The 72,089-nt window shown below is 39.0% G+C and overlaps 1 long non-coding RNA gene across 1 annotated transcript; it reads right to left on the bottom strand.

Annotated features, from left to right (window-relative positions):
• Nucleotides 1-34,674: 34,674 nt before the first annotated feature.
• LOC143693723 (uncharacterized) lies at nt 34,675-67,302 on the bottom strand. Its single transcript, XR_013181661.1, has 4 exons — nt 67,233-67,302; nt 64,135-64,258; nt 35,344-35,488; nt 34,675-34,742 (listed from the first exon to the last, which is right to left on the bottom strand). It is a non-coding gene; the product is annotated as an uncharacterized LOC143693723 (long non-coding RNA).
• Between the last annotated feature and the right edge of the window lie 4,787 nt (nt 67,303-72,089).

Here is a 72,089-nt window from a genome sequence, read left to right as displayed (position 1 = left end):
GCCAATTCTGATACTGTGACTGTTTTTTTCTGAGCAATTGTGAACACCCACCTAAAATATGAGAATGTTGTTTTCAGAAAGCGACGCTTCTGAGGAAAATGAGATTTTATTTTTATCTCTGGTCTAACTTGCTCAAAAGAAAATACGTGTTGAAAGTGTTTTAGTGCTTTAAGTAAAGCTCTGGAAAATTAACACTGGTACTGAACTTTCCCACCCTGTAAAAGTCCAGATTCTCAACCACAAAGATTAAAACTTGTTTTCAGGATAACAATGCATGCTGAAGATTTTTGTTGCTGGAAATTCTCTGAGGTAAATTCCCCTGAGAATGAGGCACACACTGGAAAGGAGGACTGAAAGAATAATTTTTCTGCATTTACCAAGTAATTTGGTGTTTTCTCAGTGTTTTGAAAAGTGAAGTAGTTATATGGTTAGATTTTGCTAGTCATTGACTTTGGGATTAACTGATTTCTCATATACAGTATTTCTCATGTTCTTATGACTTACATATAGTCTGTATTGATTTCCTGTATATTTAATCAAAATTTCTTGTATCAGGTATTTTTGCTGTCTGATAGTTTCAGCAAGAAGAAGACTCATTGCAAACCTTTGTCTCTTAGAATACACCCCTCCCTTCCACTGGCAATAGTAATGTTATAAAATAACAGTGGTTAGTCGCTGTCACTGTAAAGCACTTAACCCATTTTTGCCAATCCAGCCTTGGTTTCCATGGAAACAGGAGATAGTAACGCAGAAGACAGAATTTTATTTTTTTGGTGGGTTGCTTTTGTTGAATGTCAGCTGTCTTCAAACTTCACTCACAAAGCTCTCCTTCCTCCACATTTTTTCCCCTTGAACCGATGGATTTTAGGGTTCAGGAAGATTCAGTCATCTGATTTTCATTTTGTTGCAACCGGTTTTAAAGAAAATTTGTAGCCAGCAAAATTTAACAAGAGGATAGACTTGGACATTGGAGTACTGAGTTAATTCACAAAAATTGTCTGAAGTCACTTTCTCAGAGATTGAATGAAGCCTTAGTGGAGCCTGTTGCTGCTGTAATTTATCAGGAGAGATAAAAGCTATTACCTAGATTACCACTTTTACCATATTAAGATACAAGTGTAGAGATGATCAGAAGGATACACAGTCAAGTTAGATTTGGGTTACTATGTCCTTAAGGAGGATGCAGTAACCCAAATCTAACTTGACTGTGCATCTGTGTGTATGACTATCTCTAATATAGAAGGAGAGTTTTGGCCTTTCTGAGAAAATGGAGATACTTCTTTCAAGCCATTTGAAATATATGAATATCTGACCCTACTGCATTAAGGACTCTTGAAAGGATAGCTTATCAATTTGATTGTCTTGACTTTAGGTGAGGTTGAGAAGGCATGTGTTAAAATTTTAGAAATTAAATAGATCAAATTAGCTGTCTCTCTGTGTAGACAAACACTTCTAATGGTCACAAAGGTGAACTAGATACAAAGCATTATTTAGTACACAGTAATGCTTAAGACAAGTACCATATTCCAAGAATAAAGAAGCTGAGATTCTTTTCCATGCAAAGCTTGTTAATGAATAAAAATGTAATTTTTTTCATAAATTTTTTTCTTACCAGTAGTTTTTTGACAAAAGCTATGGGTGACAAATGAGATACCCAAAATAACCAATTCACAACATTTTCTGTTCAAAGGATGACTGGTCATATAAATCACTTACAGAATAGGCTGCCATGCTACACAAACAATGAGACAGGTCTCTCTAAAACAGAGGAGACTGATTGCTTCTTGTGGTTTTGTTCTTTTCTAATTTGGAAATATATAAGAGATAGAACAGAACATGAACAGAGATGAATAGGGAATGTGAAAAAATCCACTTATAACATACTCTTTCCAGGTCTATATTTTTAAAAAGCATTGTGGCCTGTGGGAGCCAAGAAGGCTTGTAGGTTTTTTCATTACCTCTCTTATTGTCTGCGTTGTGTACTATATGGGAATGCTCACTGTGAACTCGTGTTTCTCTGTGAGAGGTATAGCTGATCCTGCCTTGAAAAGCTGATGACTTTGATTTCAGTGAACATCACGTCAGAGCTCAGGTGCCGTGACTTGTCTGTTATTGTTGTAAAGTTGTTTATTTCCATCCCTGAAAATAAAGCAACATAGGGGAAAATAAAGCAACATAGTCAATATAAATAGGCATTTTTTTACATCCCCAAACAATAACTTATTTTCATATTTGTGCATATTCCTCCATAAACAGAACATGGTGGCACTTTCTCCTTGTTTCACCACTCCTAGAGAAAACAATCATATTAAAAGTCTGCTCAGGCTCCCAGTGCTCACTGGATGCAGCTGCTCTAGGCACAGCAGCACATGCAGTCCAGCACTGCAGCAATGCACAAAACAGCACAGCCTCTCGATAAGTGGCAGTTTTGAAATACCTCACATTTTTCCTTTGCTATCCTAGGGGAGACATACAGAATGTACAGCTCTAGACTTGCCTTCACATTCCTCCAACCACAGTGCCTTCTGCACTTATCAGAGTCCCTCGAGCCACCCATTGATTTCTGCATTTAGTGAGGGTCATGGGGCTGCCCAGGTGCCAGCAGTGGAGCAAGAGTCTCACCACCCCACAAGCAAGTCCTGGCTCAGCACAGCCAGACCCCTTTGGCGCCACCAAACCCCTTGGTCATCCCTGGGGTTTGATGCCTCTAACCCCGGGGGTGACCAAGAGCATAACTCTGAGCACTATGACACTGGCCATTTCTCAGATGCCTGAGAAACTCACTGGCCTCCACAGCAGGTGCCACCAAGGTTTAAGCAGCTGGTGGCATGTATTTACATCATTAGCAGCATCACTTTGTTAGCACAGTGTGGTGGTTTGACAGGAAATATGTTTTCTGGGATGCTGTGGTTAGGCCAATGGATGTTCAGATTTTAATATTGGCACCTAATGTGGCCATTGGGACATTGGATCCGCCTCTGAGAACACGGAGTTAAAGCAGGGCTCTCCCCTGGGAGACTCTCTTGGGTTCTGGTCAGAGAAAGGTTCAGAGCTCCCCTGCCCGGCTGCGGGCTGGGCGGGGCAGGGGCAGCCATGCAGCCGGGTGAGGTAGGCCCAGGGGCAGCCATGGGGCCGGGTGAGGTAGGCCCAGGGGCAGCCATGCGGCTGGGTGAGGTAGGCCCAGGGGCAGCCATGGGGCTGGGTGAGGTAGGCCCAGGGGCAGCCATGAGGCTGGGTGAGGTAGGCCGGGCCTGGACAGAAGGGAGGGGAAGGCCCCTGCAGGATGGAAGGGTGGGAGAGAGACAGAGACACCAGGAGCCATCGGGCAGCCCCCCCCCGGGAGACAGAGAGAGAGAGAGAGAGACGGTGCCCGGAACTGTAACCTTGAAACTGGATAAACATGGGCCTGTGCCGGCAGCACGGCTGGGACAGAGAAGGAAGGGGGGGGTGCAGCCGGCCGCTTGTAGGAGCTTTTAACCCCTTCTCAGAGAATGAGAACTTTACAGAACATTGACCTCTCCTAGAAGATAGAGTGGAAGATGAAGAAGGAAATGGGCAAGTGTGAGAGAGGTCTGGGCAAGGGAGAGATGTTGGAAGAATAGAGAAGAATCTTAGTGGGAAGAGATGATGGAGTGGCTTTTGCTGGACTCTTTTTGTACAGCCATGGACAGAACCATGTTCCTTGTCATACAGGGACTGCATTCTAGGGGGAGGCAATGCCTCAGAACCAAGAGGGTTCAGTGTTGGTACCCCTCGGCCCCAGGGGGTGAAGAATATGGGGGGGACAGATGTCCCAAAGTTGAGACTGTGCCTTTTTGGAGTGGGACGAAGCATCCTTAAAAGTCGACCCGAGAAGCAGCTCTGGTCTGTGTTCAGTGGTGAGAGCGCTGCACATGAAAGGAAGAGGTCACCATTGGCACAAGAAGGACTCCTTCTCCTCTTGATGAACTGAGGATTGAGTATTCTGAAGGGTGGTGCTGGACCGAGAGTCGATGATTTGGGGGATGTATTGTATTGAGAATTTGGTGGGGAGGAGGAGGAGATGTATTTGTGAAGTTTTCATTTTCCTTGTGTGTGTTCTTTTTTTTTCTTTCCCTTGTAGTTTAGTTAATAATTTTTTTTATTTTTTTTTTCCTCAGTGGGAGCCTGCTTTGCTTATTCCTGGTCACATCTCACAGCAGACACCAGGGAGAAGGTATTCTCATGGAGGCACTGGCATTGTGCCAGTGTCAAACCATGAGACAGTCATTCTCATTGCTGATGGGATGCTGCTTCTCATACCCGTGTCCCTAACTGCTTTAGTCACCCATCAACTCTGCATTAAAAGTGAAATAATTGTAGTTTCTGATGAACAAAATAAGATTTGTCTCCAAAATTTATTTATAGAGAGAACAACTATCTGACAAATGTTTGAAGATTTTTATTTTGTTATACCATTAAATCCCCATGGACTTTTTACTGGGACCACCAATCAACTTTACAGAGACAAATGAGAAACAATTTTTGCTGCTGTCACCATGGGACCCGTTTTAGTTAACAAGGTAGCAGGGAAACCTTCCAGGTCTTTTTCCCAATTCTCTCAGCTGTCTAGACCCACAAACTTGATTTTACCAGAGTAAAGACTTCATCAAACATATTTATTTTCATCCACAACAACTAAGAATAACAGCTGGCTCAGCTAAAATGAGCCCAGAGTTTGACATTGGTGATATCATAAAGGGAACCATCCCTGATCCATTTCTTTCTTTTCACATTTCTTGATTTACAAGAAGTATCATGCCTTTAGAAAGTAATACCATGGTATCTTTACAAGAATTATTGTGTAGGGGTACTACAAAATGCAGTTTTTCGAAGAGATTCTTATGGTCTATTCCCCCAAGTAACACAAAAATTTATAGAAATAAAAGTCTAAAGAGGATTTGAGAAATTACTTCACCCATTTTTGCAGCAAGGCAAAGTGGGATTGTATGGAACTGCATAGTGGCAGGAAGTAAATATGGCACAATGATGTACAAAACAAAAATTGCTAAAGGGAAGTGAAAATCATGTTACAATGATTTTCAAGTGTTTCAGTGAAAGTTGTTATCTTAATATTATCACAGACTTGATACACTAAAACTTGTACTGTTTGGTGTAGGTTGTGTTTTTATTTAGCTAAATGTTAAAGCCAGGGAAAATATAGCTAGAGGACCTAGTAACAAATAATATGCCAAATGTAAATTTAAAACAAAGACAGCAGTACTGATTGAAAATGTATTATTTGAAGTAATTCATAATTCTATTTTTATATTGTGAGATCTATATGTATTTTATGTATTTTTCTGCTGCTACTTAGATTTGAAAGAGAAATTAGTAAAGCAACTTAAAATCAAAATTAATGCTAAGATTTAGATTTTAATGTCACCATAATATTTAGATTATAATAAATCTAAACATTTCTAATGTATCTGGAAAATAAACTTGTATTTGATTGTTTCTTATTTTGAAATCATAATATATTACCTGACAAGTACTCACAACTCTGATTCCTTTTGTTTATTATTCTTGTTTAAAGTACTTACAACATGAATGGTTATAAATCTCTGGTGGCTCAGAGCTTATCCTACAAGGGTTTTAACAGAGGAATTTCAGTACTGTGTGTTATGAGAACAGCCTGCTAAAACCTCATGCCAAGTTATGAACAATCCTTCCCAATGGATATCAACTTTCCATCACAATTCCCTTGTGATTTTCAGAAGTCAGGACGTGCTTTAAATTTTGGCTCTGTGAATGACTTTGTTTTCTGTTCTGGCTTGTGGGATCCATTTTTCAGACTTTCCTAACCTTCTTGGGTAAACTGTGTGAAAGATAATTTAGGCTGGCAGCTTTCTAATACTCCACCCAATACATTTTGCAGCACCTGTGCTCTGTCCTTGCTCAATAATCTACCTGAAAATTTTAACAATTAGGGTTGCCTCCATGATTTGAATTTAGAAAGGAATGAATGGGTTTCCAGAAAGTAGGACATCTACCTGCACAGAGAGGACTGAAACACTAGTGCCCTCCAAGGATGCTTAATTGCTAGAAGCAACCCTAATTAGTGGGAGTAAACAGAAAAAAAAGGCAGCAGGGTGGACATCTGGTGCAGTTTCCTGATCTCCACCTCTTCAAAATGTAACTTGCAGGCAAAATCTGTAAACGGAGTAGTAAACCTCCTGTGCCCTAATGGATCATGATGTGAAGAACACAACACTTTGATGATTTCCCTCTATGTGTAAACAAACTCCATCTTCTGTTCCTGTGTATGTTCAAACTACAAAGGCACTTAGCACTTCATAAGCCAGAAAACTTGACCATTAGTTTCCTTACTGCTACAGTAAGGGTATCTTATGTGCTATGAAATTACTTCTACAGGAGTCAAACTACAATTTATAAAGAAACTGCGTGCACATAGTGACAGCCAGCAATTATCAGAAGAGGAAAAGGAAGGTTGAAGAGTATTTGCCCTCTGAGTGTGATATCAGCCAGCTTGGAGCAAGTGTCAGAAGTGTTGACACATCACAAAGGCATTAATTTTTATCTGAGGTAGAGCAATTCTGATCTCAGTTTTTTTGCTTCCAAGTTCCCTACACTGGAGGTTGTTATGCCTTTATTTTGAAGACTGTATGTCATATTATTTTATTTCTCTCTCTACTTATCACTTAGAGGTTTGTGACCCAATCATCCTTTTAGCCTAAGATAGAATATTTTGTAAGTAATTAGGCACACTTAATCTCCCCCAACTTCTACTTGTGATGCAGCAACAGCAGAAGATCCACATCTTCTGAACTGCCCTCCCTTCTCATGGAAAATCTGCTGAAGAATATGAAGCAAACTGTAAATGAGAATTACTGTGTTGTGTTCCTGATTTCTCCTCTCTGCTTTGTCCACTTTTATGAATCCCAGGGAAAAAAAAGGCATGATAACACATAAAACAAAGTATTCCTCTTGGTAAAATAATTATAAACAAGTACGAACTTGGGGGTTAGGTTTCTTTCCTTTTGTTCCTTTTTACTTATATATTTTTTTTCCCAAAAGTTGCTAGGAAACACTAACAACTGGGTACTTAAGGAAAACAAAAGAAGTGGCCAAGCTCGGGGAGGAGGGCATCTGGTTGCATTTCCCTTACCTGGGAGTTTCTCTCCAAGGGGCAGAGATACCAGGAGAACTGGGCTGATAAAAGATGGGGCTGGGGCAGCTGTAGCTCTCTCTGTCTCTCTGGGCTTCAGAGAACTGCTTGGGGAAGGGAATTTGCTGCTGCTGCTGCTGGAGCCCAGCCCAGAGCTGCTGCTTCTGCCGTGGAGTGAGCCTCTGCTTGTGAGTGCAGCCACTCAACTGGGACCTTATTATCACCCACCTCACTAAAAGAGGGACCTGTCCCCTTCTGTTCGGATGCCCGGGGTCCTGAGCTCACCTCTTCCTGCCCTGCTGGGAGCCAGGCTGCTGCCGTCCCACCCCCACCGTTTCTTTGGCACTGATCTCAGCTTTTGCTGCACTGTAGCCCCGCACCCCCTGCCTGCCAAGGCGTCCTGCCATCCCAGCTTGCTGCTTCTGAGAGTCCTGCTGGGCACCAGAGCCGACTGCCCCAGGGTTTGTGAAGCAGAGCCTCTCTTCCCTCCCTTTCCCGTCTGGGACAAAGCCGCCATAACCACACGCTCCCCGCGCTCACCCCACAGAGCCCCCTGCAGCCACAGAGGAGTCGCCGCACCCACACTGCCCGCCGGGAGCCAGCAGCGCCCCTGCTGGCCGCGACTGGGACTGCACCAACGGGGAATGCCGCGGCGGAGCGGGGTGGGTCTGGTTCCGGGTTCTGTTCATTATTAATGCTGTAGCTGGAGTCTGTTTGCTTTATCATACATACTGTTATTCCTGTCCTCGGATCTTTGCCTGGGAGCCCCTTAATTTCAAAGTTATAAAAATCATTTGGAGGGAGGTGGTTTACATTTTCTATTCCAAGGGAGGCTCCTGCCTTCCTTAGCAGATACCTGTCTTTCAAACCAAGACAGATCTGGAAAAAATGCTGAGGAAATTATTGGCAGCTTTTAGATGTTTTTTTAAAATGTTTTGGTAGCACTGATAGAGTTTTCTTCAATCATTCTTCTTTTATTTTTTTCAGGCCTGCCAGTCTGTAATTTAATAATGGCCCACAACACAAACAGCAAAAACAAGCCCAAAAAGTAAAACTGAAATAAATATGTATTTCTAACTCATGATAAGAGCCTCCTTTAATTTTAGTTTTTTAATTCTTAAATTAAATATTTACAACTATTAGTGGGTTCCATTAGTAAGTAAAAAAATTACTCAAAAAACATCAACTACCTAAAAATTTACATATATTTGTACCTGATTAATTTAATTATCATGTTTTGTTAAAATTGTGCAAGTAATTAAAATATAATTCAAAGGTGAATCCTTCACCTTCACCTTATGTAGAGCATGTTCTTCATGTTCTATTTACATTTTGTTGGGATCAAAAGTCATTATGGCCACATTTGTCTATTGCGTCTATTTCCACTGCTGTTTCCTTTTCTTTCCTTCATTGTTTTTTTAACATATCATAGTTTGATACATAAACATATCGTTCTGAAAACAAGCTTTGGGCTATTTTGCTATAAATGTTCTATTTCTGATAAGCTTCAATCCTTTGATGTGGTTCCTTTAAATAAAAAATTTCAGAATTATGACTTTTAAAAAAAAATCTAAGAAAATATGGATCGTTAATCAACTTTCAGGAAAGAAGAAAAGCAGGAAAGAAGGAAGATGAAAACCTTAGAATTTCACCTTCAGGAAGGACCTTTTTTTCTTTTTGCTTTCAGAATATTTGATTTTTAGAAAAAAAATTTTGATATGTATTTCATATTTCTACTTCTTGTTTAGACAAAGTCTGTTCATTGGTTTTCTTTCCAAAAAATCACCTTTCATGCCATGAAAACATATGGAATATCAAGCATGTACTTGAAACTCCCTAAACAAGAGGCTCATTAATAGACTTTTATAATTTAATAATTAGGTCTTGTAATTAGGCCATCTGTCACAAGAAGATGAAAAGCTATGTGAAAAGAGTCATTCATTTGTGAATTGGGAAATACTTTTTAGTCTTTTTACCATGTATGTCCTTATTATTTCCAAAGAATTTTTTCCTCTGGTACCTGCCACTTCCACTCAGAGGAGATATGTACCAGAAAGGCAGATGCTGTTAGAGAAATACTACAGAATGTTCTCATTTCACATTGTTTATTGAAAAAAAAATCTTCATTCTGAATCATAGAATCATATAGGTTGGAAAAGGCCATTAAGGTCATTGACTCCAACTGTAAATGGACAGAGGCAGTTATTTCACTGAGAAATCAGTGACAGTCAGGTGCTCAGCTAAATAAAGATACAAGACATGAGTCTATATGAGTCTATCCTCCCAAATATGGGAAAAAAAAAAGAAGACAAATATTTTAACATTTTGCATTATAGACAAAGTGTTAAAAAAGAGGATCAATCCTCTAGTAATTTTGTCTCCTGGCTGTGGGCTTTTAGTTACTGACCATATTAAAGTTTGTTTTGTTACAAACTCCTCAGTGTTTCCTTAGTCCAGGTCTGTAGATATCAGAGGGATGAAGAATTTGCTGCTTAAGTGGGAAAATATCCCATGCTATTTTGGCAAAGAGAGAAGTGTTTCAGAGCACAACTGCTGGCTGGGGTACATTGCTTTTATGGACATCAGAGCTGTGACAAACATGCTCCTGTACTGGAGGAAGCTTTAATGTTTAGGGGCTAGTAGTCAAAAACCTAGAGAAAAAGATTTTCCTGAAATTTTCAGCCATCTCGGAACTTATTGTCATTCCCAAATTATCCACTTAATTTTTTGTCTTGGACTGAAGCTCTCAAGTTCTCTGCCTAGGCTGTACTAAATCTTCCCGCAGTTTACACCTTGTAAAAATTATTGAGGATATAACTATTAACTTGAGGGATATAAACATGGAGGATGGCAACCAATCAGACATGAAACAGTATTTCAAGCAACAATTCATACAAACTTTGTATTGCAAGAGTTGAGTGAAAAGCTTCCATACTTATGGCTCCTGCTCAGCACCCTGGTGCCATTTTCTGGGGTTCCTTCTACCTAACCAGTATCAGCAGATAACGCCCTAAAGATGGTGTAACAAACCATGCCCAGTCCATGATAAAGAGTAGAACTTAGGATTTTAAATGCAAAGACCACTGACCTCCCCAGTTTGATTGAAGGAAACAGGCTTCTCAGCTGGTAGCAGCTCTGAAGAACTGACATAAAGAGCTACTGGAAGGAACATGGTGTATCTACAATCATTTCTATAGGTTCTACAAGACCCAAGTATCATGCATCAGTATTTCTGTTTGTGCAGTACTTCTGTTTATGCAGATCACCCACAAAGGACTGATGGCACTTTCATTAGTTGAACTGTCCAAAAAATTTAGACTTCAGTGTAAACACTGACATGGATTTTGATAACAAAACTGGCAGCTGTCATATTTGTCATAGGAAATCACCCAATACTAAGACAAGAGAAACAATAATAATCAGTATATCCTCTGCAGAAGGAGGTCTCCAGAAAAGTGCTTCTTGATAGTCATTTTCCAGCAAAACATTCTGCAATGAGATGACCTCTAGAGCTTTCTGGAACTACTGAAAAAAATAGAGTTTAAAAGAGTTTAAAAGAAGCTGCTCCTGGAACAAAGTAAAAATGTGGCTTTATGTTCATAGGCCAAACAAATGTCTTTCTATAAACAGTACTTTGGGAAAGGCAATTCAGGATTATGTAGCTTCACTGTACATTGCAAAGTATTTCAAGCAGGCCAGGGAGGTGGCTGGAAGAGAAGATGGGAATTTGGCAAGCACCATACAGGCTATCTGGAGCCAGGAGTATTTATCATGGTCACATAATTGAAGGCCTAAAAAGTATCTACATGCAAATGGAATATTAAATTACAAATCAATCCCTAAAAAAAGCAGTTTCCAGGAATTTTGAGAATTGCAGATTTATTGGTACCGCAATTTTTATTACCATTACTTGTAACAAAAAAATCTTCAATCATGACCAAAAAAATTGGGATTTTACTGAGGTTTTTTGGCGTTCATTTCAGACACCATACCTGTTCTCTAAAAGGTGTAAGAAATTTTTTACAGGAGGAAAAGGTATTAACTATCAAAGAATTGAGGCACACATATGAACCAGCCATTTGTAAATCACTTGACTTGCTGTTGTGGTGGCCACAGCACAGCCACATGTGTTGGTTTCCAATACATAGATTTCCTTTCTGTGATTCTTTCCTTTTCCTTTCTGTGATTGGCAGGTGAAGATCTAAACTGCACATTCAATTAAAAAGATGTGCTGGAGCAATAAGAAATGACATTATCTTAATCTCAGTTATCCTTGTCTCTTTTCCACAATCAGTACTGTTGAAAAAAGGTTAGTCCAGCTAATGGTTCTTATATTATTGTCAGCTTCCTAGGCTTGATTTAGATTTAAAATTAATACATTTTCCATCTCTGAGCAGTTACAAAGAAAATCTGGGAAATAGAATCCTGGTATTTTACACAAACACACACACATACACACAAAAAAAAGGCAAATAGAAAGAACCAAAAACATCCTTGCAATTGCATCTATTTCTTTTTGTACCAAGCTTTATAACATTTCAGATCTTGGTTAATTTGTATTTTGGGCTTTTGAAAAGTTGAAGTTTAAAACAAGATTGTTGCTGCTTCCCAAAAGGGTTACTTAGGAAGAGGCATCAGTAATGGCTGGTACCCTGTGAGGTTGCGTGAGAAGAGTCTTGAAGCTTGGGATAGCAAGGAACAGAAAGCACTATGGCTTGTAGTGATTCATGGAGGTTGTTAGAGACTCTGAAGACAGGGAAGTTATGAAAGTTTCAAAAGTATAATTAAATTACAGGAAAAAAAAGGCAATAGTTCCAAACCATGGTACCTGCAGGCAAAGCCTGAAATCATTGCTTTATGAACAAACTTGCTGCTGATACTTCTCATTCAGCGTCCCTTTTTCTTGTATATTTGCTCTGACACAGTCCATGCTCAGAGTTTGCATCTTTCTTTTCCTTCTTGTCCTCGAAAAAGATAGAAGAAAGAAATGTCTAATGGCATTAATGAGATCATATAAGGCATTTATTATGCCATAAAACACTGAAAGCATCTTTGAACATTTATGATTTCTTTTTATTTGAAGATATTTTATTAGAACATTAGCAATGGGCCCAGTGGTTTTAATGTCTTTGTTATTTACCACTGATTTGGTAATGAGATTTTTGTCTGTTTGAGTTTGGATAGGTTTTTTGGTTTCTTTTCTTAATTTTTTAAGATGACCTAGAGGAGTAAGGACAAGAAACTCCTGATACAAGATAAATGACTTTGAAGCTATGATAGAATGATTGTTTGGAAAAAAATAGAACCCATAACAAAGAACTTAAATCTGTGTAGCTATCCTAATCACTCTCTATGTTTCCTAAATTTGGTACTGAGGATAAATTACAGGGATGAACATGAATTTTCTTATATTCTTTGCCTCATGAATGTTCCATAAACCAATTTCTACAAAAGTTGATTTATCCACCTTCTCATCATGTATTCAGCAAGTTACTTAAGCACATGCTTATGTATCTTTAATCACATTGTTTTGATTGATTTGGTTACAATATTCCAGCAGCTTCTAAAAAAATTCAGGTACTTGAGTGCTTTGTTGAATGAGGTGCTAAAAACATGCAATACATGCTACAAATATGCAACATAAGCAGGAAAATTGCCAAGAAAGAGTTAACAGTCATCCTACTCCTATATGTATAGCACCATGGGGAGGACAAAACTTGACATCTTTAACACAGCCACAAGTCAGCCCTGAATGCTGCAATGGAACTTGAGTTTTCTATGAGCGTACTGCTGATCTCGTGGTCATTGGTAATTGACCAATAACAAATACACCTTAAGCCTACTAATTGTCTAGGGATGTCTTACATGGCCTGTGTCTCAGGATAATTGAAAGCATTGCAAAATTCTTTTCAGTTCAGAATACATGGTGTTATAAAATAACCTAGTGATTATACAGTCATTAATTTCCTTCAGCTATTTCTTCCACTTTAGCAAATCTTAACAATCCTGCCTATCCCCAAAGCATCATGGATTCCCCACATGAAGTCAAATAGAGAAAACATTTTATAGGATAGCATGAAATTACTTAATTTGGTTTTATTATACAATTTATTTTTAAATCCTGAAACATGCAGGTGCCATAATGTTATTTCCTTTAAGTCTATTCACTTTAAGAGAAACATCTATTTTTATTTGTTCTCTGCATACTCCTACAAATAGATAAATTAGCTGTATCTCCCCACAGAATCAACTAGGGGATGTTGTTGATTTGCATGTGCAGTTGTTCAAGAAAGGGAAAACACATTTTTGCAAAGAGAGGGTGCTGTTGGTTCTTTTACTTTTTTTTTTTTCATATTCTTAAAATGACATTGCTCTACTGAGTCTCCTAAGCTCCAGTGCTATACATCAATAGCATGCTAGGGCAGAGACAGACTGACAGCCATCCTGCCTCTTGCTGCCAAAATTTGAATAGATGCCTTACAGAAAGCCCCACTTCAAGATAAAATTATTGCATCCAGGGCAACAGAAGAGGCATTTGCAAGTCTGGTTCTGGGACCGTAAGTCATAGAGCATCAACATCTTGTGTGCAATAAATAACAGCTCAGTAGAATCTGCTGTGATCTGACTCTGCTTTCTAGACCTTACAACAGGGCTATCAAGGAGGTGCTAAAAATGTCAGCACTGTGAGCCCTGAGTCCTGCTGCACCAGTAAACCACAGCAATGGGAGGGATGCAGGTTGCACACCTAGGATATTTATCTGTGTTTCCCAAGCTCTGTGATTCACTACATCATATCACAACACTTTTCAGTTTTGCATTTAATTAGAGGACAATGATGATTTTCTTAGTGATTGCTGCTAGAAGCAGTGCACCCAGTAAATCAGCCATGTAAAAAGTGGGTGAGGTTTTGAGTCTATAAAGGCACATATTATGGAATCTAAATTTTATTACAGACAAATAAAAACAGCCATATCATCCAGATTTACAATCACAAATTTTCTTTGTGTAATTAAAACACAATTTTCTAATTACAAGAGTAGAAAATCTGGCATATGAGCTTTTCTCCAAACACATTAACAATATAGTAACAACTGTGGTACATACTGACAGGCAGAATTTGATTACTGGAATCAGCTATTTTACCTAAAGTCTGTCTCCCTGGAACTTTATTTCAAGAATGAAGCATCATTTCACTAGTGGTATAATTTTATGGTGCAATAAACATTGGAATTGTAAATACAATTTCTGGAAAAAGCTCTTTTTAATGTTGCTTGAAACATTTACTTTTTCATAGATAACTTTTTTTTTTTTTAAAAATCTCATTTAAAACAAAAGTCAGTAAACTCAGCCCCTGTATGGTTATATCACTCCACTTTTTCTATGAGTAAAAATCAGGAATAAAGAAGTAAAAAAATAGGAGTGCCATGAGAGAATGTTAAGGCCTACCATTTATACATTTCAAGACCTATAAAATTTTCAAGTTTGTCAGAGTTATTTTCTGTAGTAATTTAGAATAGATTCTACTATCCCCTCAAATCTGGATCTCCAGTAAAACTGTGTTTTAACAGTGTCAATATTTCACTGAGAGTATCAGTTGCTGCTCAGTAAATGATGATTGCTTAAATGCCTTACTCTTCCTGGACACTTTGCTTTTGGATAGGCTTAGTTAACTTTCTTTTGATCCTGCAGATACACCAAATCAGAATATGCTCCATAGTACTTTGAAAATTGTCAACATAACAGAGCTGTAATTTTAAGTAAGACTCTGGATGATACTATAGTATAAATACTAAAACAGAAATTACTGTGAAATTTGAGTATCTGTAGGAACTTAGTGTTTTCTTGCTGATTGCTTGAATTAAAAACTCCTTGGGTCTAGCTGAAGACTTGACTTTCATTTTCATGCTTCTACTGGCTTTCTGTTCAAGGACTTATGGCGAGAAAATGTGTTGCAGAAATCAACGTCAGTGTTTCAGTCAGTGCCTCAAAGGTAGCCTCCTGCAGCTAGGAATCAATAATATGACCAAGATACAGAAACAGAGCAGCTTTTGCCAGCTAGGGCCACAACACCTACACATTCCCTGCACAGCTTAAGCTTCACCAGTATGTAAAACTTTGAGCTGCCTAACCCAGCTGCTTATAACCCCTTCAACTGGCCCAGCCTCTGTATGACAAGAGCCAAGTGGAGAGTGGTGGTCATGCAGAGGATATCTCCCTCTTCCTGCTTTCCATGAACACAACTCCCCCCCACCTTCCTCCAGCATCTTATTCTGTGCTCATTTTTGGAAGGTGATGGCAGCTCTTCCACCAGACAGATTTAAGTGTCAGATCAATTCACTAGGTATGAAGGATTTCTGAGACACCAGCTATAAATGCGACATCTGCAATTATTCTCTGCTCAGACAAGGTAGAAAGTGCCTGAACTTGTAGTGGAGAAGTGTCATGATTCATTTTTCTTCTTTGAAATTGACAGGAAAAAATAAAGTGATATAGGAAATGGCTGATACCTCAAACAGCTGGAGTTCACTACAAAAGAATTTACAATAGGCTGGTCCCAGCTACACAGAAACATGTTCATTCTAGATTCTGCTAAAATGAATAGAAGTTCCCAGGAACAGCCAGACAAGAATTTAACATGACAGTGTGACCAAAATCCTAACCAGCTTAGAAAATAAAAATATTTTAAAGTCTACACAAAACAAATTGTGTGTGGAGTTGCTAAATGCAAACACAATGGACATTCAGGGTGAATGTACATGGACTTGTTGCTAATGGGCAAGAGGAATTGCACAGACTTAATGCCTTGAGGTACATACATCACTTCCATACCTGCTATTGTCTTTTTTCTGCTACTATTGAACTGTGATTGAAAATCATGTCTTTACAGTCTCAGAGGCAGTCAAGACCACTTTGTGATTTCAGGCTCCTTTACAATTACAGTCATCCAGTCCCTAATTTCAGAGATGCATGAAAACTACTCATACAGACAAGGTGTTCCTGCCAGTTCTACCACGGGCAGATGATCAAGTCATAACAATGCACTTCACTCCAATTCCAGTGCTTTAATGGGTATTCTGTAGAAAGCTCAAGGGAAGAGATTGCAAGATTAGAGAGAAGAGGCAAAGACTAATTTTGAAGTCTTTCACTGTGTTCTACCTGGTGCATGTTTCAGTTTGAATAGACAGTGTTCAACTCTGTGGTACTCAGATGACTGTGAGCAGTCATGGTGCAATGCTCATAGCACAAACTGCACTGAGCTTCACTCAGGCAACAGTAAAGGGTTAATCTTAGTTTTTGCTGTATGTCTGCTCAGACTCACCCTTATGCTGGGTCTCTAGCTGCAGACCCAGACATCTTTATTCTGCCATCAACCAAATCAGAAATCTCAGCTGCAAGTCTTCTTGACCTCAGGCTCTAAGATAAACATCCAGATCCAAACCCAGTTCATTGCAGTGGTTTTAATTTTGGTCTGGGATTGGATTTTGTTGCAGAAGAATAAAGATGCAAAATACTTCTCAAAAGAAGATTCAGGGAAAGATTATGGCTTCATCCTAATTTTATGGACATAAAAGTTCACCCCAGTCAAAGTCAACAACATCTGTCACAAAACAGACTGACACATTTTCTGACCTGGACAAACTTCCCAATGGAAGCTCAGTGCCATAAAGTGTACATCCCCTGCTGCAATGGGCTGTGCAGCCCTAAGATTTGTACCCCATGCTCCCCAGGGAGTTTTTGAAGAGCAATGGTGCCATGCTTCAGCTAGAGAGCTGACTGGGAATACACCAAAGCCCTTCAGGTTCATACTGAGGCCTGGAACTCGGCCTCCTGCACCCCAAAGCAATATCCTGTCCATCCAGCTATCACTTCTCCAAAATGGGTCTTGCCTGATTTTGCCTTGTTGGAATTCATCTGTGGTTGAAACTCTTCTGTGGACAGGTACAACATAGCCCTCCTTTCTTTACCACCAGTGGCCCATCACCTTTGCAGGAGACTTAAACCTTTCTTTGCCCTCTTCCTGTTCCTTTCTGCAGAATAGTGTAATCTTTTCAAGAGAAACAGTCACCTTCCCCTTTCTGCCCAGGCATCTGGACTATTACCCTTGAGGCAGTAATCTCTCTTGGCTTTTGTGGGTCTTTGCTCCAAACTAGAGCCATAATATGAATCACCATGAGAGATGGAGGGCCAGCAGAGCCATGCAGCAATACCATCCCCAGCACTATCATTTTATTGCTGTTATCCCCTGTGCCACACAGACACTCTTTCAGAGGGCCTCCTGATGCTGAAGGGATGCCAACTTTGAGCCTCTCACAAAGCTTTAAATATTAGCTAGCAATGGTGATATCAGTACCTTGGCACAGCAACCAGGAAAATGACTTCTCACAAATTCAGGTAGCTGATAAGAGAAGGGGTTTGAGATTCTCTGTGGTGGCTAAATATGGTGGTGAAAGTAGGTGCCCATTTGTGGACTGAGTTCTCAGAGCACTGATTCAATCAAAGCACTTATTCTTGCAGCCTAAATTTACACTAACACAGCACAGTGCCCTCCCCAAGCCAGATTCATCATGTGCTTAAATTTGGGTATATGTAGTCTAAGCTCTTTGTAGAATTGGGATCAAGAGAAATATCTGGAGAGAACAAAAGTGCTCAGAAGCAAGTACAAAGCCATTATTAACACTGAAAAAGAAAAACCTACATAGAGAAAGAAAAAACCCCACCCCTAGGGCATGTTTAAAAAAGTGACTGGACAATAGTTTGGATAATAACTACAGAAAGTTCACTTCTTTTAGTGATTAATGGAGCAGACTGATGTCTTCTTGCTGGTTTTGCTCAAGACCAATTTCTCAGCTCAATCACCACTATATCACGCTGTAAGAATCCCAGGGGAAAGCATTTTTCTTATTTAGCAACATTTCAGCCTTCACACATATAAGGTGTTACAGTTTCTGGTAAATCTGCTATTTTTATTTCTGTTTTGATCTAATTATGGGTTATTAGTTGACTAGGTACACAGTAAATTTGGGGTTATTATTTTTCCTGCTAATATTAGTTTTTTCGGAAACATCCCCACCCAGAGAAAAAGAAAATCCCCAAGGCAGTAAATACTGGAGAGTGAGAAAATAAATTTTTGGGAGGTTTTGGGTAGGAAAAAGCAGACCTGATCCAGAGCTGACTACTTATTATCCAAACCCTCTTGCAGCCCTTTATCAGTCTTTTAAGCCTGCACCAAGCAGTGGATGTTTGATAGCTGGTTATAAAAATTCTTACTTTTCCAGATTAGCTGTAAACCACTTTTAATGTATTCCTTCTGTGGAATACAGCCAGTTTTCATTATTGCCACTGCAGAAAGAAATTAGTTTATCTGTGAGTACAGACATAGTCATTTGCAGAGATGGCAAGCCAGAAAATAATTGCTTACCAATGCTCTTTCTTTTGTTTGCCCTCTTTCATAGAATTCCTTCTAGATTTATAGATGTGAACATGAGTCACTGTTAGAACTGCATTACAAAAATTCAGTATTGCCTCTCCTATATAATCACAGTTAGTCCCCACTGATCACTGGGTAGTTCATGGGTTGTAGGATTTTTTTTTCTAAAATTTACTCTTTTCTCTTACTCCTTCACAAGACCTTACTGCTCTAGCAGACACCCCAGTGATGGATACAAGTGTTGGAAATGTGCAGCTTAGATTTTCTCATCTGTTTTACAGGGTGTTTTTTTTTCCTATTACCTTCTACAATAAGGACAACTGTTGCAACATAATTAAGACTCCTGCTAATCAGTTTGTTCATCCAAGCTATCTGCTAACATCATATATAGACAAGATAAACAGGCAATTACTATGGAGAACGTTTGCTAAACAAAGCTGTAATTAATAATAAATGAAACTGGGTTCCCAACTACTTAAGTACAGTAGTTATTAATTATCATGTGGCCCCAAGCTATTTGTGTAGAATGTATAATTTAAAATTCAGCATGATCTCAGCTGTACTCCCTGAAGCCTTCAGAGCTATCTTTTGCATTACTTTAAATTCCAATATGTTGGCCATGAAAGTTTCTGCTGTTTTCTGTCCCTGCTCTCTGCATTATAAGGCCAAGAAATGCAATCCTGTGTTTATGTGGAAGAAATTACAACTTTTAAGCAGGAGTGTGTCAAAAATGCCAGAATATAGCATGCAACTGAATTAGACCTGGTTTTGTCACCTGTCATGCACAATCAGCCTCCAGCTGTGCAATAAGCAATTTGGAGGTAGCCAGCATTGTCCTGCATATTTTTCACTTAAAATTATTAACAGCCCTGTTTTCATCACCAGACAGCCTTACCAGCCAGTTTTCAAAATCCTACATAATTTAAACTTTTTTCACACAGTTTAACTTGAGAAAATTAGATATTCTATATAATGTAAAATCAGGTATCTTTCCCACTAGAGGTGATAATGTCATCACAGCTCCATGGGCCATGCAATGCCTTCAAGGTTTATGTGGTCACCCTGAGAGGGGGATGAAATACTTGGCTGCTGGCAATACTACCCACAGTACATTTTTAAAGCAGTGCAGTCCGGAGCTCCAAGATTATCACTTGCTTCCACACCTTGATTTCTCACCATGTTTCTTTCAAATGGTTCCAAGAAGTCATAAGTATTCTTCTGGAGGCTTACCAAATTTAGAACTCAGACTACTGACAGGGTTGTGTGTTTTCAGTGACAAAGACCAGACATTTTCAGAACAGGCCTGTTCATATTTGCCTGGTGACATAAGACACTGTATACTCTGGTGTAAAAGGGAAAACCACAGCATCCATGCAAGCCAGACCCACTGGCTTTACTCACCACTTTCTGCAAGCATACCAACATCTCTCTCCATCTCTCAGAGCTCCTACTGCAGTTCTCAGCAAGTTAAGTTATTTTTTAAACTGCACTTATTTTAGTTTTACATGTTCTGACTGCCTTATCAGCTGCTCCCTAAGAGAAAACACCCAGTGGGTGATCTGTTCTACCTCCACCTAACTCTGATTTCTCTGTCTTTAGCAACTTAGTTCTATCAACTGGTCTTGCTTCCCTATTCTGCACTATGTCTCACTTCTCTGTCCCACTGAAGGCATTGAATCTCAGTATTGAGTCAGTTAAAAAATGGTTAGTGAAAAAAGTAATTACCTAATTTATTTTTTTTAGAAGACCTGGATTCACCACAAATGCCTAATTAAGTAATTTTAAAAGATACTGTCTCTATGGCATGTGGCATCACTGTATTATCTGGTATCCCATAATGTTTCCCAGGTAATTTTCTTTCAAGGCGATTAATTAATGAAAATGAGCCAAGTAAGCATGGTAATTGCCATAAACCATATAACAACTTCTGTCTGTGGCAGACTCCTGCCATTCCCCTTGCCAATTGTACAGGGGAACTAAAGGCAATTTTCAGTCCAAAGAAAATACATGTAAGTTCAATTCTAGTCCTTGGAAAGGCATGTACTTAACTAAAAGTGTAACACAATCTTCAGCCTCTGTGGCACACCACAAATGGCAGACTTGAAATTTTCTGGAATGTATTGGAGACAACAGTGACCAGGTGGTTGTTGCAAGCATAGTCTGAGGCTGTAACTGGGGCATTGTGGGCTTCAGCTATGTGTTGTGAGGAACTTTCCCAAGTAATAATAGATAGAGAACAAACAAATGAAGAAAAAAAAAAAAGAAATAATTAAACCCCAATATTTTTGTATATTTTTATTAACTTTGACCTTTTCCAAAACTTCAATCATAAATACCATGTAGAGAAATGAGGCGAAGTGATTGCATGTCCCAAAATTGTAATAATGATCTCCTGTCACATCCAGAAGTCTCTGATGGGCAGAGTATTCCTGGATCAGGAGACTCATCCTCCAAACCACAGAAGTTTGGGGTGGAGAAGAAAAACATGATGTCTCTGCTCCCCACAGGTTCCCCTAATGTCTGATTCTCTTCCCGCACCTTGTGCTGTGTGGGGGTCAGAGCCAGTACCAGATGGCTGATTGAAATCCCCATCCCATGTTTTCAGGAAGGCACTGGTTGTATGAGGGGATGCCATTAGACATGAGTGGCAACAACGGTATTAGTGGGAGCTCAAGGTGATGTGAGACTGAACAAGGCAGCAGGTTCTTTTCCAAAAGGAGGTACACACAGCATTGAGAAAATATTCTGGCAGTTTAAATACAAAGACTGGACAATATCTCAGATAGTCCTGTACAGTCCAAACTCCCAAGAGAATGGAGAATTTGGGAAATATGGAATCATGCAGATGGAAAATCGATTTTATTGTGGTCAGGTACCCATCATCATGTTTCATCTGCGGCCAAGGTTTCAAGTAATACAATACATTATTAACACAGATGCTGCCAGAATTTTTGGAAGCTGGGTGAAGCAGGTGGCTCCTGGAAGTCTACTGGTAGTGGTGTTTATGTTCTTCTAAGACAGTACAGGCTGACATACAGAGTTAGAGAGATCTGTCCCTTGATAAAGAAGAGAAAAAGTGGCTTGGACATTCAGAGCATAGGGTGCACCACACAGGAGCTGCAACTCCAAACAGGGTGCACACTCCCTCTGGATGAATAGGCTGCATATCCTGCACACTGCAGCTTTACTATCCAGCACATGGAGTAAGTGCTTTTCCTTCTCCTCCAGAACACCAGACAGCAGCTCTGTCCAAAAAAGCTATTTCTACCTTTGTATGCATGTGTGAGAAAAACTGAAGGGGCAGCCTGTGTATCTAATCTCACTTTTATGTCTTTTGAGGAGCCTCTAGGTCAGAAATATTGATCTGTGAATTGGAGAGAATGTAGAATTAACTCTGCCTGTAGCCAACTCTCTTTCTCAGCGGCACATTTTTTTCTGTACGTATGTGTAAAAAAGAATAATTTATTGGTCCTCTAAAAGAAACTTAAAAATAGAAGGCTTTCTTAAACCTCTTGAAATATTGCTCAACTCTAAACTTGAGTACTTCTGCAAATATTAGCTGTAAGTATGAAATGTCTATTTTGTATGAAAAGCTTTCTGGTCATATAATTCTTATACATATTTTCCAAGGAGCTAAAACTCTTTAAACAACCAGTTCAATATTCTCAGGGACAAAAGTACTCAGTAGTTAGTTATATCACCTGGACCATGTATTTATTATGTATGTGATTTATCATGTATGTTTCTGGAAATACCTCTGTGATACAATACCTCTGTTTTTACAATTTTACTTCCTCAAAACTTCTAATTATTTGTTCCGCTTGTACTTTTTAAGTCTTATTCCACGTAGCTAGAAAACTTAGTGTGTGGCAGGAAAAACATTTTCCTCTGTTTGCACAGGCTGAAAACAGTTTGTGTAATTCAAATTTGCAAAGACAAATCCAAACAAACCCTGTGATACAATTGCTTTCTCGTAACCAGTATTTAAAAATACTTCTTCTTAATTCTTTTTTTTTAATGTAGAAAAAAGTTATTAGCATTTCTAGACTTTGTCCAAAATTAGCCTTTAATTTCTTTGAAAGATTTTCAAGAGGGGAACACTGCTCCCATTAAAATCAATCAAAGTTTGTTGTGTGAAACAGCAGGACATTTGAGCCACCACTGGATTAATGTTATGTGGATATCAGATCCCAATCGCAGACCTGAAATACAGGAACATTTCTATAATAATTCACAAAATGAATTATTTTTGTACCTATTGTAATTGGGTTAGGTTAATAGTTTTTTTGTTAATCTTGCATTAAAAAAAAATAAAGGGTAAAATATGCATTTTAAAATCATCCTGGTTTTTACTAATCTTTTTTATGACAAAGTAAAAAATAGGGAACATGAAAATTGTAGGCAGTTTAAATATTACTCTGGAAAGATCTCAAAGGATGATGCACACATCATTATTTTGGAATGGGAGTTTTCTTAGTTTGAAACACTTTTGCTAAGTTCTGAGCTTGAAATTTATGGTTTCTGACACTGACCCACTGGATCTCACCTTCTCTCAAGATAGATTTTGGGGATGAATGGGCAGTAACATTCTTTTATTCATCTTTCATCTCATAAAAACAAAGTGCTATGCCAATGCCACTGTTCTATTTCCAGGATGTGTTCTCTCAGCAGGAGGCTACCGGTGAGATATGATCTCAAAATACCTTGGTTATTCAATTTTTCTAAATATTTTGTCCTTCACATCAGTAACACAGACAGGTTTTTCTCTGTCACAGGCAATAGCAGCAGCCCAAGATGCTCTGAACAGCACAGACTGAGAAAGGGCAAGCAGTTCAGTCCTCAACAGACATCCTTTTTTTTTTTCACCTGTAAATCAAGTGTTTATTCTTATGAATTACAAGTCACAAAATTTTCTAGGCCAACAGTCAGTCCTCAGTGGGTCTAAAGATCTTGTTCCACATGAAAAAATCATGCAGAAAAGTTGAAAGAATTTGTTGATCACATTGAAGGAGCATGAATCTTGTATCCATAACCCATTGTATATTGACCGTACTCTTTATTGGTAACTGGACAATATGATTTGGATCAATAATACCAGAAATTAGTAAAATTTTAATGTTGCTAAACCTTTTCAATATGTTGTTTTGGTGCTCAGCTTTTTTTAAGGAGACCACTGTGAAAGTGAAACATTTTTGTCTAAAAGCTCTCTGAAGACAGATACAGGATTTGTTTTCTTACAACTTCCTGTATTGATCACCAGATATTCCTTGGTAAGAGATCTCAAAAAACATTATTATGTCAGTGCTATTGGGAACAGAAGTTCATATTTGTTGTTATTCCTAAAAATTGAGCTAATTAAATAAATTACTTAAAAATAAATTCCATGTAGTACACTGGTCTTGCACCCAGCAATGATAAATACCATATGGGGTTATCATTCCAGTGGCATTATGAGATATAAGAATTTTTCTCCTTGATTAGGTTGCTGTAATATCACACAGAAATAAATCAAACAAATAATTTAGGTTTAGCTTCTTCTTAGGTGCCAATATCATGTTCCATTTCTAATTCCCAATAGACTCCAGTTGTTACAGGATAACTTCATCTGTTAGTGCACATATAAAGATTTTTAATAAATAATTGGAATGCTATTAAATTTGTCAAAATTTAGGGAGAATTTTATCAGCAGAAAAACTCATTAGGCTTCCACTTCTGCTCCAATGTTGACCCTTGTAACAGATTAGCTCATCTATTAGCAAAGCCAAATGCTTATCAGAATTCAAGAAAAGAGTTGAACTGACACTTGGCAGATATTCTTGACATATGCGTTAATAATAGATTAATGTTTCTTTTCAATTTTTCACAGTATCATAGGATCACAGGTTCACTTTGTCTGGGGTTGGAAGGGGCCTCTGGAGGTCAACTGATCCAAACCCCTGCTCAATCGGGGTCATTTAGAGCAGGCTGCCCAAGACCACATCCACACAACTTTTAAATCACAGAATCACAGAATCACCAGGTTGGAATCAAGATCTCCATGGAGGGAATAGCCACCATCTCCGTGGGCAACCTGTGCCATTATTTTGGTGAAAAAAATCTGTCACAGTGGAAAGGTGTTTCCTGATGTCCTATGTTTCAGTCTGTGTCATTGCCTCTTGTAAGTGGGCACCACTGAACACAGCCTGGCTTTGCCTTCTTCACACCTTCCTTCAGATATTTGCATACATGGATGAGTTACCCCCTAAGCCTTCCCATCTCCAGGCTGAACAGTCCCAACTCTCTTGACCTTTCATCACAGGAGAGGTGTCCCAGTCTGTTACATATCTTAGTGGCCCTTTGGTGGACTCTCCCTGTCTCTCTTGTTCTGGGCACACTAAACTGAGATCTATTCAGGAATAACTCCACTGAATATAGCGTAACCTCAGGGCATTGCACTTTTGATTGAGACACTGAATATGGGTATAATGAAAGGCAGCATAACAACCCTTCTTCTCACATAACTAACAAATGAATGTTATTTGGTGGAGTAGACTAAGAGAGGGTTTTAGTTCAGGCAATCACCCAAATCAAGTTTTGAACAGATTTTGTACTGGGACAGGAATGGACTGAAGCTATTACAGCCTGGTAGCATCAGAGCTATCTGAAGGCAGGTCCCTGTTGTAGAGTTTTCCCCTGAGCACAATCCAATTCATTCAGCTCTGTACAGAGAAGGCCTAAAGTTTCACCTTTACTGGTGTCACAAATAGGCTTTTGCTCTAAACCTTCTTTGCTCTGAATGTTTTATCTGTTGCTTCTGCACCAATTCTTATTATTGATCTGAGTTTACACAGAAGTAGGATATAGTCCTTCTGCAACTTTCAAATAACTTATTCCAGTTATTCAATAAAAGCTGAACCCTTTCCAAGACAGGAATACACAGCAGTTTAGGAAATATGACACACATATGACATAAATATGAAACCTACTATCACTTTTGTAAGAAATCATGGACTAGGATTTAAAAATAACTGTGTGGATTTTGGCATCAAAAAATAATTTTCAGAGAAGTCTGCAGTCAAGGTGAATGTCCAGTAATTTCAGCAGCATAAAAATGGTATTATTTCCTTGGCAAGATTTTTTAGTATCTTCCAGATGCCTTTTATCTCATCTGTCTTTCAAAGACAACAGATATTTAAACCTAGCATTACCACATCAGGACCTAAATACATAATACTCATGTCTTTTTCCAAAATACACACTAGTCTCACTCATATGAATGTGATCACACGAGCAGTCTAGCTCAGTTTTTTCCTACTGAGCCAGCTCTGCATTGGGTAAATAAACAAGAAAATAACCAGCCCACCACGGGAGCAGAGTATGGGAGCTGGCACTGTGCATCCTCACTGCACCTTAACTCCCAAGCTCAGGTCCTGCTCAGCCCCTCCCTGGCCTCATGAATTGTTACTGCAGGCGGCTGAGAAGAGCTTTGAGGGCAGGGAATAAGGGAAACCTGCAATGCAATGCCCAGAGCCTTGGTAAGCAGGTGCAGTACCAAGATGTGAGTTCAGGCTCCTTAGGTGGGAGAGGAACCTGAACTGGTGTGTCCTGAATTGCAAGGGCCAGTTGTGTCCCTTGGTATTTGTGTCAGTCCAATTTTTCCCTGAATTTTTTCCAAATTCAGGAAAAAAAAATGAAGAGGCCTGTGCTGTTTGTGAAGCTCCCACATGAACAGACAGACCATTTAACGTGAGGAAGTACTTACAATGCTCTGTTGGCTTTGAAAGATTAGGATGCTACTTCATACTGGGAACAAGGAAAAAACCGAGATCTTTCAAGCAGATAGAAAAAAATATAACTGTAAAGCAAGTGAATGTAGGAAGATAAACTTCATAATTAATATTCTCCGCTTACATAGTTTTTTGGGGTTTCTTTAAAGACAATATCAATGTCTTAGTTAGTCCCAACCCTTACACCAGGATCAGAAGTGCCACACACCCTTGGAAATGGCTTGTAATGTTAAATCCAGCTTCTACAGTGTTTGTAGAAGTAGGTAGGTATTAACTACTCAAAAACTCCACTGAAAAGGTGAAAAAGAAACTGTAAGAATCTTCCATGTATGCATAAAAACTGTTATTAATTTGGTGGGTTTCCAGAATGTAGCTTTTAGTAGTAGACATCATCATTACTGAAGTACAGTTAAATCAAAATTGCTGCATTATGCTGTTACCCATAATTGAGTTACACTGCAATTGCCTTAAGGATTCAAGCACTACAACAAATTTGCAAGATAGTCTTGCACGAAATAAAGTGGGGGGGAGGGGGATAGCATTTTCTTTATAGTTACCTGGAACTCTAAACTTCTTGACTGAAGTGCTTTGGCTACTAAACAATTGCATGACATAGCAGTGTATATGGACATGCTTTGACAACTTTAATGCTCTGCCTAGAAAACAAGGAAGGGCTTATTGCACATGCACACACATGTATAGACATATATAAATAATTTTCATAACATTTACATGAAGTTTATGAGACAAAAAATATCACAACACTGTGTTGTATCAGTCTGGCCTCATCTTCTGTTCCACATACATGGTAAAGACACCTGCAGCTGTGAATACAGGTGACTAAAGCAAGTTTGTGTGTTTGTAGACCCTGCGGAAATCTAGGTATATGATGAGCATTAAAATAAGGCGTTTACATTAGGAAGTTCGCAATATGTGCTCTTAGGTGTGGTAACAATAAGGCATCTTTAAGTGGGTTAAGAATTGTCTGGTAGATCCAGACAACTGGCTGGGGGATGGCTCTAAAGTTGTTACTGTCAAGAATCAATACCTTGTCCCACAGATATCAGACTTCAAAAATAATCTTGTTTCTTGCATGCCACTGACAGTTCACCTTTGAAAGAAAAACACACAACTGCTATTCAGCAACATCACAGCTGATATGTGGGAAGGTTACATGAAGAAGTCTACCAAAGAGTTTGCTTTTCCCAGTGGCCTTTTTCCTCTGATCTCAGCCTGTCAACACAACCAGCTAAGCAGAGCAACGTTTTAGGAATTGCTCTGTCCCTGGCAGACAACACTGCAGGAAATGGGTGCCTGGACAAGATGGAAACACCTTTGGCCTTCCAATTTCATTCTGGTACTACCTGGCTGGGCTGTCAGAATCCTTTTTTGCTGCTATTGTTGCATTTTTTTTTTCCTTTTAATGAGCAACATTAGTCCAGCACAGACTGGCTGCAACGAACGACAAAGTAACAGGGTGAAATTTTAGCATCTGTGGAATACGTATCAGCTAAGCAGATCCAGCAGTTCTTTCTCTCTTACCACTAGCTCTATAATTGTTTCATTCATCTGTATTTTGGCAACACCAAATAATTCACAATATTGCAGAAGTTATCAGGATGGAGAGATTACTGTTGGCATTTTAGGACGTAGAAAGCATAGAAACTTATTGGACACCTAAAGTAGCTGAATTTCCCTGGTGAAATAATCACTGGTGGTATAATTATGACATTCAGATGTTCATCTTTATGTCTCAAGCTTAACAGCCCAGTGAATGGATGAAGCTGGTTATGGCTTGCAGAGTTACCGTTTCAAATTGTCTGCAGGTTCGTTAATGTGCTATTGCATTGCATGTGCTTAGTTCACACTTTTAAGGTGAACTTCCACCAAAATGACTAAAGAGCATCTCTGTGAAATACGCTTGTATAGTCCCCTTTCCAAACTGCATTGGCTGAGATAACTTGCCATTGCATCTGCTACTCCTCACTATACTCTTGTTTTCACAAGTATTTAAATGCAAGGCAAATACTTTAAAGAAATGGTTCATTTTATTTTGCCTTATGCCAAAATGCGCCTGATGAAAAAAAGAACCATGCTGCAGCTAAGAATACGTAATTGACAAACAATATTTTCATTTCTAATTTAAACTTTCAGTAATGTTATGTAATTATACAGTCCCATAGCATATGGACTGGCAATATTCTCCCATACATTTACTTTACAGATGTACAGTGATCTTGGGAAGAGAAGAGGGGGGATGAGACATTATACAATGCAGTCACACAGAACCCCATAACACTGTGAAATTATTGCTGTTGCTTCCCAGCATGTTGGAGCAGTTGGTGCTAATGCTTATTTTTTGTCCTCTTAGCCAAAATGTCACTAGCCACAATTGCTTCTGACAAAATTAATCACATTTTGCCATATGTTTCCTAATTATCTGCAGATGACAGTTTTATAGCAGCTGTTGTAGACAAAAGATATAAAAATAAACAAAGAATGCATCACCATTTAAAAGCTGAAAGGTTCCTGTAATTACAGATCTCCATCAGAGTGCAAAGCCTGGAGTATGTTGACAGCAAGATCTTTCCAATGTATGGATAAAAATTATTTGTTGTGATGTTTAAAGAAGGCATGGAGGTCAGTAATTCTGCAGTAGTTTCCTTAAGTGAAGGAATATCAATTATATAAACTCATTTATCCTAGCACTCCATAGGAAAATATCCTTTCATACCAGTCAGAGGCTATCCTTACATATCAGTCAGAAATGACTGGTGAAACTATATTAGCATAAAATTTGTAAAATTTACCACCTTGACTCTGAATCACCTACACAAAGTTCACGCTGTTGTAACATTTTTTTTATTTCTGATGAGTTTCTTGCAAATTGTGCAGATTAATCATGTGTAACTCAAGTTATCAATTTGCCATGAAAACACTCATGAATTTAATTGCTGATAATTGCATTTCAAAATGAAAATTTTCCCATCAAATAGTTTACCTTAAACCTTGTTTTCAACTTTGATAGTCATAGCTTCTTTTTATTGAAGATCATCTTATGTTTTGAAATCCATTCAAGCACAAGATGAAATATAACGGAAATACCTGCATTGGCAAGGAAACCCAATCCCAGTGCCTTTACTTTAAAATAAAGAAACAGAAAAATAGAATTTCACTATCTGGGGGAAATAAGTGGATAAATAAAATAAGGTAAGATATGAAAAGGTATTTTAAGAAAAATTCTTTTCAGTTTTGGAATTATCTGATCTTTAAGATCCCTTCCAAGCAATCTAAAGAATCCCCAAACAATCTAAACTGAAATTTCAGTGTATTCTCCAGAACACAGTATATAAGTTAACAGCACTTGTTCAACAAAGTCTGAACTTTGATAGTGAAAATTTAAGCTTTACTAAGTTGCCAAACCAGATGAAGACATGTAGAAATAATATAATTATAAAAATTAATACAAAAATCTAATGGTTATGATACCTTCTACTTAGAGTTTCTGCATGCTCTGTTTCACTCTGAAACTCACAACTACGAGATATGACAAAGATTTTCTAAAAAATATTAAAATATATGTTCTTTTTTGTCATGTGTAACCTCTTTTTTGAGTTCATGTTACTTTTTCCTGGAAGAAAGAATTTATAAGTTTTTATAGAATTTCGCAGGTTTTTTCCTCACTAGAGGCATCTAAGAGAAATGCAGGGCCCAACACAGCATTTTTGGCCTCAGCAAGGACTGCATTTTTGCCTCTGCAATTTTTCAGGCACAGCTGAAGTTACTTGAACATCTAACTATTTGATTTACAGATGCAATCAGATACCTGCATATACAAGTGATTGTAACTGCAGGTGTTAGATTGGGAGCTGTCATTTGAAATTCTGCCTCAAAATTTACAAAATAATTATTGTTGAAATTATTTATGTAGATTCATTAAATGAGTAAGCTTGGATACTTTATATTCTCCCCATGTCAGAAACTTCAAACTTTTAACCATGTTTAAATCCTTAGGTAGCATTTCTGTTGGTCTCTGCTCTCATTATCTTCCCTGCTCCATTTTTTCTATACCTAGTGTGAACAGAGTCACTGGCCCTGGGAAAAAGACAACATTTACTCTATGTGTCTGTGCACCCAGTTCAGTTGCTGACTTCCATAGCTGAAGGATGGATGGGTCACTTCCTTTTACATACAGAACCTGGGAACAAAATTAGACAGTTATGTAAAAATGGTATGAGCCACAACCCACTCCCTCTGATTCAGGCTTCAGCTGCATCAGTGAAATTACTCTCACTGACACTGAGCCTTTATGTAAGACTTTGACAACTGAGCATGATGGCCAAAATCTGGCTCCCCATATTATTACTCCATCTAAGAAACAATCTCAAAATCAAAGGCAATGTTTTCCCCTTCTGTCTTTTTAGCTGTCCTTTGCCTGCACTGGTAGGAAGATGATCGATACATGTGAAACAGAAAGATAATGGAAGACTTTGGTCTTCAAATGTTTTGCATGAGGGAAAGTGACATTACCAGGTCACACAGCAATTCTGTCCCACAGACAGTTATCATAAAGAGTAATCTCACCTTACCCATATCTGTAAATATGTACATAAATAAATTTATGTATGAACAATTTATAAATTCCTAAAAGACAGAAAAGCAAATCATGTGTAATGATACCCTCTGAAATCTTATAGGAACAATAGAAATCTTCACCTGCCGTCCCTGGGCCCTGTCTTAACATTTTTGTGTTTTCCAGACTGCAGAAGGGCCATTAGGGTGACACATTGTTCAGGAAAGAACTGTATTGATGACCACTGTTTATTTATTTTATTTACTGTTCCTGCACAAGACTGAGCATTCCACTGTGCCTGTGGAAAACTCTGTGGCCTGTAGAGGAAAAAATCCTTCAACACTGAAGACTGCCTTTTTTTATGGACTCTACCAAATGCTGTACATTTTAATAGTATAAATGATTCCAAAAATTCAACCATGACAATGATTTTAGTATTTCATTTAATTATCTCTGATCATAATTTTGTTCTTTCCCTTTTACATTAATTTTTTCTCCCTTCTTTAAGATAATAGATAATAGAACCTTCTTCTGCTAAAGAGGTGTCTAGCTCATTTGGTTTAGCCTGGCAGTTTTCCAGATCATTAAAGATATTTTTCAGTCTTAAATATTGGCTATGACACAGTTGTCTCTCTACTCTGTCTAGATTAAAGTTAGGATTATATGTCATATGTTTTCCTTTCATTACTCCCTTACAGGATGTATGATGTTAAAATTCATTAATAGGAATTACAAAAGCTATTCTTACTTGCCTAGACTCCTGTGAGGGAAAAGCAAAGTTTTCCCCAAGGAATACTGTAAACAGCCAAAAATGTAAATAATTAAAAAAAAAAATTTAAAACCCCACCATTAGATTTGCCCAAGCAAAACTTCAAAGTAATTAATCATGTTATCTGGAGAAGGGTAACAGGAATTAAAATCAGCATCTCAAGAAAAGGAACATCTCTGGATGGTACCAGTGCCAGGAGAGCTTTAGCAGAGTGTATGAACAAGGAGAGGAACTTACAAGAAAGATTTTGTTTGCTCAGGGCTTCAGAGCATCTGCCAATCTCCATTGAGAAAAAAACCTCTTCTGCAAAGTGAAATGGCAGCCCTACACAAGGCAAAGCTCTGACACCCAAAATTGCATGAGGTAACATTTAATAGCCATGGGGCTGTAGCATGTCCTGCTGCTAATTCCTGAATCATGCCACAGGTCATCAACAGGATAATTATAAAGATTTCTACTGACATCAGCAGGCCTTGGGCCAGGCTCCAAGCAAGGTGTAAGTGTATGACTGTTGATGGCACACAGACAAGGACTTTGCATCAAGCTATAGATGTTATCTGGGAGGTAAATGCAGAATCTGATTCCATGCTGAAATCTGAATACATATTTCTGCTTCTTAATATCATAAGGTAACCATAATTACAAAGGAAATTAGAATAGAATGACAAATGTGGCTGGGGGTTAGTAGTCATTAACATATAGAGATTTGCTAGGATATTGCTGTGGGTGAGAATGATGCCAAATGAGACATTAAAAGGGTGCAAATGCCAAAATTGTCTAACACCATTTTACTTAATGATACAAAGAATAATTAAAGGGGGTGAAAAACACCACCCCTACGTAAACTTTAGGGTGGAAATTTAATTCTTTTTGGAAGTAGAAATTCCTTACTGAAAACTTTCAGTTACGCTGTGTTTCCAGCTATACCCCCTATAAATTAGCTTGGAGAAGTTGTATTGTTCTCTATAGCTATAGAAAATTCTGGAATGCAGCAAAACAAACTGTGAGAACCCCCTAGAAATTAGTTAGTGCTTTTCATCCTTCTTCAGAACCTGTCATGCTGTATTGGAAAGAATCATGATCCCAATGCCACCAACCACACACTTGTTGACTGAATGTGATTTTCAGTCAATCCAATCTTCACACCACGTGCAGTGCTTGGTACTTCCTATGGTGGCATCCAGAGGTTTTGGAGTCTCTAATACTCTACACAACTAACTTTTGTCATTTGGTAAGAAAGAAAGAAAGCCTTTTTTGAAGGTCTCATTGTTGATCGTCATGACATTGGGAAATCTTATCCCTCACTAAGACTTAAAGAGCAAGATAAAGCACATCAGAGACAAAACGATACTGTAGAAAATTCCTTCCTTTAGATTAAAATAGAACATTTTTTTAATATTACTAAACACCTTTGATTGTCAACCCTTAAACAACTCAACAGACCATTCGTCCCTCTGCAGGGCACGCTCTTCCCTTTCCCTTGGGAATCAACAAAACTGCTACCAGAGCCGCAAAAAATCAACACAATTCTCTCTGCATCTACTGACGCATGATAGAGGCAAGCCCTTGATTATTTCTGTCTTTTGGAAACACAATGAGTACACCCCAGCCTATGAAATGGCTGCAATGAGCAACAAAAAGAAGGGCAAAAACCTTTAAAGATGTGCTGTGTTTTAACAGGCTGTGACACAGCCTTGGCATGTGCCAAGGGGGAAGGCAGTGGGAGCTGCCTGGGAAGCATGTAATGTTTACCTTCCTGACACAGAAACATTTTTCCTGGGCCTGTCATCACTTCTCTTGAATAATTGCCTGGAGGAAAGCAAATGGTTTATACTGCTTCTGTAAGAACAAACCAGTCTGCCTGCCAGCATCACTGGAGCAAGGCTGTCTCACTCTCCAGACACAGGGCTGGGTCTCAACTTGCTCAATAAGCTTTGAAGCAAAATACAGAGTGGGTAGGATGTAAGATATATGATGTAAGAGACAGTAGCTGAAGTTAGGGAAAGGAAGGAAGGAGGAAAGGAGGTGGATGAGACACCTCTACGAAAAATTCTTCCTGGAAGAAAGTGTCTTCATAAAGTCTAGAAAATAACCACTCTTTTGTGACTATGGGAAAGCACAGGGAGGATGTTTCAGATGTCTGAACTGCCATGCCAAGCACATACACCCCCCCTCAAATTGTCCTAGTCAGGACAGACAGACAGTATGATGCCTGCAAGTGTGCATCTGCACTCCACTGTGTTGACAGTGTTACTGGAACCTGTGTGCACGCACATTTAAGGACTGACACAATATAATGTTGTCAGGGCTGACCACATTTTCCATTCTGGAGGGAAAGGTGTGGCTAAGCACGGGGCTTCTTTTGAGACCAAGCATCAAACCTGCCTCACTGTTAAAAGTACTATTGGGAATATAACATTCTTCTTTCAATCTGTCTGGGGAGACTATTTATTTGGTAGTATGACAGATACAGTCACATCTTTCTCCACCAGATCCATTTCAAATCAGACCTGAAGAAACACTTCAAAAAATAAAATGAAGATGAAAAAGGACCTAGGCTCTCCAGCCAGGTGTCTAGATGCTTTTCTTTTGTTCATAGTGTTTTGCAGAGAATTCAGGAACAAAGAGAAAGAAGGTAGGATTTTCTGATGGGGAAATATATGTGCCTCAGCTTGGAGTGGCCACAGAGAGAATTCCTCTCTGCTTTTCAGTGAGTGACTGATTTGTCTGTAACAGGACAGGACAGCTAGATGTAAGAAGCAAATGCTTGTTACGTAGTGTAAAAGCATTGTTTGAATTCCTTTTCTTTTACAACATTTTTCACCAGGAATGTATCCTTTGCATTACAGTGCATGATAGGAACAAGCCACACTTAAGAACTACTAGAGAAGTGGTTCCTCAGTGTGAGGAAAAACATGCGGATATTTATTTCAAACTGAATTTAAAGAGCACCTTGTTTTAGACCAATACATGGCTGTCATTGAAACTTACATATGGGTCCAGAGAAGATTTTATTTTGTCACTTATTTTGTGCCTAGATGTGAGAGTTTTGATGGCACCTAATAAAAAAAAAAGAAAAAAGGAAATTGGAAAAAAATGCAGGATAGAGAAAATAGTAGAGGTAGTTATGCATTTGGTAGAGGTACAGAGAGGGATAATGGTCGCTTTGCTACCAAAAGAAAATGGGTAGGCAAGGTTAAAAGGCATTGGAAGCAACACTGATTGCAATGTAATTTCTGGAAATGAAAATGGTTATGATTTTTATTGGCCTGTAGCAGAACTACGTGGTAATAATACTGCATGCAGCTGGTGAATCTCAAAAGGCAGCTGAGGAATAAAAGCAGAGGTGCTGCCAAATCACCTCCTTGGCAGCCATGAGACCATCAGTTCCAGTGGAGATGCTTTTCAGACTTCCCTACAGGATGCTTTGCTTGGCCCTTCAGCCCATCAGCTCTGGAAAAGGTGGTAGGCACGGAAGTATTCATTTTAGGTTTTTACCCTGTAAACACTAATGAGGATATTTTGCTCCCTTTTCCCCTCTACTTCCCTTAGCCATTCATGGTCCCTGGCTGCGATGGAATCAGAAACAGCCAGGAATGCAGTGGCCGGTGCCACTGGCAGTGTGGATGGTGCTCAGGGGGACAGTGCCCCATCTCTTACCCAACATCAGCTCTGGTCTGATCTGCTGGGAACAAAGCTCCTCTTTCCTCAGTGCCTGCCATCCTCTCTGCTGCTTGCCCGCTGGTGTGTGCAGACAGATCACTTCTACAGGCCATGGTTCTCTTCCTCTCCATCTCTTTGCACACTGAGAAACAGGAGGAGAGCCTGATTTCAGTCTAATCTGACTTTACAGCACTCCATCACTTAAGATAACCCACTGAAGTGTCCTTTCCACTAAAACTGGCATCATGGGTAAAGCATGGAATTCCATAGATTTTATCCCAGCTCACACCATTGCTATATAAGCTTGGACACAAAGGGATAGTAGGAGAGAGAAAACATTTGATATTTTCATTGTTTAGTTCACTATTTTAACTTAATGAGAAATAAAAGACCTTTTTGTTTAGAGATGTTTGTTCTTTGTAAAAGGCATGAAAATGGCTGATGGTAACAACTGTTAGAGAAAGATTTTCTGTTGGGAAAACAGAGGCTCTGCAAATCAATATATCTCCAGGGAAAAATCAATTTTTATGAAATTTTACGATCATGATAATATAAATTAAATACTTTATGTTTACATTAATTTCTGCTTCCAGTTAGACCAACACTGTGCCTGATAGCATTTGCAACCAGAAAATACTCTTCCTTATTCTCCCCAATGAGCCAAGATTTTTGTTTGATCTGCATCTCCCTCATGCACCAGAGTTGACGAATCCCCGGAGTTTCAACTGAACTCAGAAATGGGAATGTAAGAGAAGGAAAACCAAGAACCACATTACAAATAGGCATTAAAGAAGCTAAGGCATAGTGATAACAAATTCAAGCTGAGCTAGATGTGCTGATATTGCCAGTTCCCTTTGATTTTAAGTAATTTAATTCTGAAAAAGCTCTTAAATTTTTGATTGCTTTCTCTGAATCAGGTTTGGATTTAAGTTTCTATACTTATATTTTGCTCAGACATATTTGACTGCTAACAAAAGAACCAACAAAAGAGTGAGAGGGAGAATAATTTTTGTAAATGGTACGGGAAGTAGTGCAAGGAGCACAGCATGACAAAGCACTGATCAAGCACAGAAGGATAAAAAATTAAAGGGAAAACATGAAAGGAAAAAACTTGGTTGATTTCAGCAGAAGTTTGCTTGTGATTGTCTTTCAAACTCTGTTGTGCACCACTGTCCTGCCTGATGTTGCCATGGAGGAGGGAAAGCTTCTCACACTCATATTTTTGACACCAGCACAGTGGGATTTCCTGAAAGAATAGAGACAGCTACTAAAATCCTCTTTCAGCTGATCCTAAGGTGGCCCTTCTTAAAGCTTCACAATGGACAAGGAAGGGGACTTAGGGTGAAAAGTCATCATCCCTTTCAGGAGCTATGGTGACACCCCTTTCTGGCAGAAAAGGTACAACAAGCCATGTCTGGGAAGGTGACTGCTGTATGATGACCATCTGGTGACCTCCATGGGTCTGCACCATCTAGGTGAGCTAGTCCCTGGGGGCTGAGGCTGCCAGGGTGAAGTACAGGCTTTCTGTGATTCTCTGTGTGAGGAAATTGCTGCTAATTGGGGAAACCTGGGGTGTGGAGGGTGGTGTCCTTCTTTTTCCGTGTTATAATATAGTCACTCTGTCATATATAATCTCTCTGCCTTAATTAGTAATACTTCCTAACCCATGCTCTCTACTAAATATATTTCTCTAATATGTTGCTTGTTTTTATGACTGTTTTTTCCTCTGTTTTAATTAGAAAATGTGGTATTCAATGAAGTGGAGAACAAAGCCCTATCAAATGAAAACTTGCAAAGACTGCTTTATGACAGAGACAGTTTGAGAAGTGATAAAATAATAATGCAAGTTCTTTCTTTTTCGACAGGCCAGATTTACCAGTACACCCCAGACACAACACTCCTCAACAGCAACACAAAACAGCTGTAAACCTGGATTAACCAGGCTGTTAAATTGAGTTTACAGCTGCTCTGCATCACCAGAATGACCCAAAGCAGGCAGCACATACCAGTAGATATGGGCCTAATTGTACACTAATGAACGATGAAGTAGTTTAGGATGCAGTATTCACTTTGGCAGAATGAAAAAGAAATCTTCATATAGAGCAGATATGTTAGAATTTATCCTGGCTTTGCTCAAAGGGAAAGTTCATCCTCTTTTATTCTGAATGGATTATAATTAAGAAAAGCATCAGAGACAAATTATTCAAGGTTAGAAATTTAAAAGAGCTTTAAGAATACATCCACTCATTCTAGATATATTAATGGCTACTTAGGCTGGAGTTACAACAAGTGGAATTCATAGTTTAATTATAAAATAATGGACAAAAAAACCTGCTTAGGTAAGCATGTGTTTCCATTAGGGAAGAAAAATCATTACAGAAAACAAGATTAAAAGTTAATGTTGCAAATCTCATTGTCTGTATAACTTCATTAATGCTGGATAACTACTGTATAATTAGCATGGTGTTCATTGTAGAAATCTGTTAAAAAAGTTGAAATTAAGTCCACCTGCTTAGTCTGTAGTTACCTTAAAAAAATCCCAAAGATCAGTGTTTTTCAGTGCTTTAAGACACTGGTTTTCCTCTCACGGCCTTAAGGAATTCACTTTGCTAGGAATCCAACAGTCTTCAACATAATTTGACAAACACAGAAAGCATAAAACCTCCAGATGACTGTTTCTTGTTCGTATATGCAATAAATCATACTTAAATTGCAGGGAAAAGCTGGGACAGGACAACTGAGAAGCAGAGTAGCTCATTTTCCTCGTCTCCCTCACAAGCCTTCACCAACAGTAGAGCAAGACATGCTCTGGAGACCTGAGCCCTCTGTAGTGAAATGAAGATTCCTGCCTCATACATCCCTCCAGGTCACTCCAGAAGCCAAGAGGGACCCAGCCTTTCAACTTGAATTACCTTGGGGGCTCTGCCTTCCAAAATCAGTTGCCGAAACAAAGTTTTCATTTAAGCAGAGCTGAGCCTATTTTGCCCAGGCTAGGGACAGTCTGACTGTGGGTACATTCGTGCGGCCAGGGGCAGGCTGAGGTGAGCACAGCTTTGTGTGCTGAGCCTTAGTCCACATCCACACAGACACCCAAGGCTGTGCCTGCTGTGCAGGAGCCCATATCCCACCTCCCAGCTGGATGGTGGCCAGCTTAGGCCAAGGGCTGTGCTCAGCACAAGTCCATGGCTTCCCCTTCACAGCTGAGCAGCATCCAGCTGGCCCAGAGCACGAGCACAGAGAGATGATGTTCACCTGCAAAATACGGTGTAAAATATACCAGTAAATATTACAATCACTTTGAAAACACATTATCCCAAGAGGGATAAAATATATACCAGTTTAAAGAAAAAGCCAGGAAAATCTCATCTTCAGGTTGTAAGATATTTAACCTTTTTCATTCTCAAGTGTTGAGCATCCCACACACTCTCAGTGACAATAATAGCAGTAACAATAATAAGAGAAAATCAAAACCCGAAACAAAAGGTAGAGCTGAATTCAAAATACTAAGGAGGTATTCTGAAAATTATGCACCTACAAGGCACAATTTAAGAAATCATACTTAACCAGTGGAAATAGGAAAAGGGAGGAAAACATCATTAAAAAAAAAAAAGGAAAAACTATTCAGAAGAGTCTTTTGTTGTTGAAACTACAAAAACAAATGATGAATCAGATTGTGGCATGTCATTAGAAGGAAATGTCTCTTCCCAATGAAAATGGCTTTTATACCACTCAAAAATACAATTTTCATGCTGTATTAAATGGAGATCTCACTTCATAGGGGAAAAACATGCACAAAAAATACATTTCCAGAGCCAATATTAAGCCTTTTGATAAAAGTAACTACTGCAAACAAGCAAAAAGCTTGTTGACACATTCGTAACAGACAATATTCAGACAATATTACAACAATAATAGAATATGGTTGTTTAATAGATGCACACTACTACTGCTTCTCTTTTTTACACTGCCCAAGAGGTACTTTATTTTAATAAATCCAGCCAAGTCCAAATGGGAAGATACTGCTAACATATATGTGCAATTCTCTGACCATAATCCCACAGGAAGTATATTGCTGCATGTCCTTACAGACCAGTCTCTCAGCATAAAAATTTGTGACCACCTTGACCTCAAAAGAATGAGCCCAGATTATACACAAGGAGGATTTGGACCCTTATTTATTGTGGATATCTGTCTCTTTTAGTGCTTCATTATTATCTGCATGGATGAGCAGATTAACTGCGTATCTCTGTCTGGGAGGATAAATATACTTGTATGTGATGTCTAGGAGGAAGGGTGGATGTTTTTCTGGATGCCTGCTCCCAGTGACTAAATTGGTTTATGGAGGAGTCTTCTGGTTCTCATTTAGGGGACAGTTAACTTTTGGGTCATATTGAAGGTGTTTTGGGAAGAGTTTGGCTTCTGGAAGTAGGATCTTTACATAACAGACTGGTAACAGAAGGAAAAAAAAAAAGAAGAAATAGATTGCAGACTGCTAGTTCACTCCCAAATTAGGGCTAGGTATCTGGGGTTTCCAGGCAGGGGCAAGGCAGCCACAATTTGAGCTGCCCACAAAAGGCCATGGCTGAGCTCTCCTTCACTACTCACTGGGGTGAAAGGGTGACCCAAGCCTGATGTGCACTGGATGCTTGATGACTCCATCCCCAGCCACCCAGGGCATTGAAGAAAGTCAAGCACATGTCACTCTGAGTTTATCCCTGCATATGCTTTCATGGAAAAAATGTGTCCTGGGGGATAGGGGATGCTCATCCCCTACTATAACAGCACTCACTTATGTGTTTATGTCAGTGCATTGGTACCAGATGGGGCTTTCACTCCAACCATTCTCACCTTCATCCATATTCTTAAAGAATATTCAGCATTGGATAAGGCACTGAAATATTTCAGGATCTGTGTCTCTGTTGGGGTCAAGATGGCTCCAGTTGAACCTTACACTGATTTAAAATAACTTGGAGGACATTAGCTCTGAGTGTGCAGGACAGCAACCAGCTATTCCCTCCCTTGGTTTAACTTCTTTAAAGAAGTTGTTTTGCATGCACCCATCACATGTGAATGTAAATCTTTACACTCATCTCTGAAATGTTTGAAAGTGGCCCTTTGTGGGAGCAGCTCACTGGACAACTCATCTGATCTGTTATAACTATATTTCATGTGTTACAACTAACACAAAAATAATGCTGATGTCCCACCTGTCTGTACAAAAAAGCTAGGAAGATGCAAAATAGAAACTGAATTAGACTCCTCTAAGAGGAGTGCTAGTGATCAGCCAAATAGGGACCCATTACAGGAGAACCAGAAAGCCCACATGTGGCCCCAGAAATACACCAGACCTAATGGCAAAAGAAACTCCTATCAAGATTTCTAAGAACATATCCTTTCTCAAGAAGAAAAAACTCAATACCACAGATTTAATTGCAAGCACTGATAGAAAATCTACTGTGAGCAGAGACAAATAAATACATAGCACAAAAGCCAAGGGCTGGACAAGGTAGATTACTGGTCTTCCCCCTTCTAAACTAGCTTGGTTTCTACATTCCTTTAAACATGATGCTGCAAACTAAGCAAGATGATTTTGTCAAAATGCAGCTTTGAAAAAGGACCTCTGTTGGACACAGTTGAGTGTGTTGGGTTTGTTCACACTAATGCTATGTCTGATTTTCAGTGTAACCTCTTGAAATAGTTTGTAAAATGGAAAAATAATAACAAATGTTACTTTCTTATGTAAAGGAAAAATGCATTTTTTACACTATTTTGCTACAATCATTCTTGATTAAAGATCACCTTTTGTTAAAACGTTACATAGGAAGAAACTTGGGAAGAGTTTTGAGGGTTTTTGTTTCTTCATTTTAAGTTTGGATAAATTACTTTCTTTAAAAACAAGACTTTCTAATAGTTCAGCTTCTATGGAAAAACACAATTGTCAATCTAATCTAGTTTCCGATGAAAGCAAGCAAGCTGGTTAACTGTACTTAGGAGATTTCTCTCATAAATGAAACATTGTACATGTTTCAGGTACAGCAGTCCTCAAAAATCTCTGCATTATGAACTTTAATCCGTGTCCTGAAAGTTGGGTAGACTTAGGAAGGAAAGTCTTCCTGAACTGCTGTGACAATATACTAAACACCACATAACAAGACCTAAAAGATTGGAGTTGGGTTTTGTGGCAGAGGTAACATTAACATTCTTAATTAATAAGAAAAAAACCAAGAAATTATCTTTTTTTTTTATTTGTTGCAATATAAAGAATGATTTACAAATAGAAATAATGGATTTTATATATATATATATACATATAATGAATTCTATCCCAATTTAAATATAATCCATGGAGTCTGGTGTATCATATCAACAAAAATTTGAGACCATTACTGTTGCATCCAAGTGAGTTCTGAAAAGGCAATGCATCCATGTTTTCTGTATATTCTCTATAAATATGCATCTGTGTTTAGACAGGCATATATATATATATCTATGTGTGTGTGTGTGTGTGTGCCTACAGATATCTACACTGAAAAAGGGAAAGGAATGTACCAAAATAGTGAGAAATGTATCTGCAAAACAAATAGCCAGGACATATGTTTCCCACTTGAACAACCTGGAGAGCATTGGAGAAATGGGGTTTCTTGTCAGGTTTCTGCTCTGATTTGCCTCCACAGCACAGGATGGACACCTGCCTCCTCTTACTCCACCAGTTGCTGGCAGAGATTGCACGTCCCCTGTCACTAGGTCCCTTATGCTGAGGAACTACAGCAGGGTGACAGCAATCCTCTCTATAGTTATCAGTCTTGGGCACATCTGTGGAGACAGAGGGCAGTGCTGAAAGCCACAAAATTAGGCCATGCTATATAAAAGAGCTTTTTTGGTGTATATGCTTCTAAACTTCAGCTTGAATCAGTCTCACAGCCACAAAACTCTCTGTGTCAGGCCCTTCTAGGGTTAGAAGTGAATAGTGAGTGTCTTTGATATTATCCCCTTCCCATCATAGGAAATATCTTCTTCCTTTTCTTGAGACCTACAGATTATGCAACTCTTACATAAATGGAATTTGACAGTTTTCCAGGACTCTTGCTTGGTCTTCTGACACTCGGACTACTACATCTTTAAGGAGAAATATAGGTGTTTTCTCAGGAATGGAAATAAATGTGTGGAAGGTTAGACTGCGACAAAGAGTGAAAAAGACATCAGTTTGAACCTGCTCAAAAGTTTGGGTGTTGAATGAAGTTTCTGGAGAAGACAGTAGCAGGCAGATAAACTTCTTGAATCCACTATATTAACATTTCTAACTGAAAAGGTCTCATCTGCTTGACTTCCTAGTGACAGATGAAATCACATAGCACATACATTAGAAATGTATGTAGAAATGTGTATCAATCAAAAAACAGTGGAAATTTTCCACCCTTTTGTTTTTCTCTGTTACAGCAGGAGACAATAGAGAAATGAGGCAATCGATCATAGCTTGTACACTCGGTGCCCTAAGGCTTGTAGGATGCTCTGTAATTTGTGATTTGACCTCTTGGTACCTTTTTCTTGCTGAGGTTCTCACAGAAAAAAATTATGTGCCAATGAAGAGTGACACAAGATTTATCTTGTTTGACTGGCTAGGTCACAACAACAGTTTGGGTTATTCTATAGCCATGTGTGATGGCTGGGAAAGATATAGTGAGGCTCTGTGGAATTGCTTCCTACAAGCATCACCAGGAAAGCCACAAAACACACCTAAGTCTATCAGATGGAGGATCAGGTGATCCATAATACAGCAACAAGCACAACAGCATCAATATCTTGGATTAAAGGAAGCAAAAACCAATCTGAATTAACAGTGGGCATCACCCTGCACTGCAATTGTGTCCACTGCACTGTTCCAGTACATGCTGCAAGGTTCATGCCATAATTTCCATGTCACTGCCACTTGGCTGCCAGAAAAGGAATGGTCAAATTCAGCAACCAGGACAGACTGGCCTTGGATCTGCTAGTCCTCAGTTCCTAAATGGGTGTGCTGAGCTCCCTGGCTGATGCTGGTTTGACCTGCAAAGTGCTGCAATGTCCTGTCGGAGATGAACCAAGGCATTCACTGCTGGCCTAGGATCAAGAGTTGGGAGTACGTGTTTGTGCACCTGTTCATTCAGCATCCTCTGTTCCTTAATCAATCCTTTGTTATTCCTGGACAGTATAGGCCAGCAATCCCTTGTGTACCAGCCTCTTGCCAGGGTAACTTAGAGGCATTCTATAGACCTGGTAGTTCTCTGATAACAATAACCTTCATGATGTGTAAGCCTGAGACATAGATTGCAAGGGATATTTGCTTACACACTAGGAAGACAGCAGTGGGAATCACAGAGGGCTAACGTGCTCTTCTTATCTGGCACCTTTGCTCTTCCTGGCAGCCAGGTCATATATTTATTTGCTGTCTACAAGTGTATATAATGTGTCCTGCCCCATCCAGCAGCTGATGCACTGCCCCCACTCACACAGACACTCACCTCACTCACTGCTCTGCTATTTACTTCTGATTTATGGTCCGCTGGCAATCCACATGGAATGGGATTGAAAATGTTGCACTGAGTGAATTAATTATATACCACTAGATTTATAGGCCACCTACTGTATTTAAAAATAATTGAACTGTGAAATTATTAAGTTAATTGACAATTTCTGTAAGTTGAGGGTTAGGTAATTACAAATGGCAATTATAGAAGAACAAAAGTATATTAAGCAGCACTGGCAAGAATAAAAAATTTCTGGCACTTCAGAGGTCTGTTTTTAACTTCAGTATGTATGAGCCCTCATCAAATCAATGAATCCAAACAAGGTATTAATCTTCAAGAAAGAAGAATTAAAATAGCATCAAATGTATTAGAAAAATATATTAATTTCTGAGAAAGCAATACTGAAAATCAGACTAATAATGAAATCAAACTAAATAAGAAATATTGGGGAATAGGCAAAAGTGGGAAATTGCAAATACTAAAGAAAATTGCAAATGTTAAAGAAAACACTTGTGTTAAAACAGTTGTATGACAAATGACAAATATGGAGACATAAATGAAAAAATATTGCATCATTTTTAGAAAGAGGTTTTAATAATACAGGATGGGGCAAATAAGATCATTTGTACCATTACATTGGCCTGTAATGAAATCCATGATTCTGGTCACTGTAAGAAGAGAAATCACAATAACATTTTAAGCAGAAAAAAAACAATTAGAAAAGCTCAGATGATCTTCAACTGTAATGAAGGACTGACTACTGGAGTCACAAATATACTCTGCTAAAAAAGTGGATACAGAGACAATATTGCCACAGACCTAAGTGTTTTCTTCTCCTTTGTATTTCACCACATAAAACTGGTGACATTTCTGACTCTCTGACACATTTACTCTGTAGTGAAAGATATGGAAGAAGTCTCCTAAATGTCACCTCAAAAACCCCTAGGTAATTACACTTCCTTGGGAAGACAAAACCTTGGTCATTGGTGAGACCCTCTAACATTTCAGAGGCACAGAAAAGGGAATATATGGAAAAATCTTCCCAGGACATGCTTTAGACAAAGAGATTAATAAACTTTTACCAAGACAGAGTTAATCCCCAGTTCCCACTCCTGTTGCTGTGGAGAGGCAGACTGCAACAGGGTCCATGTGGTTCTCCAGCCACTTGCCCCAGCACCCTGTGCTGGTGGTGATATCTCAGGGACATGGCAAGGTCACAGCTGTCCTTCTGACCCTGCTCTCCCACCTCTGTCTCCCAATGTCCTTTCATCACTTGGCCCAGTACTGATGGCCCCCTGCCCCCTGATAAATCTCCTCACCTTATGCCAGTATTAAGTTTTTTTAACAGCATCTCTAGCCAAGGACTGCCCACTTGACAGTATCACAAAAACCTTGTTGACCAGCTTGAAAACAGAGCTAGTCAAAACTCAGGGCTTTGTATTTATTGGAAATGGTAATACTTTGCAAAAAAAACCCAAACTGAAGTGAATTACAGAAATAATACCAGTGTAGTATAGATTTCCATTTAAAATTATCTCAAGTTTCATTCATCTCTTCCAAAAAAATTTCTGGTTTCTTTTCATGTTTACATTGATTTTATGCAGTTTTGCAACATCAATAGTGGGTGCACACTGCATGGCATATGATAGATAACCTCTTATGTTTATTTCATAGTTAAATTATCAAAAGGCTTTATCTATAATGATATCATAATATGATATAATGATATAATATATATAATAATGATTTACCATCTTCTTTTCAGGCTCAAAATATCTTCTGCTTAAGTTGTATTGACAGCTTGTGTGATAATCAAAGCTTTTTCCCTAAGAAAAACATTTTCAAGGATAGTTTCTTAATAGCCTGTTAAAACCTCATTTATCCTGTCAAGTAATTATTCACAGAACTAGAACCATGAAGTCAATGTGACAAGGGGAGAAATTATGTTCACATCTGGGCCACATCTCCCTAGTGATTTGGAAAAGCCTGATTTGTGGAGCCCCTTCTTTGCTCACCAGGTTCAGCAGGAAGAGAAGGGCTTCAGCAGCATTAGAGGCACTCAGTGTCTCCCAGGATCAGCCCTCCCAGCTCAAGGAGGAGTCAGGTATCTCTTGATGTACCTGAAACAGGTTCTTTAACAGGTTCTTCTTCCTTACAACAAAATCCTAAAAGTGCAGTAGACTGTGAAAAAACCTGTCACAAACAGTAAACCATATAGAATAGTGTAAATTGACTAGTCATGGGGGAAAAAACCCCACACCTAACAAGAGAACACTCAGGAAAACTGATTGCTACCCTAACTTCAGAAACCTACTGTGCAGCCTGTGAATTTTCTGTACAGTTCCTTGGCATGGTGTTATTAAAAACAAAAACCAGGAGAAATTTTCTCATAACCAGTTGCACAGTTTTTATGGTATCATTAGAATATACCTTTGGAGCAGAAATCTCACTGTGAAAGTACACAGCATTATTTTCTGATAGTTTTTCTATTATTTTCATCTGCTGTGTATTTTTTACCATATATTATGCATGTTTGATTTCCCCAGTGGTGCATAACAATGGTAATGGCTGATCTGTACAGTACAACCAGCAGCCCGTGCAAAATTTCATAGAAGCACTTTTTGGTGTGCATTGAAGGACAAATGGAAGCATCACAGATGTTTAAATGTGATTTATCTTCATTCTATCTCTTAAAGAAACTCAAACACCCTTTCTGTCTAGCATGATAATTTGTTTAGTGTAATGTGCATTTGGTAATGACAACAAGGGAGACATGTTTAACTTAAGGTACTGCACACTGCACTCAAAAGAATTGACTCTCTAAAGTGTGCTTGTATAAACTGAGAATTTAAACTCTCAGTCCATGTGAACAGCTCTTCTGATATTGTGTTTGTATTAGAGGAAAACTTTTAGGACATCCCTAGGAAACTAATCCCCAAGAGGCCTGAAATTCAGAGGAGGTTAATATGTCTGTACCTTTGATCCACTCTCCACACAGCAAAGCCAGATGGGATTATGTCAAAGCCTTTAACGAAAATACTTGGGGAATTTTAAACCCAGAAGTATCTGCAATGCTAGAATCCAGGATCCTTTTCATTAGGTCTTCTTATGTAATATTTCTGACTTATACACATGCAAATCAGTTTGCAGGGATGAAAAGAGTAAATGCCACTAAAAGCCTCTGTGCAGTTGACATGCTCTGCCATGTAGCAGACACTGCTGAAGTATGTCAAAGGGTTAATTTAATGAAAAGCAACATGTTTTCACTGCCTTGCCTTTGTCTGTCTCCCTAAAATTACTAAATATATTGTAAGTTTAAAATTTTAACCATTGATTTGTTCATATACTCCTTACCTTCATTTTTCAAGGCAAGAGAATTTATGTATAAAACAAGCCTTGAAAAATCTGTCTGAATTAGGTTCTTTTGCCAAAATTTGATTCACTCACACAGCACTACAATACAATGCATAATTTGCTGTTTATTGACAGCCAGCTCAGCATCTGCACAATAGTATCAAAGTCATACTTATGGAAGATCAGGATAGTTCAGCAGAGCAACTCACCCCTGGTAAGATTAGAAACACTGCTAATTTCCAGAGCTATGTTTTGACTAGCAGCAATACAAGAATATTAGAAAAAAAATCTTGTCTTTCCAGTGAGAGAGACCACTATGTCATTTAATTGCATTTGAAGAGGTTTTAAAGGACAGGTTTTGTTCTGAGTAGGTGATGACAGTACTGCAGAATTTCTCAAGATGACTGTGGTAAATGCAGCAGCAAAGGCAAAGACTGCTTAATAGACAAGGAACCTCAACACCTATTATTACTATTCTTCCAAGAAGTAGGATTTCCTTAAATCAATTTCATATTTCAAGAGGTTTTAGTCAGCATTCAAAAAACTGTATTTAAAACTTAACAGATCAAAATCTACAGACACAGCCCTGGAGATTCCAGTTAATGTAATGGAAATTGGCTGTGAATGTCTAAAGAAATATGTTTGAAGATCTCACTGTCACTATAGAAATGAAAAGTCAAGCCTACTTAGCACTTCAGCTTCGTGTCATAATTATTTTTCTTGTCCAACTTTAGATTCCTATGATCTGTCTTTTCTGTAGGGATCAGAATTTTTTTTTTAAACAGTCATCCCTCCAGATGGATATTTCAAGTTCTCAGAAAAGCCCTCCATAGCTCCTGGAAACCATGTCATTCTGCTAGTGACATTCTGCTGTAAGACCAGTCTCATTTGGAGCCAGCCCTAAGTGATTCTGCTTCTCTGTGCAGGTCAATGGATAACTAAATGCCTGTGAAATAGTACCATGGCAGCAAGGTAATACTCCTATATTTCCTTTAATGACAGTTTTTGTTTTTCACTGCCATTCTACCCCATTAATCCCACTCTGAGAGCTGAAAAACAAGGTTCCATATATCCAGGTAATGGGTTGCATGTTTCAAGGTCTCCTCCACATCCAAGTCTTCCTAACTCTTGAAGAACCATTACCAAAGTTCCTGAATTCTTTCTCATCTCACACAATGTTATAAAGCACTTTATACCTCAATGAATTCCTAATAAGGGTTGCTCACCACCTTCCTGTGCCAGCCCTGAGGTCTGCTGAGTAACATGACACAAAGTCATCTTTCTCTACACTTGCAAGCTCTAACAGGGAAAAACACATGCACATTAGATCTTGCTCTTGTTGGAGTACAAAGTAGAATTTATTCTGCTGAGGTTATAGTAGACAAACACATGTTTCTTCTCAGAAGGAAACAATTCCATTCTCACCATATAGCTTAGGGCCTGTGTTCTGTCTCACTGCCCATCCAACTCAGGACTGAGCCCAGAATTTGACCCAGTGTTGACCAGGTTGGATGACCTGGATGAGTTGTTCTGCTCAAACTCACTTGTAGTCTCTGTTGGGGGACCTTATTTTTAATGGCACTGGAGCCCAGCTTTACCCTGCTTTGAAGCTTCCCACAATCCCTGGGTAGCTTGAAGGAGTCCTGGGGCAATGATGCTAGAAAGCCCTCCCCTTCCATCCACAGCTGATCCTTCACTTCATAAATGCCTGCAAAGTAATCTCAGAGTCTGGTGGAAAAGGGGTTTGCAGCAGTCTGGACACAGATGTGGCATCCAGTGTGATATGGGATTTGTCAGAGGCATCTTTCTCTTAGATGGAACGCCAGCAACTTTTCTTTCAGGATGGCTGCATGCTCTCTCTTGCAGTCTGCCCTGAAGTTACTCAAGGCTTTTACTTCCCCCTCATTCTTGTATTTTATATGACCAGGAGATTTTTGGTAGCAAGTGTTTGGCCCTCGTTTCTATGAGCATGCCATTCATGTTTACCTCAGAAAGCCCTGCCTGGACTTGTTTAGAAGAGTAAGTAACAAATCAGATAAAACCTGTGTGATGGGGCAAAAGAGAGTAAATCACTTTAAGAGCATAAATCAGCCTCCTGCCGATTGTCCTTCTAGAGGTTAAAGACAAAGTGACAAGCAAAGAGGACAGAGATTAAGGAATAGAGTAGCTAAGCTGTCTTGTAAGGAGTTTATAATCTTTTGGTAATTAATCACCAATAGTGGGGTCTGATCTGCAAACACAAAAAAACCTGCTTTTCCTTTTGCCCAAATGGAGCAAAATACAGACATGTATTGGAGCTGTGGAAATGGACAAGGATCTGGAAATATCCCAACATACTAGCTAGGATCATTCAGATGAAAGTTTTTACACAGATAGGTTTTAGCTTTGAATAACAAAAGATGGGAAACTTGGAGTTTTTTCTGCCCCCTTTTTGTGTTTGCTTGTTTGTTTAATTATACCTATTAAAAATATGATTTGACACAAGATTACTCAGCATCCATTAATGTACTTTCCTGGCATAGAAATTTGCAGAAGAAAAGTAATGCATTGTGAATAAGAAAGCACTATTTTTAGGCACTCAAGTTGGGCAGGTTACAGGCGTCTCCCAGCCAGAAGTAAAACCTTGCCCTTGATCCTGGCCCATGGCACAGTCATTTTACACTGCTCCATCAACCTAAAAAAGACTTAAAACTTAATTCATCCAACTTCAAAGAAGCACTGCAGGCTTTGCAGTGTTGCCCTTTCAGGTTCTATGGTGCAAGACCCCCAACTAAAGGCAGTGTGTGCCGAGTCCTAGCAGGACTCTGCAGCACACACCACCTGCTCCAAGCATAGGCTGTGCCAGTGCTCTCCAGCACAGCCCTGAGCACACTGGTGATCAGAAGACCAGGTACCCATGCCCTTTTTGGTCACCACTGAGGATTGGGCCCCATCATTCTCATTCAGAGTGAGTTACAAGCCAGAACAGAATGTTCTGCTCAGGGTTGCTCCTGACAGCCCTGCACATCTGGTGTGTGGTAGTCGTTGTCACACACATGTGATGCACTCAGCCCTTTATAACAATTAATCCATCCAACTGACCCATTCCTTACAGTATTTAAGTTAGTTTTCTAAGAAAATTTTAATTTACTCCAACATTCATCAGCTTTTTAGGATTTCCAGATATGGCCATTGCTAAAACTCACCAAAGCCACCACTTCTCCATGAAACATTTGTGTCCCCTGCTGGAAGGACCAGCAAAGCTCCATCTGTGGGGAGTGAAGGCTGCTGCTGCAGGGAAAGGACAGCAGCACAGAGACAGGAAGCGAGGAGAGGGAGGATTCTTGAGCTTTGTCTACAATCATAAGATTGTACATCAGGCTTTCCCTGGAAATGTTCTAAGGGAGTTCAAGATGCAGGGTTTTGCCAGACAAAATCAACTTCCCCTCCTGCACGTGGGTGCTCAGCTTAGCTGGTCTCCCAGAAAAGGTACGATGCTCTTTCAGAACAAGCAAACTGCTTTTTAAGAAAGGCACTATCACCCTTTCCCTGAAGACTGCACACAACATCTAACTAATAAAGCCATAGCATATTGCTCTGCACAGTCTTTCAGGCAGTTGAGCTTCACCACTGAAGCTCAAAAGCACATGAGGGTGTTGACATGGATTGTCAGCCACAGCAGGGACCCTGCTGATGCTGTGCTTCAGACCTCAGGATGGGAGAGGTGTTGGCTCTGCTCCACACCCCAGGCCAGCAGGAGAAGGCCCTGTTTTCTGAAACCTCAGAGAAATCCTCTCTGTCTCCCTGATCATTTGTATGGTGCTCACTGGCACATCCTCTGAGCCCTCAGTCATTTACTTGTCCCTGAGTCTCAGAGTAATTTAGCTCTTCCACTGAGCTCTGAGTAATTAAATAACACTTTCCTTTCTTTTCTGATTCCCCCGCGTGTCTCAAAGCTTCAGTGCATCTTCCATAACACATGAAGGTAGAGATCCCTGGCTTCCCTACTCTCTCTGTCACACAGAAACTCACATGCCCACTTGGGAGATAAATACAGATAGGTTTTATTTATCACTGCCTGCATTCTTCCCCAGAGTTATTCTTCTTCCTTCTCCTCCTCCTCCTCCTCCTCCTTCCACATCCATGCTCCAGGGGTCTCCAGGGGGCTCACCCTGATCATTCCACATCACTGTGAAAACTGCCTTCACATTTATGATATTCTGCCTCCAGCTAATAGGCACATCATTCCCCAGGGTAATCTTGGCACCAGCTAGAGCCACACAAGCCTGTTTGTGTGTTGCAGACAAATTGTTCTTGGACACCTACTTACATCTAGCAACAAGGCACTACTCTGCCAATATATTGCTAAATTTGCTGGGGTTTGCCTTGTCATTGTGAAACTGCCTTTTTTCTTTTTTTTCTTTTTTTCCTGTAATCCCAAATATCTGAAGTGTTTAAAGCAGCTGAGCCTAGACAATGGTCTGGCTTGGATTTTCCAATTTCATCTCCATCCTTTCTCCAGGCTCAAGCATTAGAAGCATTAGGACTTAAGGAGTGACAGGATATAAATCCTGACAACCTATGCTTTTGCCTTCACCCCCCCCCTTAATGGACTATCTGGGAGCTGATAAAATTAATTTTATTTTCCTGAAAAACATGATGAGAGTAGAAATAATAGGTTAAATAAAATGAAAAGCAGGGCATGCAACTTTCAATCAAAGGAGTTTTCTTTGTAATATATGGGGAAAAATAACTGATGTGTATCAGGAATCTGAGCAGATAGATTATAGCATATCATTTTTATAACTTGCAACTATGAAGTAAATAGGGTTTTCCAGTGCAAAGATAAAACAGAATCACATTAGAGATTACTGAAGGACTCATTGCTGTTGACTTTTTTTTATAAAAGCAATTTGGAATATGTGGGTGAGCATGACCTAATGGAGAATTTTCCCTTGCTGTCCTATAGTAGTGTGCGCAGCAACATGAGGTACCTCGGAAAACCAATCACCGTAAACAAGCAAAGACTTTACAGTCTCTGAGGACTCAGAAATATAAGAACTCAATAGGACCTGCAGTGCTTGTAGTGGAGCACAGACACTCTCATTCCCTGCTCTGGTCAGTAACACAGCCTGCACATTCATTTTCCATAAAGACTTCTAAAGTTTTCCTTGAGGAGGACCACTTAATTCCTGGGCTGTGCCAGTGACTGCAAAACAGAAACATTCCCTTCACCAGTTCCTGCACTACAAAACAATTTGGAAATCTAAAAGTGAGAGGAGTAAGATTGTGCTTGTTCCCAAAAACAAATGCACAAAAAACCCCATCCAAACAAGGGCACATGCAGAAATCCCTGCCTCACCCAAAATGCCAGAAGGAGATGCTACCTTGCCCTTATGTTAGCATGTGCTTTAGAAATGCAGCCAAGTCCTGAAGAATAGGAAACCCATGGAGAAAAATAACATATAACCACTGGATTAATGGCTGCCACGTAACTCATATGTGCAAGGACATAGAAAAAATACAATTTTGTCACTGAGACTGGGATGCTGCTACCTAATGCTCATGTTTTCATAGAACTTCCTCAACTAGGAAAAACTTGTTACCTGACAAAATAGATTTTCCTTCCCTAGAATAGATGCATTCAGAAGGTGTCAAACATTCTGTATAAAATTACACTGAATAAGAAGTTTCAGCACCCTTACCAGGAAAAATGAGACTTTTCCAAAATGCACTAGGGGGGAAAATCCCACTTTAAACCAGTTAAAGTTAAGAAATTACAGTTTTTCTACAGAAAACACAGATCTGTCATGACAGCATACTTTTCTTTCCATCATTTTTTCATTCTTCTTTTATTTTATGGAGGGGTGTTATGTTTAGTTTTGGGATTGTTTTTCTGTTATAACTTGTTTGTTACTCTAGGACTAATATAATAGTTCTGCACAATGAGCTTTTCTCAGCAGCAAGTAATCTTATATATTGCTAGAGCATTTTCTTAATATTGAGCACGTATCAATATTTCCATTTCTTGTTCATGCCAAAAACCGTGACTTTGTGGTAAATGTGATTGTAATTGCAAATATATATCTATTCAAATGTTACCTGGATGTGTCAGAGCTAATATCATTATTGGATAATGTTTTACTAATTGATAAGATAATGCTGTACTAATTGCTTAGAAAAATGAAGATACATCATATGGGAATATATTGAGACATTACTCTTGTCGTTTGACATAGAAATCAAAAATGATAGCTATTATAATGGCTATGTACTAACAATTTTAGTAAGTTTATCTTACATCAAATGAAATGTGATAAAAAAGAAAGACACAAAGCTAAACTTCAACATTGAAAATGGTCTGATGATCAAGATAAAATTTCATCACTGGTTCATGAGTTCTGTAGTTTCAGCTCTTGAGTCCTAAAACCCCCATCTCTGAATGTACTGTCTCAGTTGGCTGTGGAAGCTGCTGTTTCACACACCAGAGGCTGGATTTCCCTGACTGAGATCAGTTTAACTGCAAGCAGTTTGTGACATCATCTGTAAACACAAAATACGCTGTAATGGCATACTCACATGAAATTATTTTTACCTTACCTGTGGCCCATCTAACATCAAGAACCTTCAAGTAACTCTTAGGAGGAGGGGGTAGCAAAGCAAAGACAAAAGTAATATTGTGATCTGGGCCAGCATTACAAAAGAGAGGTATGCAGATTTAGAGCTTGTTACAGCCTCATCTTGATTCCAGCTGTAAATCCAGTTGGAATCTTTGCACTGACTTTAATATCTGATTAGTATTTAATTTTTTGATGAAACTCCATTTAAACATATTTTTGTTTATATATATATATATGTATATGCACAAATTAATATTTATGTTTTCATACATTTATGTATGTATATATATATATGCTGTAGAGGAATAAAAAGATAAATTTATAAATGCACTTTACAAAATAAATTGTATTATAAACTGCAGGAAGATAATAAATAAGCCTGCCTTTTTCCTACTTGAATTCTATCAGAAAAGCACTCTACTTGTACTTCTTTTTAGATATAGAGATATATATATATATATATGTTCAGTGCTTACAGCATGCTGTTTTCATTACAGATTGCCAGTGTGCTGGGAATTAAGGCCATGTTACACACAGACAGATGTTATTTTATAGAGTGTCATTCAGTGTAATAGTACCAGATTTTAGCACTTAGCCTGCCTCCAATTGCCCATTAACAGTTTGTGTAATTGGGAAGCAGGAAAATACCTACTCTGCATTGTAAAAATTATTTCAGCATATCTGCTTCCCAAACTTTAGGAAGTCTTTCCTGTGAGCAGTTACCATTGTTTAAAACAAAATGCTTTAATCAGGAAAGGAGTGATTGAAAAGCATTTGAGTATTTCTGCTGGGCAAAGCTCCCCTTTCCACTTTCATTTCAAACCCATAATGAAGCAGCAGAAGTCTTGCCTAAAATCCTGTGCAAATAGAAGGAAACAATCTGATACAGAATATTCTGATAGTGCAGTTTGCTGCTTGTTTGCATTCATTTCTGGTTTCTTAGTGGGTTAAGGAAAATTTGTGTATGTAGATGAGTTTTATTCTATCGTAAAACACCCACACATCTGGAAAGCCCTTGCATTCAGCACATCCTTTGTCAGTGATGCTAAAGCAAGCATCTGCTATGTGCCTCTTCAACAGCACGCAAAATGTTATTGAGTATCAGGCCATGATATGTGGTTATTGTTCTCTTGACACATTTTTTGGATCCCAGTTTGTGATGGTACATATAGAGATGGATGGTGTTTTCTGAGAAGTTTCAACAGATCCATAAGCAAGTTTACAAGAAAAAGCTGTATGTGTTGGGCTGTAATGGCTCATCCAATACAACTGGGAAAAGTCTAATGATGCCAAGCTTGATAGCCCAGTTTCTGACAAGGAAAAGTCCAGGCTCCCCAAATACACCTTCAACAACAGACCCTTATTTTAAGACCATATTCAGGTGCTGAAGCCATGAATATCTTCTAGAGGAGTGCTTTTCCAGTGGGTCTGAACTGAAAACAGGTCTGCCCATTTATTCCTGTTTGTTGAAATGCCCACCCCAGGACCTGGACAGTGATTACCTCTAGGACAGCCCAGTGCCCCAGGGTCAGCTTCCTCCAACCACCTGCACCACAACTGGACTCTTAACTCCCACTTCTGGCTTGTGAGCAATGACTTTGTTGGGAATAGTCTCCTTCCACAGGTGGAATAGTTGTGTGTGCATGCATGTGCATATGCTTGTAATCAACTCTGAACCCCTTGTGAAGAAAGACATTTGCTGGGGAATAAGTTTATTTTTCTTTTTTGGGTACTCTTACAGTCTCTAAATTTTGGAAAAATGTCAAAAGACAGTGCACAACAGGATCATCCTTCTTCATTAGACATTTTTTGGTTTTTTTCAAACTTGCTCATGTTTTTCCCTTTGTGGAGTATTTTTTTGGCACTGAAAAAACAGAATTATCCAAGTATGAGCACAGACAAAGCCTGTCAAGGGTTGTACTCACCAGCTATTAGTTGAGAGTAACAATGACATTGTGTGAAGAGTATGAGCCATGCTGGAGAGGCCCACCAGGTATCTAGCTATGCTCAACAGCATTCTTCAAGATTGAGAATCTCCTCTGGGGAGTTAAGTCCCCAGAACAACAGGCTGAAAGGCTGAGGAAGGGCTGGTACACCAGAGGGAATAACTTGAGACACAGAGCCATAGGCAATATGAAGAGTAGATTGAGTGATCAGTCCAGCCCCTGGCATGGGCAATACCAAGGACAAAGCTGGGTGTACTTATGGAATGATCAGCTTTAAGGGAACATTGGTTTTTTTACATAATACGTCCTAACTGATTCCCAGAATAAAATAATATTATTTGCTCCAGTTAACAGAACCCAAATATCTCTGGCAACAACAGACTGTGGCTGTGAACCTGTGGCTCACACACATTCAGTTGCCACATTCAGTGTTCCTCTCCGAACATTGAATATATCCACAAACACTGGAAGGCAGCATTTCGCACCCTCCTCTCCCCAGGATCTTCTCCATTTGCACCACTTGACTACTGATCCTAAGTTAGATTGGGTTGGACAGCTGGACAGCAGAATTGAGTGCACATCTGATGCTCTCTGGCACAGACACCAGAGTTTCCTTAATGATAGGGAATTCTTTAGAAAAAAAACAAAAAACAAAAACACACTGGATAAAATGCGCAGAGGTAAGTTTTCTTCTTTTTACCCTGTTTTTCCTGTTTTCCCTTTTCTGGGTTGTAAGTCAAAAGGCCAAGGTTTTATAGAGTCTTCTCACTCCCTTGCAGTTACATTTTGAGGACCTGAGTACAGAGCCCAGGTCAGAGCAGCCTTGTGATAATTCTTGCTCCTGTGAGGCAGCCTGTTCATTCCCCCTTCAACAACAGCTAAATGGCTGGGAGAAAACGTGAACCTGAAGCTATAAAAAGAGCTGCACAAAACAAACAGAATCAAACAGACAAGGAACACAATTTATCTAACCAACCAGACAGTTTATGTTACAGATTCACTTATCTCAGATGCTTTTTTAAGATAGTATTCAAAGAAAACATCTTTGTTGCAATAATATGCAGATCCATGATGTAATGTGTCAAGTTTCAATGCACTCCAATAATACATCTCTAATCTTTACCACTCAATTGTGGTCAAAAATCTCCTGATTCAGCCTTTGAGACATGTTGACATTTCTAGTGGTAACTTGACACAAGAATATTGAGTACTTTGAATTGTGATAAACATCATATTGCATGTGTTGGGTTTTTTGACTATTTTTAGTGTCAGCCAAGCTTGTGGATAAATGTACCAAATAGCCTTGCGAGACTATGCTTCAACTTTACTCATAGGCCTGGACATCTTTGACACACATTTCTCTAGTTTTTGATTTAGCTTTGTAAAATATCATAATTTCTCTCAGGAATAACCATCCTTCTTTTGGAACAAGTATTCTTGTTTTCGTCAAGCTATTTTGTACAACAGCTCCTAAATCATGAGTCTCTCCAGGCCATTGCCAAATCAAGACAGCACATCAAATTCCAGTCCCAAGTACACTGGTGTTAATTTGGGTACTAAACACAAAGGATATGCTCCTGATTTGTGCCTGTGAAAGGCAGAGAAGTCTCTATAATTCTCTGAAGAGGAATAACAGAAAAGTACTGCTGCATCAGTGGGAAAAAACTGGTTTCCTATGAAAGAACAATTGTTTTGCCCTATCAGAAGTTTTGTCTGCAGGACTTACCAGATAAAATGGCATTATAAGTCTTTTAAACCTAAATAAAACAAACAGAGGAATAACCCAGGAATTTCTCTCCCTTTTGTCTTGTCCTCCAAGCCCTGGTTCATCACTGTATTCCTCTCCCTGACTCTGGTGACCATCAAGGTGGTCAGAAGGCAGCACACACACACTGGCATGCTGTCCTGCCATACTCTTTATGAGCACACTCTTCAGGACCTGTAGCTCCCAAAAGGGCATGGGAAATGTGCACATCTTGGTATTCATTTATGCCCAGATGACTTTGCCAAAATGCAGTAGAATCTGATTTGCTAAATACTCTGAACCTCTGTCATGTCTTGGAAGTAAATTGTAATGGTCCTTAACAAATCTGTTTATTCCACTCTTTAGGTTCTCAGCAAAGGCAAAGTAACCATCTTCTCCTACTTTCCCTCTCTTTTTTAGACTCTCAAACAATTTGATTCACACATTAGGCTCATCTTTTTTGTGGATCATTTCTATTTTTATCAGTCTATTTCCTTTTTTTTTTTCTGGAAATGGGCACTGCTGATTGCCAATTAAGACTTGTTGATTAAACATCTCAGGTCCTTAAAGTATTTATCATATTATGGCAACTCAAATTTCATTACCCACCTTCTTTTTGACAGTATATTATAATTTATTAAGCATCACAGGTTGACATTTATCAAACAGAGATATAGGTTAGCTGTTGTTTGGCAATACTCTTCTATGCTTGAATTTGTTCAGAACACACATCCCTTCAATCTTCAGTTTATCTATTGCAAAGCCATTTTTTTGACACTGGAATCCCATCTTCCCTGAGCAATGGCAGGAAGGATTTAATAAATAAGGTAATTGTGACAATCACATAATTCCCTCCAGCCTCATATTTCAAAGATCTCAGCCTCATGCAAGCAGCAGAGTTCTCTATGGACTCACCCTGCAATAAGACACACGTTGTACCTTTAATTCCAGTTAGATCATGTCCAGTAATTCAGTTTCAGTTTATGTTAGTACTCTGGGACATGAAGCAGTGTGTCCAGGGAAGAGCTGCATGCCTTGCTCATCTCTCAATCCAAGGGAAGAACACATTAAAACTCAGGCAGAAAAACAGGCAGGAAGCTGATAGTAGTTTACATTATCCAGGGTTAAAACAGCCCTGAATGATTAGCTATGTCCTCAGATAGAAAAAGGCATAGGACAAGTTTTTTGATAAAGATCTTTTTTTCCCCCAGATCTTAAGATAGTAGCACCATGAGTCTAAGGTATTAATACCAATCAGCAATCCTTACTAAAACCAGTAGCTGAAAGTTTGGTTTCTCCTAAGGTAATAGAATAGTGTATAAAGTATGACACACATGAAAAAGAGCACAGCACAGCAGGCTGGACACTGAGTTCTGTACAACTCACCAGCAGGTTGTTGGTGTCTTTTTTCTTTCATTTGCTCCCAAGCTGTATTTCAGATCAATTGTGATGAATATAATACAGAACTACCTTATGAGGAGCTGCTGAGGTCCTTTGGTTTGTTCAGCCTGAAGAGGATGAGACTGAGGGGAGCCCTCATTGTGCTCTTCAGCATTGTCACAAGGGAAAGCAGAGGGGCAGACACTGCTCTCTTCACTCTCATGACCAGCAACAGGGTTCGAGAAAGCCGCATAGAAGCTGAGTCACAGTAGGTTTGGTTTGGATATCAGGAAAATGTTCTTCACACAGAGGGTGGCTGGACACTGGAATAGGCTCCCCAGAGATGTGGTTGCAGCACCAAACAACATTGCAGCATATGGACAACATTGTCAGGCACATGAGAGGATTTTTGGAATGTCCTGTGCAGGGCCAGGAGTTGGACTCGATGATCCTTGTGGGTTCTATCCAAGTCAGGATATGCTATACTGTGCTATGCTATGATTCCATACTATAATCTTGATGGGTCCCTACCAACTCAGCATATTTTAATCTATAAATTTGGTGGGGAGTTAATTTTATCATATAGAATTTGGTACAGGAGATATAATTGCTCAGTTTATCCTGATGATTCAAACAGCTCACAGAGAAGCTGTAATTTTGTAAGTGATTTAATAAGTTTTTATGATAAAAAAGGTATTAACAAAGGAAAAATTACCAGAGAGTATCAGGAAAAAACTTCCAGATGGCAAGATGTATTTGTTGGTGAATAACTTCCTAAGGGATGAGGTGGAAGTTGTGTTGTCTGGAACTTTAAAAATAGACTCTGACAAATATAAGCAAACCTACCATAAGCAATGATCTTGCAACAACAAGAGGAACTGCTCAGTCTCCTCCTCTAACATTTGCTCTTATTTACAGTTCTCATCCCCTTGTTCACAGACTGTCCTCTCTGTGTGTACTCAAGGGGCTCCAAAAATCAAGAACAGTAGCACTACCCTTCATCACCAGATTAGGCACTTCCAGCGTTAAATCCACAACTAGCAACAGCTTGGGTGGCAAAATACTACAGCTGGAACTAAAACCATCATAACCTCCACACATCAGCAAAGAAAGTATCTAGAATATTCACTCTCTTTAGCCTTAAATTACATGGAAAAAAACCAAAGGCTGTGTACAAATTTTTTAGTACAGGTAAATGAACCCTTGAAAGCAACTGTCAATGAGGGTGAGGTGAGGAAACAACAATTAGTAAAAACACAGATGTATTGTGTGTCCTATAAGGAAAAAAGGTGGTGCAAAAATATGAAGCAGTATATTTTCTTGTTTTTCATGAGTGCAAAAGCATCTTGGGTCTCAAATACCATGAAAAATTGCAAGCAAAAGAGAATGGGTACGATTGTCAAACATCTTGGTGATACTAAAAAACAGAACACAGTTTACTGCGGCACACACAGTTAATATTAATTGTTTCATTTGCAACTGACCTAAAGCATGATATCTTAGACAATGATTTATTCAATGTTAATACAGATGATACAAAAATCAAGATCAATTTTTAAAATTACACCTTATTGCAAGGAAAAAATAAGATAATATACTTATGGACCGACTCCCATCCAGATAAAAGAATTCATTATATTTTTGATGCTGTAGTACCTATTAATGAATATATTTTCAAGGTATTTTAATATTACCTAACTTAATTTTCAAAAACAATAAAGACATATAAACGCTTGCCTTTCAAATACCCCTTAGTTCATCCAAACAAAGAGTTTGTGGTGGTACAGGTGCTTTCCTACGGGGTGCCATCACTTGGATCCTTTGCATGGATTTTGCTGTCAGTCTGAACAAAATTGTGGCATAACTACTTCTTAATGAGCTGGCTAGTCATCCATTTAGTGAATTGTAGTCCTTGCTGTATGAATTGGCAGTGGAAAACTGAGCTAGATGGTCACTCTAATGCAAGAGGAGAAAATTGGCCTTCACACAACATGCCTGGCTTCCAAACTAGGCTGCCTAAGTACTCCCAGAGCACCTAAGCATTACACTTGTTGAAAATTAGGCTGTTGCTAAACATACAGTGTTTAAGAAAATCAAACCAGAAATATTTTTCTATGAACCATTTAAAATTTAAAAATGGAAAACTATCATATGTCCACTGCTTTTTAATGCAAATTTCCAGAACTCCTACTTCCCACATTTTGTCAGTGAGGTAACTGAGGCTGATCCTCTCCTGTACCTGAGAAAGAGAGAGAGGAAGAGCTGCATTAGCTGGCTCTTGTTTGCTGAATTTTTGAGCCAAACCTATCACAGCCAGAGTTGGAGCAATGTTCAGCTTCTCTTGATGGCCTGCAGCCTTTAACAGAGCTTGCACAAGTGGAGGGCTGCTTGGACACCTCTTCTGAGTTTGGTCTTTGAGTAGAAACCTCTCCTTTAGGAAGACCTCTCTCCTAGCCAGCTGTGACCTCTTTGACATTAGATGTTTCAGCTTATTCTGCTCCAAGCACTATTCTGCTGCATGTTGGGCATTGCATTTGTGTTCAGATTAAACATTTCACTTTGTTCTGCATCTACACCCAACCCACCAGGCGTCTCTTAGGGAAGGAGCATCTTCAACAGCACAGATTTGTTACCAGGTCAAACATATTGGATTTAAATCACAGAATCATTTATGGCATAAACTAAGGGTCCTTCAGAAACCTCCTGCCTCCTTGCAGAATGCACCAAATGGGACAGGCTGCAACTCTGAAGGAGCAGTTCCATAGCTAAGGCCCTGGGTGACTTGGTGAAAGCAACTCCTTGTTTAAAAACCATTCATTGAAGGAAGCCAGCCAGATGTGCTGGCCAGCAAGGCATGCACAAAGCTTATCATCCTGCTCAGGGTGTTCCCATAGGATTCTTGTTTGGGACTGGGGACAGAAGAGAAAATGTATTATTCTAGAGAATTGCTGCAGTCTGCAGATAGGAACAAGTCTGGTGCAACTGAATTTTCATTTTTTTCTTACTGTTCATGTATGGACAACTTGGAGCAACAGATTGTTATTTACATCTGCTGAAGTGCTATGAAGAGAGACAATTTTGCAGGGCCACAGTCAGTTCATATCCCACATAGCAATGAGCAGCTAAAGCTGAACATTAAATGTCATAACCCCTGTGGAAACCTCAATGAAGTAAAAAATCAATATGCCTCAGTGCTCAGCAGAAAAATTATCATGCAAAGGGAGCACCTTGTGTGTTTTCTTGAATAACACTGAACAATTACAGAAGGCTGCCAGGGTGACTAAGGGTGATCTATCAGAAATCTTTGTACACAGAAGATGGTGAATTGCACCACATTTCCTAGTCTATCTGACCCCTTCTCACTGCTTTGTGCAGCAAAGAAGAAATTGCTACCTCTATGAATTGTGTGTGAATTTACAGGCTCCTTTCGTACCAGTTGAGGTAGAGAGCAGGCAGTTTCACAAGGATTCAAGCTGTTAATGGCTAAAATTCTGGAAAACATTAAAGTTTCCTTAGGACTAAGCCATGTTCTTGCTGAAGTTAACACAGCCAGTTCTCACCCTTCCTGCCAGGGTCAGCAGGAAGGGCAGCTGGGATAAGTATCATATGAAACTCTGGTTGGGAGCTGGGACACCTGTGGAGCCTGTTTGGCTCTGGCCTCTGTGTGTGTAAGGAAAGGAGAGCTGGAAGGGTCTGTATTTTATGGATGTTCTCATGCACCTCTCCCACAGTCACAGGGTGAGCAGTTCTTTTAGGCTTGGGGCACTAAAAGTGGAGTTTTTCAGTCTTCCTCTCACAGAAAAAATATCTGTAATTCACCTACTATTCAATAGCAGCTGAGTCTGCAGCTCCTCTGCTCTTCCATCTATAATTAACTATGGATATAACTACCATTGTCAATAGGTTTCCATTTGGGAGACTACTTTTGATTTAAGTGCACACAAGAAACTTCTTCCATTGAAAAGAGAGCAGTATTTGTTAACCAAAAAGCATACAGGCATTAGAAAAAGACTTAAAAATTTACATGAACATTTAAAACACTGCACATTTCCATTACTTTCCATATTTATTAATTCCAACTTCAGCTGCCTCACATTACTTATCCCCTAAAAAATGCCAAGCTTGGTAAGACTTAGTTCATTTCTAGAAATTATATCTCCTCCAGCTGATATTTTTTTGCTTTCTCCTTTAAAATTCTTCTTCACCATATCTAGGTTTTATTTCTTTTGTGCTCCTACTCAAATTCCCTGGAGGCTATGAACCTCCAGGTGAACCTCACCAAACTGGTTTGCTCTTCTCTCAGAAGGGGAGATGAATGCTGTTTTTAAGAGGTTTTCTAGATTTTCTGCCTGGAAAGAAATAACTTCAAGTTTGCAGAGTTTTTTAAATAGTTAGATATGCAGCATTCATGGAAACATATGTGGATGTTGCTGGGCATAGGCAAGACAGGCAGTATCCTAAGACAGAAGACTGCCAGCAATAGGAAAATGTATGGAAACAAAGCACCTCACAGCCTCTCACTCGTTTTTACTTGGACTGGGAAGAGAATTGGAAGGGTCATAGTGAGAAAACTCATGGGCTTGATAAAGACAGTTTAATAGGTAAAGCAAAACCTGCACACTCAACAAACAAAACAAGGAATTCACTCACTACTTCCCGTGGGCAGGCAGGTGTTCAGCCATCCCCAGGGAACCCAGGCTTTGTCATGGGAAATGGTTACTCAGGAAGGAAAATGCCATCACTCTGAATATCCCTGCCTCCCTCCTTCTTCCCACAGCTTTAGATACTGAGCATGACATCATTGTATGGGATATCCCTCGGGTCAGTTGGGGTCAGCTGTCCCCTCCCAACTTCTTGTGCATCACCAGCTCATTCCCTGGTGGGATGGGGTGAGAAGCAGGAAAGGCCTTGGCTCTGTGTAAACAGTGTGCATTAATAACCAAAACATCCCTGTGTTATCAACACCGTCTTCAGCAGAAATGCAAAACACAGCTCCTTACCAGCTACTAGGAAGAAATTTAACTCCACCATAGCCAAAATCAGCACAAAAAGGACTGCACTGCTCTCACCAGATGTCTATGACCTGACAGTATATTGCAAGGGAGCAGAATAACAGAATAGATGCAGATACTTTCAAGGGAGAAGTTCTGTGTTTGGGATGGCAGACTCTCCTGAGACAGTGGGTATATTTCCTCTCCAGAAGCACCAGCTGCTGCCTTAACTTCACTCACACCTTTGAAAAGGGAGATTCAGCCACTTACCCATCCCACACCACATGAAGTTCAGAAATGGCCAGCCCCCATCTCCTCATCCTTCAGGCAGGAAAATTCAGTTCTGTGTCTCTTGAACAATGAACACACACACAGCGACTGGCATTGGTCAGGCCTGCAGCAATAGAAAATTTGTAAATTACTCTTCCAGATAAGCACAGAGGATTTTCCTCACACCAGTTAGTCCTCAAGACATACCACTTGCTTCCAGATAACCTCAGGCTTGAACATGAGTTATTTTTCTCTGAGAGCTACTTGGAACATGGGCATGCACTAATCTTTTACGAGGAATCCTTAGCAAACAGAGAAACTGCTATTATTTGTTTTGTTTTTAAGTAATGAATGAAAACTTAATTTTGCTAGACGTGTAGCCAAATGCCTAGACAAGAGCATGCATTTCAAAACCCCACTAACACATTAGGGAATCACAGCCTATGTTTGTTTGAGTCTGCATATTTGAAGAGAACTTATAAACATTTAACTCACAAATTTTTGAGAGAAACCTTGTCAAGGGCATATGAAATAGAAACACTGGTCTGATGGTGCTCAAGAATCACTGGCATCAGGCCTAACTCATTATTTTATGAAGGATCTGGCAGTCAATCAATGGGAAATTATCTGTGCTGTATTGACATAAATCATAATTGGTTTCCCTTGAATGCCATGCCAAATCCTTAACAGAATGAGTTACTGTATGCTTTATACAAGTTTTCTTTCTTTATCAGTTTAGTTTAAATCCATCTTTGAATGCAGTGGCAACCCTGGCAGAGCAATCCCTTGGGAACACAAGAACTGCCATACCTAACCCAGCATCCTGCATCTAACAACAGATAGTATCTGATATCTCAGAAGCCAGGGAAGTGAGAAAGAAAATGCATCTGTTCAATCATGCATTGGGATTATAGGAAGCAGGGTTTTAAGAGACTTTAGTGTTTCTTCTCTAAATGGGAAATGTGGCTGCATCCCATTTTTTCCCTTTCTGCAACTTAGCATTTGCATATATGTGCCTATCAGTATAATATCACATTCACATCCTCAAATTTATTTTTTTTTTTAACAACCTGGAGGATGAGCATGGCAAAGCAGCACTTTTATTTGCCCTCTGGTTCTCAGCTGACAGTTTCTTCTGCAGGTACAAGAGTTACTACGGGTCATGATATCAGCCTGGCCTTCCAATGCTGCTTGTCTCACTCTGCCCAGCTGATCAAGTGTCTGAAGAGACCTAGCACAAAAGGAAGGCAGCTCTGCCTTGAAGACTTGACACCTTGCTCTTAGCAGCAGAGTTTCCTCCAAGAGCACTGCTAGCACAAGGGCTGCCAGACTCTCTTTGAAGTCTGTGGCATCTCTGATAATGGGTACCAAACAAGGCTAACACCAGCCTCTCTTTCTCTGTGGCCTTGCTTCCTTCAGTTAAAGAAGACTGGAGAAGCAGTGCTGAGGGTTAATCTCTGGAGCCCTGCTAACTCCCTGTTCTGGGACAGAAAGAAGGGGAAAATGAGAGAAATAGAAGGAAAAAGGATGGGTATGGCAGGGTTTCACATTCACAACTTTCTGGTGAATGGGAATGTTTTCCATCATGCTACAGTCAATGAACCAAATTCCATCATGCCAACTGGCCTCTGCCTTCCTTTGTGAAGCAAGTCCCAGGGCCTGGAGCAGACCTTGCCTTGCACAGTTGCTGCTGAAAGGGTGAACTGAGCTGCTGCGGTCACATCAAAGGAAGAGCAGCCTCAGTGAGTTCATGGCAAGTGAGAGCAAACATAGACTAATGAAACACTAACACTGCAGTAAATCTCTCCTCCTGATTGCTCTTTTTGCCCCCTGGTTGTTGTCCCTGTGTTCGTTATACATACTTTCCCATCACAGACTGGCAACTATTGTACTTTTAAATTCTTGGTGAGTTAATAACCCTTAAACCAGACAAACTGGCATTTAGAAACTTCTTGTCTTTTTTCCCTGCTTTTTTGGGTTTTTTTTACTTTTCTTTTTTTTTTTTTTTCATCAAGCTGTTCAAAGTTGAAAAACACATTCCAGGATGTACTTCCACCAGCCAAAATAAGCATACTTTGTATCTGTTCAGGCATGAGGCATACATCTTAGATGCACTTGTATTAACTCACTAACCAAGACAGACCCAGGACTTAAAATGGCCTGTAATATCTTGGCACCTGAACGGTGTACTTACAGTAATATCATAGGCTGACAGTTTGTTGATTAAAAGCAAGCCAAGTAAAGCACATGCAGATGTCAGTGCTTGATTTAAATGATTATTCACATACTCTCCTAGGTTAGATAGGAAAAAACCCCACATTTCTTTCTGCAGCATAACAACGTGATGCATAATCCTAACAGGACTTTTTTCCCCTCTTTAGTAAAATTGTTCTTACTATAGGTCTGCATAATACCTACATCAAGTTTTAAGTGATTTTTTGAATATCTTTCTCCAGTATTCATTCCCTGGAGCTATTCTCAATTTTAGAAAGACATTCTTGTTTTAAAAGAAAATAAACAAACAAATAGAATTTGGTTTAGATTTCAGCAAGTTAAAAATTAAATCGATTATTTTTTCTTTTGTAGACCTCCAGAAAATCTTCAGGCCATATAAATGCATACTTTGTAATAATAAGACACAGTTGCCTTGAGCAAGTTAGCAAACCTCCTGATCCAACAGCATTTCATACAATAAAACCAGAAATTTGAAAATATATTAATCATGTCAATGTATGATAAGAATCATTTATGCTGCAATCAGATTAGATAAAAAACAACAGAAAAAGGTACAGAAATACAGAAAAATATTGTATTTCATACCAAAAATGCATCTTTTCCCCGTGAAGGGGAAGGTGAACCTAAAATGCAGAAAAAACCCAAAACATTTAACTGTCCTAGGTAGGTATGAAATTATGTCAGCATAGGAGACATCAAAACTATCTCAGAAAAATTCCCAGGCACAAGGTGGGAGTGCAAAGAGCTATGAAGAGAAGAAAATGGATAAAGATGATAAAATCATGATGCATCATTGCAAAGTAAGCCTAGGGAAAAAAGCTATGTGAGCAGGTGAGTGAGTGATGTATTGTGATGATATATACTCCAAAGAACAGTCAGTAGTAGTTATCTCTCTCTTACAGATGTGCAATCAGACCAGGTCTTCATTCCAAGATGCTAAAACATTCCCAGGAAATATCTGAAATAATAACAATAGAAGAGGTACTGTAAGCAGCAGCAGGAAGTGATACAATACAAAAACATACTTTCAGCACCATTGCCAAACTTCCATTTTATATCAAAAGGTTAATAACATTTTCTTCAGTTTTTAAATGGCAACACAGACAGAGACATCCTCAGAATAATTTCATGCACAGCTAACTTTGTCAAGAGGGTCTCAGAAGAATGTCTGTGAAGAAAAGTGATCTGTCTCACTCCAAAGAAAAACAGCATCTTGGGACAAAAGCTTGATAGCTGGGAACAAGTGAGAGAAGTAAGTGTAAGCAGTGCTGACTTGGATGAGGGACAAGAGTAACAGAGCAGAGGAAAACAACATCATAGGAAGAACAGAAAAGGCAGAGAACAGACTGCATTTCTGAACATCTCAGATGCCTGTGTATTAATACAAAAAGCATGAGGAGCTATCTGGCAGAGCTGGATGTCCTCAAACAAGAACAAAATTATGAGTCAACTAGACTCATAGGACCTGGTGGGAATACTCACATGGCTGGAATACTTACCAGCTTATTCAGCCAGGGAAAGGCAGGGAAGAGGTACTGCTGAGTGGCAGAATGTGAAAAGATCTATAGAGAAAGATCTTGATAATAATGAGGAAAAAAGCAAAGATGTTATCCTGGCAAATGTCAGCCATCAAACCAGGGGGATCAAGGGGAAGACACTTCTGTGAGAAATTAGCAGAAAGCCCCCAAGGTACAGGGCTTCACAGTAAGAAGCTTGAAAGCTCCAAGCATCTCTTGGGAAAGAGGAGAGCAGGCTCTCCAGAAACTTCCCAAAAAGGAAGTTTGATAATTTTTTTGATGCAGAAAACTGTGCAAGCAACCAGAAGAGAAGGTCTGAATCTCAGTGTAGCCTGTAGGGAAAAGTTATTTGAAAATGTCAGAGTGGAAGGGAAAAATAGGAGGAAATCTTAGCTGAGGAAATGGAAGTTAAAGAGCCTCCACAAGTGAAAAAAAGCAAAGACAAGACATTGGACTGCAAAGAGGAACTTGAAGACCTAATAAATAAGATCCCATGGGAAACAGGGAAAAGGAGTGCAGAATTGTTGACCCCGAAGAGATAATAAAAGCAAAATTGTGGAATATTCTCGTCAGCTGGGGAGGAAATGGGTAGGAAATGTACCAGAAATGCAGTTTAATAAACCATGAGGATATCTGAGAGAAGAAAGAGGTGTATCAGAAGTGGAAATAAAGTTTAACTACTCCAAATTAATTCCTACAGTCGGAGAGATCAGTGTGTGAAACAAGATATGACTCAAAACAAGTCATAGGGATGACAAAAGAATCCAGGAGTCTGAAACAGCAAGTTAAACAGAGAGAGAGATATAGAAAGTTCTGAACAAAGGACAGAGGAAGCTAAAAGGCTGAAATGCTTGTTATATTCCTTTGATTAAGGAATATATTATTAAAATCCACATTAAAAGAAAAGCTATCTCACATGAGGAAAAACAATATAGGTTACTTAAGGGAGAGACAAGCTACTGAGCACTTTAGTTTGGGGTCTGTTTTTCTATTTTTTCCAAATTGCTTGGCCTAGTAGAATTCACCTTAGCTGCTGAAATTTGGTGAGGAAGTATCAGACTCATTAGTGATTGCCTTCATAAAGGTTTGGTCTGGAAAACTGAAAAAGATCAAACAAGCCACCTGTTTCAAAAGCTGCACACAAGAGAATGTAGACTTCAGTTAACATCAGCTCCCAGGAAATGCCAGAAAATTAGACAATCTATTTGTAAAAACTAAGGCTCCAAAGAAGTAGGAGGCCAGGTTGGTCTGTCAAGCACGTATCAATCTGAACCTGTAGAATTTCCTTCTTTGACAGGGAACAGGCTTTGTGGACAGAGGAAAACATGTCAAAAGTATTAATTTCTTAAGGTTCTTGATATTGTCTCAAGTGATATAGCAAAGGAACTAGAGAAACTTGGTTCAGGTGAAACTATTAAAATGTGGAGAGGAAAGGTGCTCAAATGTGAAGAGGAAGGTTTATAGTCAAAAAGGAAGGCAGTTCAATCAGAATTTCACCATAGATATATCCTAAGATCACACTAATCTTTATTAATGGCCTGGAAACAGTGCAGAATATATGGTTACTATATCTTCATATGACACAGAAATGGGTAAGAATTCAAAAAGATCCTAGCAAACTGAAAAAATGTTCTGTAGAAATATTCACTTGGCATCAAATCTTCGGGAAAGGAACTCTAAAACCTATAGACAGTCAAAGGTTGAATGTAAGTTACCAATCTCATATTGTTGCAAAAAGTGTAAACATTGTGCTGGCACATGAAGACAGAAATATTTTGTATGAGACACACAGAAAGCATCTTCCACACAATTTTCTAAAATAACTTGTCCCAAGAAGGTATTCTTTAAGTAATATTAATTCAGTGCCATAAAATCATATAAATCCTCTTTACAAGGAATAATGATACATCAAATGAATTATTCCTGTACTGAATCCTAATGTGAATTCACGCTGGCAAGAGTACAGAGATGCTATCAAAGTCTGTAACATGAATACTGTCTATCTCTGTCATGCACAGATTTAGCATTTGGAAGGATACACAAAACTCAGACATCAATTGATCACCAGGAGAAGGCAGCAAGATTAAAATCAATTAACAGTAAAGCAAAGGCAGCTCCTCTCTATCATCTTCTATCCCCTCATTTTGTTACTGCTGCCTTTTACAAAGGCAATGACAACAAATTTATTGCAATTTAGATCTATATTTATAGTCATATTTTGATCATCATGCACTGTCACATTTTAAACCCCAGCAGAGCACAATTTCTTGTTTTAATTTTTTTGCTTTTCCTTTTTTGAAGATGAAAGCAAGAAGTATTTTGTAGAAATGTAGAGAAAATCCCTTATCACTCTATTATTAACTGAAAGCCAGTATTTTTTTTCTCTAGCCAGGCTGAGATGGCTCCCAGGTCATCCAGCTGCCAACCTGTAACAATGAGAAATAAATCACCCAGCTGCCTCGTTATGGTTTTCCCAGCAATGCTAGAATCTTCTCTGCCGGATTTCAAAAACAGGAACAACCATAAAGGTCCCCCAAAAAATCCACAGTCTTGGATTTTCTGAAGGATTCACACTCTTTGTTGGCATAATAGACCTTTTTCAAACCTCCAGCTCTGGCAAGCACCTTATAGACCCATGGGTCACACAAAGATGATTGGAACATCTTCTCCAGCCTCTGTACTGGATGTTTCTACATTAATGAGGGCTCAGCTCCTGAATATAAATGTTAAAATAATGAGACACAATACAACAAATACTCATAAAAACAATTATAGGTTTTATTTTAAAGGACACTGATCCCAAGGAAGAGAGAATAGAGGTGCCTTTGAGACAATGCCCATATACAGCTACCTCCAATTAAGCAAGACCATAGCTAAGAGTGGTTGACAGTAGGCTGCCATCACTAATCACATGCAGTTGGCATGGTAACACTTTCTTATCTTTTCTCCTATAGATCTGCATCATTCCCAATACTATGCAGCACAGCAATTCTGGGGTACTGATGAGAACATAGGAATTATTATATAATCTTTAAAAGCATTTGCTGAATTTATTTAAATAAACTGACCCATAGCTCTGCATATATGCAATAAGAAAAAATGTGTTGTTTTTAAGGTTACCCACTACATATTTTTATATACAATATAGAGCTCCCTAAAGTTTTTAAACATTTAGAGAAAACAAAATTTGGCAGAAATATGATGTAAACAATGTCTATCCATATACTCAATTACTAACTCCTTATAAATATGTCATAGATAATTTTAAAAGGCCTTTTGAGACATCAAATTATTTTGTTGCAAATAATGAAATATTGGTTTGCAATATTTTAAATAAGTATGTGACTATGAACTGATTTCAAATCCTTGAAATCAGTTTACCTCACTTTTATGTTGAAATATTTTCTAAAGGAGATAAATCTACCTTCCAATCCCTGTATTTTACTCACTCAAATTGTTCTCATTTTTAATGTTGCTTGAATATTCAACAAAACTCCCTCGTTAAGTTGTCATCTGTTCTGTGACAAATGGAAGCCTTCATTTTCATCAGCACCCTGAAGAAGGTAAAACTATTATGAGACCAATTGGAATAAAATAATAACATCCCAGTCATCTCACAAACTAAAATAAGTTGTTATTTAAACCATCTCAGGTTAGCTGCAGCTGCTAAACTAAATTTGTGAGTTTAGATACTGGATACACTGAACTAGTTTCAATAGTTTGTACTTCTCCCTCCTTCCCTTCCTATTTCTTTAGCTCTCCCCAGTTTCTCACTCTTACTGTTATTCCTAATGACATTCCTTTGGTTGTTCCTATGGCCAGACTGAGTTAAACCTATATGGTTGTTTTAAGCATCCTCTTGGATAACGCATTTTGATACCCTTTTAACAATCTGAAATCTGGATTTTTTGACTTTGATAATGCTGAGATTTGTGATAAGGACAATATACCTCTTGAACTTTTAAAAATACTGCTATATTCCCATCTTCAAGACCCAATTTAATGGGTCCTTTTAGGTTTATTGTATAGCACCCCATAGAGTTTTAGGGAGCTACCAATGCAGATCAGCCATAATCATTTCCTTGTAAATTTTGCATCAAATATGTCATAATTATAAGGTCCAAGGAAGTGAAGCAAGGGATTATAAATTATCACTGAAGCAATGAGATAGTTCAGCCAAATTTATTCAGCTATTTATGTAGA

This window comes from Agelaius phoeniceus, chromosome 3 (assembly GCF_051311805.1).
Source record: "Agelaius phoeniceus isolate bAgePho1 chromosome 3, bAgePho1.hap1, whole genome shotgun sequence".
Lineage (NCBI taxonomy): Eukaryota > Metazoa > Chordata > Aves > Passeriformes > Icteridae > Agelaius > Agelaius phoeniceus.
The sequence above is the reverse complement of the archived record's forward strand: the minus strand, read 5'-3'. Positions and strand labels throughout refer to the sequence as shown.